This window comes from Pelmatolapia mariae, linkage group LG10_11, assembly GCF_036321145.2.
Source record: "Pelmatolapia mariae isolate MD_Pm_ZW linkage group LG10_11, Pm_UMD_F_2, whole genome shotgun sequence".
Lineage (NCBI taxonomy): Eukaryota > Metazoa > Chordata > Actinopteri > Cichliformes > Cichlidae > Pelmatolapia > Pelmatolapia mariae.
The window spans coordinates 21,922,369-21,994,457 of NC_086236.1; the positions used below are offsets into that span (position 1 = coordinate 21,922,369).

A 72,089-nucleotide genomic window follows, 5' to 3' on the forward strand; every position below is an offset into this window, starting at 1 on the left:
ACCACTAAAAAGGACATTGTAAAATTTCAGAGAAACAAAATAAAGTCATTCATTCGATCAGAAAGGCATACATATGAAAGAGAGAACAGGAAGGGAGCATATTTACACCACGACCGAGAGTCCTGTGTCTCTACAAAACAAAGTGTGTTTGGAGGCCTCCTCATTTAAGACGTTTAAAAATGTTTTTACAAATGGCCGTTAACAAAGTACAAGCCTGTTATGTCCCAGTTTAACTTTCTATCAAAAGATGGTAATTTTAAAAAGAAAAAAAAAAAAGAAAAGACGGGGGGGAAAAAAAAAAAGGCACCATCCATCTTACATGGCGGTATCTGGTTTACACAAGTCAACCAACGTACTGTGGTAAGCGTTTTGTATGCTGTAGCGCGGTATTAAGCTGCAGAAATCTCAAGCTGACGAGAACAGTATTAGCACGTTAAGTTTGACAGAACTAAGTGTTTGAGAAGACTGACAACAAACAGGGTCTTTTGTACAAAAAATAAAAAAAAATTAATGGTGAAGTGAGGTGTCCCTGCTGTTGGATTAGCTGATAATGTTACAGTAGCTGTTTTGCTGGTTTAACAGCGCTCCCTGCAGGAGAAAGAGTGTAGGACACAGCACCAGATAGTGTTGCTTTAGCCCATTACAAAGCTGCTATTTAAAGCTCATCCACAGGGCAGGCACCACATCACTCCAAAGATGTGCAACTTTAGGAGCGCCGCTTTGTCACAATAGAATAACTACACGGAAATTTCGGGGTTTTGTTCGTTTCTTGTTAAGGTTATTTGAAAAAAAAGAAGAAAAAAAAAAAAAAAAAAAGGCCATGTACAGAAAGAAAAACCAAACTGATTTAAAAAAAAAAAAAAAAAAAAAAAAAAAAAACATTCTTGATTCCAAATGCATAGATATTAATTTAAAAGAATGCTACATATGCAGCACGTCATCTGTATATTGAGAAATTGGTTGTAGTCACACCTTGTAATGCTGGCAAGTAGGCAGTAAAGTGTCTGTTGCTGTGGTGAATAAGTAGCTCCCTGCTTTGTGCTTCAGCATCGTCCAATTTAGAGATTTCTCAGGCTCGATTCCCTGCAAAAATCTGAGAAAACCCCTTTTCAGTAGATTTGCTTGACATATGATGCGAGTCCAAGTGATAGAAAAAGGGATTATGGCGATAGAAATAAAAGATTGCACACAAAAGCTTGGGGGAAAAAAAAGTGTTTAGAGCTCACGTGAGCAAGGAAAACTAGGAAATAAAAAGTCCTACACAAGTACCCTCAATATAAATTAAACTTTATAAAAATTTAAAACCCACACATCGATTTAGACAACTGTTACGTTTTCATCACTCCTCCCCTCTTAATTGGAGAACTATGCTGAGCCATGCAAGAAAAAGGGAGATATCCCACTACCGTTAGCGCCCTGATAAAACTAACCGCCTCAGGTGAGCATGATTTAAGCATGACATATTTGGATGCTTTTCAAAAGTAACATGCATAAAACTCCAGGTGTGCTTCTTTCACAATATTTTTATTTTTAATTGCTTAAAATGAAATACTCCCACCTTTTTCTTTTTTTTTTTTAATTTCTTTTTTTATTTTATAAGTCTTGGTCAAAAAAGAAAAAAAAAAAGAATACTTTGGCTTTGAGACCTTTATTTTTATTTATTTATCATTTCAAACTATAAAAATGTCACCACTACTTGCTGTGAAATCACTTCTAATAAGTACACTGTAAGACGTGATAAACTGGTTTTAAAAAGGGATTCTTCAGACTGTCGATAAAAACTGTATACTGGATGTGCATTGGCTTTTTTTCTTCCTTCAGAAGGGCCTGTTGGATCTTCCTTTGGTTGTTTTTATGCACAGTTAGGTCCTTCAAAACAACATCATGTGCTGCCGCTTGTGACAATCTAAAAAACACAGGGTGGGGGGGGGTTGTTATGCAGCATGTAAAGCCTACTGTCTGTGTAGAAGGTCAAAACAGAGGACCGGCCAACTTAAAGAGGCGTGGGATGCCTTTTCTTTACATAATCGTCCTTGCGCCTGATTGGATAAGATGAACAGCAACTAAAAACATGAGGTTGAGGGTTTTAGATCCTCGTTATTACATATATCAAGCCGGCAATATGAATTGTTATTAAGGAGGCGCAGTCAGGACTGCATCCCACACGTCCTCTGTCAAGGGGACTTCATTGTAGTTTTTTTGTCCCACTTTACTTTGACCGTACCCTGTATCATGTTAAGCGAATGCTAGACATTGTAGTGACATTACGGAAGCACAGCAATGGACATTTGGCAAGATGTTATGATGGATAGCTATACACAGTATTTACAGCAGGTTAGAAAGACTAAAACTGGCTTAACAGACTTCCTCTGACAAGAAACCTTTCACTTAGAGGGCAGGAGGACAGGAGGACACGGAGGAACATCACAAATACGATAAGTGATACAAAAGTTTTGTTTTGTCTTGTCATTTCTGACCAACACCCCTAAAAATACCCATTTGCTGCTTGGAATTCTGTGACTGAAATGTTTAAAAGTTAGGGTGTGTCCTTTATCAAAAATGTATGTATTCAAAATGATTTTTTTTCCCTTCAACACTGAAATCTGTATGACAGTGATCTGTGAGAACCTTTGAGAAACAGTGCCCATCCCACATAGAAAAAGCAAACCTGGAAAAAGTGAGCTGATTGTGACAAGAAAAATTATTTCTCTGATCTGTTTGTGCCATTCTCAAGCAGCAAATGGTGTCGTAGCCCTGTTGGCTAAGGCCTTTAAAAAAGAGACAAAGAGTGGGTTATGCTAAACAGGTGGCACTGTGAGTGAAGGTGGAAAGCAGCAGAGGTATAAAACTTCTGTGTATCTGATCCCAAAGAAAAAAAAAAAAAAAAAAAACTGGAGGGGAGGGTGGCAGCAGGAGCCAGGAGTCTACATTGATTCACCAAGAGAATCATCATCATCCAGAGATAGGGGCAGGTAGAGATCCTGCGGAGATCCAGAGGAGGACAATTACTTTTGGAAACTCAAACTAAAGAGCAAATAAATAAAACAAAAAAGACAACAGGCAACAAGATGAAAGGTCAGGAGAGGAAGAGAGGTTAGGGTACCTTCTGCTTGTTGTTGAGGCCTGGACTGGTAGGGGTGGAGGTGGGGGAATGCTTGGAAATCGGGGTGGACAGCTGGCTGCTGGAGCCCGTCCCGTTGGCTGGGAGAGCCAACACAGAAGTAAAGAGAGTGGGGAGGAGGACAAAGAGGGATGAGGGAGGAGGAGAGGGGAAAGAAGTAGAAGAGGTAAACAGTAGAGTGGATTAGAAAGTTTGCAAGAGAGGCAAAAAGAAGAGCAAGTCCTGAACTGTGGCCTCATTTGGCCGTGATGTACAGGGACCCTGCTGGTCCAGGTTTTAGGAGGCTGACAAGTTCTGTTTGTTAGGTGACGTTTTATTCACTCGCTCTGCGTCTCCGCGACGTTGCTAGGATTCTGTGTGTGTGGAACACTGTTTATATCTAAGAGCAGTGTGATGTGATGTAGCCGTGAGTGTTAAGTGGCTTGAAAGACTTTTTGTCTATAAGAGATGAAAAGAGCGTGAGCCAGATGGCCGGTCTAAGTTTAAGCCAGCGACTGTTGGAAACACAAGGTGGATAAAGCTTCATTGTAAAGCCGCTGGCTTCGTTTAAACACTCGGGCAGATCGACAGAAACCCCACAGCCAAACAGAGAAATCACAAGTCCCATTATCCTAGGCTCTTTAAATAAAAACAACTGCACTCTCTGCTCAGTCTGTGTGGGAGAGCTGCTCGTGTTTAGATGTACTGATTTTTGAGGCGCTCAGCTGTGAAAAGGGCCAAAGATATCAAATGAACACAAAGTTGCCCGCAATGCCACGGTTTGGGTCTCGGATTTCTACATCTGGAAAATTTATTCGGCTTCCGCAGAAAACCCCTTGCATTGTGTGGTTGTTTTGATTGCACATTACTGCATGTCATTGTGTACTTTAACGCCGGCACAATGGCAAACGCACACTAATACAAACTGCTATTCAGTATGTCATGGTATGTGTGTTAAAAGAAGCAGGAAAAAAAAAGCAGAGATGTTGGTGATAGAATAAACTAATCCTCCATTTCAAATGAATAAAAAGAGCAGTACTGGGATTTCTAAATAATGTAATACCTCGATACTGCCCAAGTCTGCTGTAAATGAGCCGTATTAGGACATGAATTCTGTAAAGTGCGAGTCTTGCTATGATCACGCTGTTTTAAAGTGTACAGATTCCCTAGCAAATCCCTGAGACTGTTCAATTTTTCATAACATTGAATCCTTAATAGAAATGGAGGTTTTAAAGTATAACTCAAAACATTACTGTTGTTGGGTGGAAACACCTGGTTTTATATGGTTGTTTTAGTTTAAAGGCTTTTTAATTTGAGTATGGATGATCTGATATCGTCGTGCTGGTGTTGTTCCCAGATCATCATGAAAATGTTGTTCCAGGTTCAACATTGCAAGTGACCAATCACATTGTTGTGACGTTATTCTTTTGTGTGCCAAGTCATTCGTGCATTTATGAAATTCCAGTGTTGCAAGGACAATATCAATTCTGCTTATCGTTTATTAAAGGGTTAGGGTCAGGGTCCGTTGATCGGCGGACAGAGGCGGTTTCTCGCAGCTTAAGTACAGTTTTTTTGTTTTACGGCGGTTTTTCCCAAAGTTGTAAAAGTATGACGTCACAACATTCTGATTGGTCACTTGCAATGTTGATCCTGGAACAACATTTAGTATGATGATCTGGGAACAACACCAACACGACGATATCAGATCGTGCTTTGAGTATATTAAGGTGTTAAGTCTTGTTATGCCATAGCAAATGGCATAAAGCACAATCATTCCAAAACATAGAAAATCTAATTTCTTTAAACTCATCAGCACTATTGATTAACTGACATAAATATGCACTTCCTTTCATGCCTCACGGGAATTACAAATGTGCTTAATGGGTAAATAGTTTACTGCCTCCACACGATGCTGGCCCACCACCTGCTGTGTTAGAGTCCAGACATTTACCATTGGTGATCAATAAATATCCATGACAGCCAAAGGACTGAGGAAACCTGTAGAGAGCAGGAGACCTCCTCACCTATTATGTAATGCAGCAACAGTACATGAAAAAAAACAACAAAAAAAACAAACAAAAAAAAGAAAAAAAAAAAAAGGCTATTCCCAGCATGCCAGCACACTTCCAGTTCCGAGCAACATCTCTCTTTACAAGAAAGGCAAGCGCTCCATATTCCTCAAGTTGTTCTTTTGTTTGCCGTTTTAAATCATGCCTACAATTTTAATAAAAACTATTCAGCCGCTGAATGGCAAAGCTATGTAAACTCGGATGGTACGATTTTCCTCACATGAAATATTTAAGCATGAACCAGCTGTAGAGTCTCCATGCTCTCTCGCCTCCTGGATGTTATTATTAAATGTTAAAGTGCTTGATCGTCAAACAAACAGCTCAAAGCTGTTTAAATTGGCTTTGTTTACTTTTCATGTTTTATTCATGCTTTTAAAGAAACTACAGCAGAAAGATTATACTAAAGCTCAGAAGACCCACAATAAAGAAAAGCCCCCAGTTTATGCTGAGATTGAGTTTTTACTATTTACTGCCTTTTAATCAAAATTACACAGAATAAAATTCAGGTGATATTTGAAGAAAACAAAAAAGGTGTGATTAATGATGTCATGGCATATTTTTCCTTTCAGATTAAAGTCAAAGGTCAACATCAGTTACGTGAATCTGCTACAGTATCATCTTGTATTTTCATTCACTTAAACAGAAAAGACCTTGTTTTTAATTTTACACCAGCTTTGATTTCTAAGGTGTGGTCGGCTGCTTTTTAAAAAGGGAAGGGCTACAGTGTAGGTGACATGGTATCGGGCTCACTCGATTCAGCAGGAGACTTGCTGCGCTTGATTGGACCAGGACTCTTGGCTGAACCTCGCTGAGCTTTGGGTCCCTTCATCACTCTGCATTCTGTAGAGAGAGAGAGGAGGAAAAAAAAAAAGAAAAAAAAAAAAAAGCACAAAGAAAGTAATGAATAACATTTTTTTCCCTCCCAACAGAATAATTGAGCTGCTCATACTCCCCAGTAGAAGGTTTTTCAAAATGTCTGAAATGAACCCACATGAACCCACCGTTCATGCCTCGAGTTCAACTCGTTCATTTCTGTTACGTCCTTTTTTTCCCCTCCAGCAGCTTTTTCCTTTGTTGCCAACCTCACATTTTAAAAATTGCGTGTAATCAATTATGATACATTTCTCCCCCCCAACAACAATTTGGTGTTACAATAAACACAACATGCATGTAGGAATGTGCAGTCCATTCTGGGTCACTGTATTAATCAGGGTAGACAGACTCCAGACACTGCTACTCCTCCCTCTGCATCTTCCCCTCTGTTTGTACCGTCAGGCTCTCTTCCCTCCCTGCCTCCCTCCCTCCCTCCTCTCTTCCACTTTTGATGCTAATTATACTATCTGTCCTCCCTTCGTCTCCTGAGATCTCGCCACGTCTGTCTTGTCTCCTTCTCTCTCAACCTTCACACACTGTTGGGTACAGACATACATTCACGTGCTATTGTTTCCAAGGTGTGCCACCACGCCTCTGACAGTACCTCAGACTAGCAGCTTGTCAAATCTTCTCAGTGGTCTCAAAACAGAATAGAGTCTGTTAGAGTCCCTTTTGGCTTTTGTTAATGTTGCAACTGCATAAACAGACCTGCAGGTACTCATGCACTCCTTTCAGTCGGCATATTTATCATAAGGAGTGTGAAGAAAAAAAATACTTGGCCGATATTAATCCATTTTGGTAGCAGTAATCATGTGATTGAATATATTTTTCCCATGTAGATCTTTCAAAAGGTCATCTCCAGCCCAGAAAATTTTAAAGAAATATTTCACAGCACATTTGTCGTGTGTCTTTCTTGCTCGTAAAGATTCTTAAATTTGAAAAATGTCTGGTTGAGCTCTATAATTTGTTATAGATACAGCCATCCATACCGTGATGAATCACAGAGAAGCCAGTCTCATCAACTCCACTGATGCCAACTCAGAAATGCCTGCTTGAGCCGCTCAGCCATTTTATTTAGCATTGGCCCCAAGATTATTATAGGCTGAATGAAATGATTTAGCTCGAGTTCAGTGGGGGGAGTACACAGTTAGAAAAAGAATGCAGATCATTATAAACTAACCGGCATCTCCATCCTGCCGAGAATCTTACAAGAAACTTGGGCAAAAAGAAGAGACGAAGGTAACATAATGATGGTTATGAACCCTGCATCAGCACTGCGTTAACATAAAAAGGCAGACTGAATGTTTCGAGGAGAGCACATTAGGTGGAAGTAGGTTGTTAAAAATAGGGATTTCAAGTCTGCGGGGAGAAACTCAGAGGGTTGGCTTTATATTTTCTCTCCTTGACTTCTCAGCAGTATCACTACCAACAGATCAGCTGGCCTAAACCTGTCACAGGACAGATTAATGGCTCTTCTTTTTCCTGCCTTTTCCCATCCCTGCTGCCGGGTGCAGATAAGACTTCTCTCAGTCTCCTTTTTAGCCTCCCTCACACATATACAATTCCATCCACAGAGCATTGTACATGAATAAAACCTGCTGAAAAGGATATATTTCTTCATCTCTGTAGACACAGACACACCCCCAAATAGAGTACACTTTTTGGATGCTCATGTGCAGTGTTAATTCCATTTGCACAACTTGCACAAGAACTCTAGAAATTGGTCATAAAATTGTGCAAATGAAGCCATGCAGAGGATTCTTGCACAAATATGTTAAGGTCATCTCTCTATACAGCTAATATTACTGCACAATAGTTCAGTTTCAATGTATTTTTTAATTTATATAGCACCAAATCACAACAGCAGTCACTTCAAGGTGCTTTATCATGTAAACTAAATATAATAAAGTAACCCTACAATACTAGAGAGAAAACCCCAACAATCTAATGATCCCCTTTGAGCAAGCACTTGGCAACAGTGGGAAGGAAAAACTCCTTTTAACAGGAAGAAATCTCCACCAGAACCAGGCTCAGGGAGGGGCAGCCATCGGCCATGACTGGTCAGGGCTGAGGGGAGGAAGACAGGATAAAAACACCGATCCAGCCCTAACTACAAGCCTTTATCAAAAGGAAGCCTAATCTTAAGAATAGAGAGCGTGTCTTGTCTCTTGAATCCAAAGTGGGAGCTGGTTCCACAGAAGAGGGGGCCTTAAATGGGAGGCAGAGCCTTCAGCCTCAACTTTTAAACACCTGAGAAACCACAAGTAAGCTTTCAGTCGGAGAGCAAAGTTCTCCAGTGGGGTGATATGGTTCTATGAGGGCTTTAAGATAAGATGGGGGCTGATAAGCAAAGCCCTTACATGTCAGGAGCAGGATTTTAAATTTAATTCTGGATAACTGATCACTACTGTGGCTTTAAAATAAAAATGGAGATCATAAACTGTTCAACCCCTCCTCCGACAAGCTGCTTTACAGTGTGTGGCTCCTTGCTTAGTTTATTCCATAATGTGATGCAAAACAGACCAATTCAATCATGCTTACTAACCATTCTCATCCAAAGAGAAGTCGTCCTGTGCGTAGCGGAATTTCTCTGGTCCGCATGCAATGAAGACGTCATCATCACCAAAGAAATCTTGAAGGCAGGTGACCTGTTAAGACACAATACAGTAAATTTGAGAAATTGGGATCACAAGCACCCAATTGGGGGGGGGGGGGGGGGGGGTATAAAAATAGAGTTTACTGGCTCTACCGTTTTACTAGAAACATAAGAGGCTGTGGACTCAAATCTCCCAAATTAATTCCACAATAGCAAACCTGATATTGGAAAGCATGCAGGAACTGTAAAATAAAGAAGGCATTAAAAACCTCACTTTGGGACCAAGTCCCAGATTCCAAGGTATAGTCAAAGTGTGCTGCTAATCCGTGGGCTTTGTCTTTAATAACATTCCTTATGTGTATATGGTTAGGCCTTTGAAGAAAGCCTAGATAGTCCTTGTCATAGATTGTAGAAAATAAGACTACCAAGATTCCAAGGCAGAAAAATAAAGCCAAAACCTTACATTGACCAGATGTCGATAGCTGTGGTTCCAAGTCATCAGGTACTATAGAAAGAGTACCCTCATCTATCTTTTATACTGTCCATGGTCGTGGCTGATTCGTGCCAGCCTGTCTAAAGAGTTTAAGTTGCTTTGATGTGGCCACAGACCAACTAATTTGTCCTGTCAGCCATCAGCCTTTTAAATAACTCAATGTGCTTTTAATGATGTTTATCTTATATTGTGCTTTGATAAATTGTTGTGCAATTACCATTGATGGTTGACCACATACAGGAGCTTCCTGGAAAGGTGATGTACAAAAAAAAAAAAAAAAAAAAAAAAAAAAAGCTGCCAAGTGGGTGATACTGTCCTCTAGGAAAACACTGATTCGGGCGCACAGACAATATAAAATACTTTACTGAACACACTCAGGCACAACAGTGCTTTGAGCTAAACTCTAGGAGCAGCTAGCATGCTAACCTGCTAAATTAGTTAATTAGCAATAAAGGTACAGCAGAATGAGAAAGCATGGAGGCTCAGGCATTTAGTCCCTTTCATTGCACAAATGTGTTCAACTGAATATTGATCCACTGCCCATACATAAAATATAAAGACATTCTCAATTGTACTCCTGTTCCTTCCATTTATCCTGGAGTTTATAGGAGTACATGCCGTAACGGCAATCCATCCAACATATTTAAAAATAAATAAAAATCACAAATCTATACCCGATTCTAGTGACAAGGAAAATTTCAGGGACCACCAAGTCCTTCATATTCTCCTTCTCCAAGGAGCAGAAATATCTGCACAAATCCGGAAGTTGCGGAGGTGTTTTAATCTGAATAAAAGACTGACGGATCTAGGTTAGGAGCGTGTCACTAGCAAAAGTAACATTTAAAAGGCCAATTGAAAATCAGAATCTTACTATAGAAGCTAAGATTATGAGTTTGCCAAGAGGCTTGCCAGCTCAAATGTCTATCACTATATGCTAGATATGCTAAATGAAAATATATACACACACACACACACACACACACACACACACACACACACACACAATCACAATAAATACACTCAGGTTTACGTGAATGAAATCACTAAATAAAAACCTTGCAATTTTCAGGTTGCAGCAGACCTGTATGTTTTGCTCGTCTTGTTTACATACCTTTAGATTCATGTAACAAAACATTAACACAAAAGGCACAAAAACCCCAGACAGATGATAATGTTACACCTTTACTGTAATGTTTAAATGATTCGACTTCCTTCCCCGGGGTCTTTTCACTCTAAAGCAGCTGTTGACACAATATGGCTTACTGAGTGGACAGATGTCTTTGTGCCACACCTTCTCCTCCGTTCTCCATTATATGGGCTCTGTTACCAGCTCAGACACGCCTATTAAAGCCATTCAAGCTAAACACTGCTCTTCTTTCTTGTGCTGATGAGATCTGTTACAAAGCATATCAGTCGAATTTCCACTCTGCCTTTCAACACCTGTTGAAATCTCTTCCTTCTCGTTAGAATTATAGGATAAAAGCACTACTATAAGTGAACTACAGATAACTTGCCCTTTATTTACAGATGGAATTTGCTTTTTTATTTAAAAGCACGTCAATTTTCACCAACACAAGACTGTTTAGAGATCCACATGCTGAAAAACAGCCCCATGTTGGGGCCCATGCCAGGGTCAAGATGCATCATGGGTTGCCACTGTGATACACATTCAAACTATGAGCTGCGGATAATTTGGGATCTCACCACCCCAGCAGCTGCAATGCTGGTTCTACGTCCTGCTAGACAAGCTAAAAGTGTGTGGTGGTGACTTGTTGGCGTGGCATCCAACAGCTGTACCCTCCTCTGTGACCACAATATTCTCCCCCAATGCGGGCCTTCAGAGCCCTGCCGAGCTACAGAGCTGGTGCTTCGACTCCAGGGATCAAAACCTAATTGGTTTTTCAGCTCGGGCTAATTTACAGGCTACACACTTGGGTTCTCTTTAGCGTTCGTTATCAGGAAATTGGATACATGTTACTTTCATTAGGTGAAACTGTTGTATGGCAAGAAGGGCACCTGACAGTTAATCATAATATGGAAGCATTAGTAGGTGTTCTTTCTACCCTTAAGGCGAGTGGGTGGAGGAAAGGAGATGAAAATGGGCCGAAATGGCGTGGGTGGGTAGACGCTACTGCATGTTTTTAATAGCTTTAAGAACAGAGATGATTAAAGGGATAATGTTTTAATCCTATAGACTGCTACTTTATTCTTTAACAGATCGCTACTTAAATTTAAGATTCTGGCTGCCTGGCACGCAAGACCACTTTAACTTCCAACAACATGTCTAATCTCTGATGGGAGAATTCAGTATGAATGCTTCAAAAGAAAAGATACTGAATGGGATTAAACACTGAAATGTCTGAACAATTTTACCGCTGCAAAGAAATTTAAACTCATACTGGCTTCCAAAGCTAAACTCCTCTCCTGTTCTCTTATCAGAGGCTGAAAGGAAATTAGCCTTATGTTCTAGCTTCTATAGTTAAAAACACCCTAAAAACCCACCAAACTTCCTATCTGGTCAAGAGCTTTGGACTTTTAAATGTTTTCAAAGTCCTAAATCCACATTTTGTACGATTACAGTGTCAAACTCTGGCCAAACCTCCATCTACCATTAAGCCATCTTGCGTCAAACAGTCAGCAGGCCTGTTGTGTATTAATGGTGACTAACACTTCATAAAATTGGCCCGATAAGTTTGTACAGTTGGCAGAAATTTGTGACGAAAAAACACAAAACAACCCCCCCCCCCAAAAAAAAAACAAAGAAAACAAAAAAAAAAAAAAAAACCAACCCCTGCTCTGCATGTGATTAGATCAAATGTAAAATGTCAGAGTCCATTTAGAAACATGGCATGAATGAGGAAGGCACATGCCGGCTTGGGAGCGCTTAGGTTAGGAAGCATCCTCCCTCGATCTGAAAAGGTCAACCTCACCCATCTGGCAAAGGGGTCCGTGAGGAGGACAAAGAGCCGACCTGATGCCATTTTACTTAAATGGATCAAAAGCGCTGTCATACTGCATTTATACATATTACTCTTGCACTGCACATGTCAGGGTGAGTGTACCCATCTCTGCATTTACTGGGGTGATGTGGGCGTTTTTTTCCTGAAAAACTGGCTCTTTACAGACTCCAGGTGCCCTCCACCCTCTGTCCCACCAAGCCCATCCCTAATCTCTGCCTCACCAGCTGTCAGGTCCACATGACCCCCAGGAAAAAAAAAAAAAAAAAACACCAACAACCACCAACACCACCGGCAGCCATGCAGGGAACCTCCAATAACAACAACTGAATTATTCAGAGTTTCTTTAACCCAACTCGGCAAGGGCAAACGCCCTTTAACTGGATGATGGTCACAGATATAAAGTTTGGCTGTTCTTCAGTTCCCCAATGCCAATTAAGAAGTGGGTGGAACCACGGTACTTGATTTCTGCAAAACAGAAACCTCCTAGGGTGAACAGTAGCTTTACCTCTCAGAGGTTTCTGAGAAATGTGGCTCCATATGTGCAGCACAATAGGAGCTCTATGAAACTATTTGGAAAAAGCATTGTAGGATAACAGTTTTATCCATTGTCCTAAAACACGACTGATATAAGATAGCAAAATAAGTGCTGTACTTGCTCATTATCAGAGCCACCCTTTACCACAACTGGGGGTGATGGGTACCTCAGCTTTCCAGCATATGGCATGCTACACATTCTTGTTTCAGGTGCAACTAAAATGCCTTTGTGCAAAGCAGCAGGGAGCACTTTCAAACAAAGCTATGCATCCTTTGTCTTCCCCCCCCTTTTCTTTTAAGGACAGCTGGTTAATATTGACTTCAGCTCGGTCATTCAGCTGCAGTCTGAGCAGAAATGATTCACAAAGACTTGCATCCATCCATTTGTAAAAATAGTCACAATAATTCCTGTCAGTGCAAAAGTAAAGCTACTCAGTGCTGCATTCCAACAATTTCACTAACCACTACTTACCTTATGAACAGTAAAGGCTGAACATGAGCTTTAATGAGTCAACAGAAGGTTAAACACTGGAATAGAGTAGTGTGTAACTGATTACACACATCTGATGTGCTCTGCAAAGTATTCTCATATCAGAAAAAAAAATTGTCTAGTGTAAAACAGGCTGAGGTGCAAAAAAAAAAAAAAAAAAAAAAAAAAAAAAAGCCAGAAAGACCTTGCTTTTTTCAGCCTATGGGTAAAAACGCCCACACCAGTCTCTTCACTGAGCACACAGACCTGATCAATATCAGTACCTCTGCACTGAGTGGAATATTCCTCCAAAATACAGTCTCCAGTTTGTTCATTTCAGACAAGTATAAAAAAGCAGCATGTCAGATTATCTTTTAGGACAGCAGCTCAGGTATTGATAGAATTTCAGGACAAATTTAGTAAATAAATAAAAAAAAAAAAAAAAAAAAAAAAGGGGGGGGTGCATTTGGACATCAGTAATTGCTTTACAGGAAACTGCTACCAGTTGCTGTTCTGACCCATCTATGACCTTCATGCACCAGCGTACTGCCTGTGTGTTACCGTAGGTGCTCTGGATACATTTGGAGCACAGATGAGCCAGTTAGGCACAGATATCTGCACAGTCATGGGGACCAGCTGGTGCCTGATGCCGTTTTAACCCCACCCCCCTCAACTCCACGGAAGCAGGCTTTCCATTTAGCTGACTGATGTGGCCTTAACATTATTAAACAGTGCTTCCTCCTCTTCTCCCCCAGGTCATGCTCACTTGTTGATGTGGTGCTCATTGCATGAAAGTGGGGCTGTTAGAGGGATTAAGCATACATGTACAAGCTTCTATGCCTGCTTGCAGTGCCTCATACCGAGGGACCACGCCCCTCCGTCACCCTGCCTGTCTGCTTGCCTCAGTTTAGCTGCATTTGCGTGCACGTGTGCACGCAAATGCAGTGTGCTGCTGACAGATGAGGACTAGAGGGCAGGGCAGGTAAGACCCAGCGTAAAGAGCACACTCAGCGCATTACAACCATTGTCACAAACTGAATCCATCACGGTGGAGCTTATTGCCATGACAACTGCTTCTGCAGTATGGCAAAAGCAGACACTGCTAGAGCACTGATAACCAGGGAAAAGCAGGCTTTTCTTGCCCGTTAGCAGATGTATTTTAGTCGTTAAGAAGCTTTGAACCCGAGCATGCATCCGTCTATTAATTCAGTGAATAATTTGTTACCATAGTTATTAACCGCTAAAGTGAACTGGAATCTTTTGTTCTGACAATAACAGCGCGACCTTGTGCCTGAAGCATCCATCCCCCCCCCCTCTGTGATTGTTTAACAAATTCATTTTAAATGTTAAAAACAAAAACATGAAATTACTGTCAATGCAAAAAGAAAAGCTGATTTTCTGCCTGTGACTGATTACAGTCATAAATGCAATGCAGCCTCAGAAAAGAGGATTTTTCTAAATTGAATACTTTCTCAGTCACATCTTAATTTCTCTTAATCTCAAACAAACATTAAAGACTAAAGATCCCAACCCAATTCTTAATATTAAACACTCAAATCTGTTACGAAGCCCTCTGCTCTGCTCAAGACTCGTGATAATGCACCAGGACAAAAAGACACAGCAGCAGAATACATCATCAAGACGTCTCACAAATGATATTTGATTATGGCGTCTGTTAGACGATAACCTTTTCTTAAGTGCAATTCAAATGAGCAAGCAGTGAATCTTAAATGCAAATCAGAGCCAGTCTCCTCTGCAGACACCTCTATCAAAGAGGAATGAATACAAAATGGCTGCCAGCAATTAGATAGACGCTCTCCAACCTGATGTAGAAGCAGTGAGGGCAAATGAAGTAATGCACTCTTCCCCCCCCCCTCCATAGACTCGGGGAATAATTAGCCCCCCATCAGTGCAAATAAAATGATCCTAATTTGCTGTAAGAATGGTAATCCTGAAGCCACTGGCCCCACCCTTCCTGATTGGGCTGCAAAGCAGCAGCATTTGAGGGAAAAAATGGGAGTGATTTTGTTCACAGCACTTGCAAAGAGGGGCGAGCGGGCTGTCTGCAGAGTCCATTAAGGAAAAGAGGAACGCCAAAGCATGAAAAGCAGCCATTTTAAAAATGCCAGGAAGACAACCTGCAACGCCTTCTCAAATTTTGGGCACCAGCAGAGCTGATAAAAAACACACATACATACACACACACGCTAGAGTGTGCTCACACAAGTCACACCCAATGATGGAATGTAAGCAGGTAAAATAAACATGACATGTGGTCTCTTTTAATATTTTAAATACTAAAGGGTTGCTTTGATAGTAAACTCTCACACCCACTACAGGATGTGGTATCTGACAGACCGGTCCACACCAGCTGGGCTCTCTTTGTGCCTGGGATGTGGTCTCCTAGCAACCAGTCCCAGCAGCTATCGCAGCGGAATGGGAAGAGGAGGATCGGCGCAGAGTCAGGGAGGGGTGGGCACTGCATCAATATTGCTTCTACCATATCACCTCCACCACAGAGCAGCTGCAATGTGCCTCTGCACACAAAGACGCCATAATAACATGCACTGCGTTTCTCACATTTCTGTGCATTAATGTGAAACGGGGAGTCGCAGGCAGGAGCAACAGATCAGCAGACGTGAATTGTGAAAAAAAAAAAAAAAAAAAAAAGAAAAGCTAGAGCTACCATGATGGCAGCACAATCAATATGCACTGATTGGAATGCCTGCAATATGATGGCTGTTGATGGTGTGACCACAATTCATTTATCATTATGCATGTGAGTGAGGGAAGAGGGAGGAGGGGAGGGATAAGGTGATTTCCATCTCCAGCAGGAGTTTCTGGAGAAAACCAGTACAAGACCCGGGGCGGCCAGACTGCACCCAAGGGACAGAGCATTAAAATCAAATAGCCTCCCATCTATCATTTCAGAACACCTCCCCTCCTCCAAGACGCATCTCATTCCAGCATTGTTAATACAAAAAGAAAAAGGCAGTTCAACATGTAAGAGATACCCCAGTCAGTAATGCATTTGTAATCAATAAGACAGGAAAAGAGGGTTTGCGCCTCAGAATAGGCAAACATTTAACCATATCAAAGAGAGGATTGACGAACAGATGTACACACACACACGCTTGTTCCTCATCCCTGCATCTGCCAATTTGCAGCGCTTCACACTAGTCTGGAACTCACAGGTATACATGAGTAACGTTATCATGAGAAAAGCAAGATCAGTTATGCTATTACGGTTTAATAAAGTCAAAAAGGTCACCTCTGCAGACATAAAGCTAATAGCACAATCCTCTCCATAGCCAACCTTTTTTGTAATGCCACACACTGTTCTTTACAGTGACATCTCTTGATATTAAGGAATTAGTTCATCTTACAAACCTTTACAGCTGTGTGATGCTGTATGGTTGTGGCTGCGCTTTAAAACTATCCCAATAAAGTGTGAGCATGAATAATATATTATGTCCTTTTAGCTTAGCTGGTGTGTCGAGTAAACAATAGCATCCCCAGGGAACGACTTTTAGGCAATATTAAAATGTGCGTGTGGGCGTCTCATGCAGACATTTTGTTGGTTTTAGGTAAATTCATACGGTTAAAAACGGCAGCTCGGTTACAGCTTGGTAAACTAGTATATATGTGAAATAGATAGACTTAAATATAATATTGGTACAGTGACCATGTCCCAATCTAATGGATTCTCCCACAATTGGCAGGTAGTTGGTTCAAGATCAACAAATAGCTGATAATTTTACCCAGTCTGACAAGCTGGGCTAGTCATATAAAAAGACCAACATTGCAGACTTAGAGATGATAGACTAGTAATCCTGTTACTGTACAGGTTTGTCTACACCTGCATTTTTACCCTACACATGTGCTGTAAGGGTAGAAATTGAGCCAAAAGGGTAAAATACAAAGATTCAGAAAATAAGGCAACCTCTTGGCCAGTAAGGATGTCAAGCATTTATCTTAAACTTAGACCAGATGAATGTCAGAACTTTCATTCTGGAATCATTCTTCCAAGCATGAGGGGATGTATTGACTGGATGTTCGAACAATGGTCATTCGCTGTCACAATGTTTGCCTCCGAATGGGAACAAAATGGCAACAATACAGGGCCGGGCCCTTTTTGCACACTATAGTGGGAAGACGACTGAACTTCCCAGGACTTAAGCTTTTCAAAGACAGATAGGACTCAGAAATACCAGTGGCCTAAAAAAACCAGCTGAGCAACAAAAGGTTGGCAGGCAGGACTCTAATGTCTCTGACCACAACACAGGTGACTAGGTAGCATCAGAGAAAAAAAAAGTCTGAAGACAAACTGCTGACAGCGAAGGTCATACAAAGGTTGTTCCCACAGACGCTTGGAGTTCTCATGGAGCGACTATGTCATTGTTGGCTGAGGTTATGACAGAACAATAGGATTTTGTGGGCATCTTGTGTCACTTTTGAAAGTCACTGGAGTTAAAAGGAAACCACTGATGAGGCAACATGATCGTTGTGTCTGGTTTTTTACATTTCTAAGCAAATTATTCTGCTTCCTGCTTTCTCTTGATCCCGTTCATCACTGCCTGTGTGGGGGCAGATGTATGAATGACACACTGTCCTCAATCCGACCACAAATTTTCCTATTGTGCGACTTTGTTTACATACAGTACTGTACTGCCTTTATTTCACTTATTTCTCAAACAGAGGGCTCTATCCTAAATTAAACAAACGCAGACAGAAAACTTCATCCTCAGCATGGTTCATTTGAATTTTAGCAGGTTAGACATTTTCATATGCACATCACATGCCGTAAAGTCAGATTTTCAGAAGCACGTGTGAGCCAATAACTTTATATCACGGTGTAAAGTGACAATACCTGCTTGCCATCCAGAGTGTAGATCCTCTTAACCACGCCACTCTCCAGTTTAATGGCCTCCGTGATGTCAGTGAGCACCTGCTCGAAGGAGTGTGCGGTCTTCTTGTTGAGCAGGAAGCGGACAGCTTTGCGTGGCTTCACGCCGCTACGCATCACCGTTACGAGCTTGGGTCGAATAAAGTCCTTGGTCTCCCTGGACTCACCGGCAGCCTTGGCAGCTAAGGACTGCATGTTCTTCTGGCTTGCTGAGGCCTTTACATTCACAGACCAGTTGGGGTTGACGTTCTTTGTGTAGTCGACTTTCTTGTAGAAGTTCTCTGATGCGCAAACATAGCTTTCCCCTGCAGAGGCAAAGAGAAATTGGGTTAGTGTGTCGTAACACGCTTATTTATTCAACTTTGGCACCTGAGAGTCCCGCAGCGTCTCTCTACTCAAAGATTTGAACCTTCAGGAACTTTCAAGACTAGTGGGAGGGAAGAAAAGATTTTTAAAATGACTGAAAAATCACTTTACTTTACAGACATTAGCATGGATGCTGAGGTCTTGTTTGAAGTTCACAGACAGGCTTTGAACCACCAGACTGCGTTGCCATGAATATTTGCAAAATTTGGATCACTGGATTGATACAAACTTACCCCATTTTACTGAGATGGCAGCACCATTACGACAAATACCATCAGAATTAACCCCTCTCCACTCAGTATGGAAACAAACTTGTTTCATGCTTTACCACTTTGGATCAGTCCTTGCTTTGAAACCTGAGGTAATAAGATAAATGTAGACATATGCAACCGATTTTTCTATGATTAGTCTGTTTAATAACCATGTGTCAATGATTGCTCTTCATATCCCGAATGATTGCCACATTTTCCTAAAATATCTGCTGTATTCATCATCAGTTCGTAGTTTTTACTGCAGGCTAGACTTTAAAGACAAAAGGCTGCTGGGGGACGGAGGGAGGAGAAAAAAAAAAAAATCTGGCAAAAAGGAGGCAATCCAGAAGGCAACAATTAGGCCAAATGTGGAGAAATTGCAGAAGAGACAAGAGGAACAAAACGGGATTACACTGTGCAGAGGAGATTGAACAATTAATTATATCTCACAAAAGGAAGCACAATGAAATAGCCCCACCACCCACAGTGCTAACTATGCACCCCTGCTCAACACACATATACACAAAACATAATACACACACACTCCTATCTTTCCTAAGCAGCTCAAGCGGCAGAGATGATCACCTCATTTTAGACAAATTAAGCTGCAGTTTATCTTCCAGCTTTACCCAAAACTCACCCTGTCTACCTCATCCCTCAGCAGCCTTAAAGGAATCTCGCAAAGTCAAGTCTGTGTGTGAGTGGAGAGAGAGGGGGGAGAAGGAAAAAAAATGAAAATAAAAAAAAAATCTGGGTTGTTTTACTTTCTACCTACCTGAGAAACCCTCATTCAAAAAGAAAAGGGGGGAAAAAGACAGGACTGGGGTTTAAGCAGCATTTAACTAATATCATTGCTCTCACTTCATCCGTGTGACTTTCCCCCTTTTCAAATTGCAAAACCTTATTTAGTATTATCCCTCTGACACATCCCATGTCACAAATTCAGCTTCAGGCTGCTGCAAATGAGCGACAGTTTGACTGGAATAGCAATTTGCGACAAGCAGGTCAACACATGGATCATCCAGTTTGATGTCGAGCGAAGATTTCCTTCAGTCACCATGTTTGGCAACTTTCACTACATGAATTTTTGGAGGCAAATGAATCACTTCTTGTCCTAGCCGGTGTTCTGGTGCCAAATAGAACAAGAGCAATCACAGTGGCAGCTGCTCATAAGGGTGTCTACACTACTCCAGCTATCAGACAGAAATGCAAGCTGAACAGCTCCCCAGATTCTTACAGTAGCTATAATAATCTTGACTGCTGAATCAGAAAAATCCAAAAATCATAAAAAGGTGTAAATTCAATTTATTTGGATTTCTTCTCACCGTTGCAATGGGTACTGATGGAAAGGTTTAATAAATATGCATAAAGAAATGTGGCTGGTGGTTTCTTCAATGATAAGATCCTAATGATTTCAATTAACAAACTGCTCTCTCATGCTGAGTGTAAAGATCCAACTTTAAAGTACAGAAGGAAGCCCTCTGAGAGTCTAAACTCAACACTGAATCCCATTAAGATCAAGACAGAAGACCCACTTTCAGCTTTATTAGCTGCAACAGGAATTCCCCAACAGCAAGATGCTAAAATACAATTTACATTTAAGGAAAGCGCATGCACGTAGATGTTTAAAACAGATTGGGTCTTTCACTGCATTGCCCCATTTGTCTAGATTTTTTTGCCTTTGTCAAAAGAAAAAAAAATGTTTTAAACAACTTCACTTTTTAAACAACAAAACTGCCCAACTACCAAAAAAGTAGACCGATGTCAGTCAACTGCATCAACACAACTCTTTAGACTAGAATTTAATACATCATATGGGAGATTAGAGAAGTCTAGACTGAACAGTTTAGACTTGTAATCTCAAAAAACTGCAATTTTTATGTTTCTAACACTTCTCAGCAAAGAAACTGGCTTGAAACTGTAGGGTATCTTGATGGCCCACCTTTTCTACCTTTACCAAAACCTTACAATGCAACAATATTTCATGGTGTTAAATCATATACTACACATTTGCTTGGTCCTGCTGGAACATTCTTACCTTCCTCTAGGTCATCCAAGGTTGTGATCTTGCGTGCACCATCAATAGTGAAGATGAAACGCACACCCTGTGGCAAATTGATGTGGTCGGACAGCGAGCGCGTCAAGTCGGCCAGGAGAGCATCAAAGGTGCGGAATCGGTCGTTGGCTACCGCGTACACGATGCCTTTGAAGAAGCGGTCTCCGTTGCGGTAGAAGCGCACCTTTTTGGCTTTCTTCTCATTGGTGAGGGCCTGCAGAGTGCGTGTGCGGTAGAAGCTGCAGTGGGCGCTGTGAGTAGGGCTGGGGAGTCCATTCATACGCCCGCCCCGTGGGGTACGAGAGGCCTTGTCTCGCTCGTCAAAATGTCCAAAGTCTAGCTCCATGATGACTGAAAGTTATGGTGGTTGTGACAGATGTGTTGGGGTGGTGACCAGCTCCAGAGAGTCTAGGGAAAGAAGGAAACAAGTGCTTGTAATGTATCACCAGATACTGCGGTAGTATTAACAGTTAATGGTCGTATGTTCATGACATTTCACTCAGAGCAACATTTAATTCCATGATTGTGACTTATTCATAAATCTGCATCTAAATAATCCAAAATCCAGAGCTAGGTGAGGATTAGGCACAGGAATGAGATTAAGATGATTAGCCAATTGTATCGCTAATATTAAAACTGGAAACCAATAGTCACTGAACTTAAATTTGTACAGTGCTGCCCTGGCACTGCCCATTAATTGTTTTCTTCTTAGACAAGGAGTATGTGTGCACTCATGGCATCTGAGGAACTTAACACCCAGTGGATTTGCTATTTTTAATTCCCCTGATATTTATGCAGAATAAAAAGATGTATCCAATATAAAGACTGTATAAAAACATGGACATGTTTTATAAGAAATTAAGAAAAGAAAAATATGCCGATGCAGATCGGAATGCCACCAGGTGATAATTGTTGTTGCAAAAAGACTTGAGAAAACAGCTTTCTGACTTGACCTCCATCAACACTTTCCTATGAAATTAAGGGTTAGACACTCATTTTGGGTCATACCAAATTAAAAAAGAAAAGAAAAGAAAAATTAAGTCAGTTTTTAAGAATCTTGGTCATACCATGTTTCAGACTTATGAAACCACACACTTATTCGTTAACAACTTTTCAATTACAAATCATTAGCCAAGGGCCATACAGTTTCACAATCTAATCTGCTCGTCTTTCTCACATCCATTTTTTGCAACCAAGATGGTGAAGACGGAAACAATAATACTGAGGCTTCAAAATGGGATTTGAGAAACCAATGCATGACATCTTGGTAGCAACGTTCATGCCCCTGTATTTATCCCACTGTTAGCAGGGAGCACAGCTAACAGGCTAATGTTTGCCTCCATTTTCTTCTCTCCTAGACTGTCCTCACATCAACTATTTCAATAAAGCTGCTCTCATTTAAATCATTTTCTTTTTTTGTAGTTAAACAACATAATGAGCATTACATCATTATGACACATGGAGCCCATTAAGGCTTCATGTTAACCAGCTGTCATTTATAAGCCATTTCCAAAGCTGGCACTGTGTGCAGCTAAAACCCTGATTTAATCATGATATCTAAAAGAGAAAAAAAAAACAATGCAAATAATTCAGAGACAGCTGCAGGTTATATTTACACAGAAAATAGTCACTCAGACACAGTTAGCAGCAACGGGACGCTTTCTCACATTCACTTAAATTAATTGCATAGCAGCCATATTGGTACTGCCTTGTTTTAGCTAAGGTATCCATGGCAACAGCCGGCACACCATTCTTCCTGAAAGAGGCGTGGGCAACCGGTGCATTTAAAGCTACACGTACTAAAACCGCTGGTCATCAATCCATACTGCATGTCGAGCTAAAACTTTGTCACGAATGCATTAACATTTTAAAAATGCATGCAACACGGGACTTTTAATAAAGACTATTTGAATTTATACACATAAAACTGTATGACCCTAAAATGCTCCAGATGCAATGAGTGTGCAGCAGTACTTCTCACTGACTGTTAGAACCACACTGCTTTATGTGGCATGTAGCACATATGATAGCTCCCTCTCTTCTTCTGAAGTCCGCCTACAGACACCTTTGTGCAGCTGTCTTACTTGGCCAGATGAATCAGTAAGTGATGAATCAGTAAGCTAACCACTAACACAAAAGGTTTTGGAAATAATGATGTCAACTTGTATATTGTCCCATTAGATATCTGAGATATCAGTGATATCAACAGAATCACAAGGAAATTATACAGCTCAACAACTCAAAAAAATGAAAAATAAAAACCACTTATTCTATGAGGTTGACTGCCCAAGGTTTTATAGCAAAAGAAGTAGTCTGCTAGTTAACCTTCCACCTGATGACCACAAATAAACTCGCCAAAGCCACAAAAACTCATTGAAGGGCATCTTTCAAACTGATACTTTTTCAACAACTGACACACACACCAAACGCCCACACCCATTCACATGAAAGGGGAAGTGCAAAGTTTAAAGCCCCGCTCCATGAGCAATGTCTCCCCAATTTAAACTTTAAAGGAGAGTGTTCTTTTTAAAAACATATTTGACGAGACTGAGCCGAATAGCACAATGTGAAGTATCACTTTTCTGTCACTTCTACGGGCCCCGATATCCTCACAGGACTTGTCATTATTGACTGAAAGATCACTGGTCTTTGAACACAACTCCACTCCAAGTGGCATTTTAACAACTCAAGATTTGACTTTGACATTTTTCAAGTCACTGAAGACAGAATTCATTTGGCATTTTCTGCCACTGGAAGTCAATCTTGCGCCGTAATATGAGGCGGGGGTCTTTCAAATCATCAGGGAGTGTTTCAGTGGATGTGTGTAGTGAGGATATGAAATTTTAAGTGTCATTGTTTTGCAAAATTCTCAAACTAAAATTAAGCTTTTCACTTCCTTCTTCATATGCGAATCATCTGATGTACAAAAAACACGGTTCGCTGCTTTCAGTAGACCCGACATGGTTATATGAAAAAAAAAAAAAAAAAAAAAGGAAGCAGCTTGGAAAACAATAAAAATCTGAGCCCCCACCTTTAAACAACAAGCTGTTGTGCTGTGATATTGATTGCTAATGTTAAGAAGGTCTAAACCAATTAGTGAAAACATGCACACAAACTGGTGAATGACACAATGTCACAGCCCATAATCCTCCACTATCCTGCCTCTTTCAGTACCACATATGATGTATGCGATTACAGCATAACCATGCTGACAAACCCGGGGGGGGGGGCAAATCACCACCCATCCATGTGGCAGGTCGACACCCCCATTTCCCCACCAAGCATGCTAACCTTTGGCTGATCTGCTGACTGGTGTTTTATGATAAGCACACTGACAGGGGAGGGACTTCTGTGGACTGGGTGCTCCTTAGCTGACAAAGGCCAGGTTTCAAGCCCATCTGCTGCACTAATAAGCAGAGCGAGCAGTGACCCTTCCCCAGAAAAGCAACCACTAGGACAGTCCATTGTCTCAAACAGGGTGCCTGCCTTCAGAGTGACATCACCATCGCTGCTGCTCCTGCTGCAGCCGGCTCATTCTCCTGCTCAAGTCCAGAAACTACATCCTCCCACAGCTTTTTAGTGTTAATCTCCACGGACACGACTGTTTAAAGATCACCTCTCTTTGTGGCTGACACACTTGACGTTATCAATCAATAAATCTGGTTAAAAATATGCGCGCTTTCCCCACTTCCAAATTAAGCGCAGACCTGGACATCAGGCAGCACTGCGGTATCATTGTGTGGTGTCATTGATATATTTGTCTGGTTCTGTGTTCCTGACTGAGCCACCCACACCCACACACACTCCTGACAAACCAGCACCACATTATGACTCTCCAGTCCGCGTCAGGAAAATTGATCTGCGTGCGGTATGTCTCACACCAACACACGGAAAGGTAGGTATAAAAAAAAAAAAGAGAGAAAAAAAAAAAAAAAGAAGAAAGAAAAATAAGAGCCACGAAAGGAAAAGTTTCATGACACTACTCTTTTCATTTATGATGGATGGAGTGTGGCCACATGGCAGAGACAGCAGCTTAAAATGCAAGTTTTTCTTGAAATGAAAGGGGAGGGTTGGGCGCACGCACGCCACAATCCACCTGCTCAAGCCTAAATCTAAATTTAAAAAAAAAGCCTGATATAATCCCTTCCAAAATGCAAAAAATAAAATACTACAATGCTATTCAAAGTTGCCCCCTGAGAGTCAAAACCACTGCAATGTAATATATACTTTCTTTAAAAATCACTGAAGTCTGCTGATTATCCCACCCAGTAGCGGACTCACCTGCGTCGCTGATTGCGGAGTGTGTGGGGGAGTGGATGTGAGTGTGTGAGTCGATGCTGCAGGATAGCGGCACGCCGTCTCTCCCCTCGCCTTTGTCTGTTTCCGTCTGAGTGCCGGAGTCACTCCTTGCTTGAATCGAGCAGCCACTGGGTCCTAAAGAGCAGTGGACCCGCCCACTGAGGAAAAAAACTGTAGGTGCCAGTCAGTGTGGGCTGGGGTGGAGCTCCCATCAGGGTCACCAAAGGTAGCCCTAACGAGCAAATGAGTAAGAATTAAAGGTGGGGATTATTTACAAGTCATGGTTGAAAGATGAAAGCGGCTTTTATCATGTGATGTGTGAGTGTGAGGCAGATCTTTCTGTTAAGATGGGAGAAGAACATTTATCCTTTTTAATTTTATTTTTTCCTGTAAGAATTTCAGCTATTTGTTTTATTTTGAAGATTGTGGCTTTCTGTGAGTGAACTGTGAGAGCTCGCTGAAGCTAAGCCATCACGAGTGCGTCCCTTTCAGACAAACCACAGTCTGATGCCTTTGGTCTGGTGGAGCTCTTTGTTAGGAGCAGATAAAAGCTTGACTAACTCGCAGTGATTGTATTTGGCTTTTTGTGTGTGTGTGTCTTCTCCTAAAGGAGGATTTCATTGTCAGTGAACTGTATATTAGTATCCCAGAAGTTGATTAAACATCAAGACTGCCCATGTTCAAAAGGGCGGCTTGCATTCAGCCAACTTGCTTTCTTGCAGAACATGTGCATTGTGAACATTTCCCACAGCTTCAATGGAAGGTGATTGTTTTCTGACTTGAATTCTACTTTTCAGTTGCGTGTTTGCTCTAGTGGTAACAGGAAAAATAAAATACCTGATAATGGGTACGTTGACCCTAATGGAACAAAAGTTTGATTTTGCTTATGAGGCAGTTTGTGCGATGCAATGTTACACAGAAATCATGCTGTCGTTTTAAAGATGTCAAACAAAGAGGAACTCGTGCTGCAGAAAGCAGTTACCATGCTGCTCGACAACAAAAAAATTAAAAAAATAAAAATTAAAGGAACACTTTGAAACCGCATCTGATCTCAGTGGGAAAAATCATGCTGCATATCTGTAGTGATGTGTTAGGAATGAAAGGATGCCACATGGTTTGATGGAAATGAAAATTATCAACCTACAGAGGGCTGATTTCAAAGACATTGGATAGAGCAGAAGGCTAGTCCATATTGCAGAAATGTCATTGCAACAACTCAAAAATGGTACTCAGGAGTTTGTACGGCCTTCCTGACATTGTCATGTACGCATGCCTGGCAACATCATGCTCCTAAGTTGACAATGGATGGTATCCTATTCGATCTCCTCGTGGATCTGGATCAGGGCATCACTGAGCTCTAAGGTGCAACCTGTTGGCAAACTAACCATAACGTCCCAGAGGTGTTCTATTGGATTTAGGTCAGGTGAGCATGGAAACCAGTCAGTGGTGTCATTTCCTTCCTCCTCTAGAAACTGCCTGGATACTCTCACCACTTGAGGCCCGGCATTTTTATGGACCAGGAGAAACCCAGAACTGACTGCACCATTGTAAAGTCTGAAAATAGGTCCAAGAATTTCATCCTGATGCTTAATTGCAGTCAGGATGCTGATGCCTAGCCTGTAGAGTTATGTGCATCCCTCTATGGATATGCATCCCCAGACCATCATTGACCACCACCAAACCGGTCATGCTGAACGATATTACAGGTGACATAGCGTTCTCCACAGCTTCTCTAGACCCTTTCACGTCTGTCACATGTGCTCAGGTTCACCCTGGTATTCTATAGCGAATTCCCATCAGGCTCCAACTTGCTGGGCAGTGAGCACAGGGAACACTAGAGTCAGCCTCTCAGGCCACCCTCGTGTAGTCTGTTTCTGATTGTTTGGTCAGGACATTCACACTAGCGGCCTGCTTGAGGTCATTTTGTAGATCTGGCAATGCTCATCCTGTTCCTCCTTGCACAAAGGAGCAGATCCCAGTCCTGTTGATGATGGGTTAAGGACCTTCTATGGCCCTGTCCAGCTACAATAACTGTCTGTCTCCATGTTCTTCAGACTGTGCTGTGTCTCCCAGCACACATTCTGGCACGTATTGACGTGCCATCCTGGAGGAGTTGGATTACCTGTGCAATCTCTGTAGGGTCCAGGTATCGCCTCATGCTATCAGCAGTGACACACCCACCTTAACCAAATGCAAAACTAGTAAAAAATCAATCAGAAAAGATGAGGAGAGAAAAATGTCAGAGCCCACCACCTGCAAAACTGTTCCTGTTTTGGAGGTTGTCTCATTGTTGCCCCTTGAGTCCAACCAAAGCAGCTGAAACTGATTAACAACCCTTTTTGCTACTTCACTGATCAGATTAATACCGTACAAGTTTAACTGAGTTGATGCTATGCACTGATTAAAAAGAGTTCCTTTAAGTTTTGTTTTTTTTTGGGGGGGGGGGGGGTGGGGGGGGGGGGGGGTGAACAGTGGACAAAGCCACTCTGTTTCACAATGATATTAGTTGGCAAGTAAACAGTTTTAACCCTTGTGGCTATGAAACTTGCTATGATTTTTTTAAAAAATCTTTGTGCCAGTTATGTTAGTGCCATATCAATATCACTGAAAACTCTGTTGGCCTAGTAGAGGCTTCATAGCTAACACCATAAACAGGGGAAAGGTGAGCTGCAGCGCTTTAGAGTTGTCACATAATACTCCCAACGGGAATAAATGTAATATCAAGCCAAATTTCACATAACAAATGTGCACCATTGTTCTGAAATTTATGGACCAGAAATGACTTCTGGGGCTCAAAAGTAGGCCACAAAACAAGCGTATAGAGTTCCACGAACGGCATTTTTCCAATAATGCCTGAACAGCACTAAATTTTTAACACCTCCAGGTTCGCTAAAAATCAGTCTGAGCACTCCTACACCATATTTTCTTCTTTATGAGCCTAAATGTCTCAAAGTTCTGTTTTTCAAACCCTGTTCTGCTCATGAGTTATCAAATCTTGGGTTATTTTATTCCATTTTATAGTTTAAAAGGCAACTGAGTGCGTTCTTTCAATCTAACTTGCACTGGATTTTGGATGTAGATAGAAAACGAGTCATAATCAGCTTTACATAGAGTACAGTCAAATTTTGTAGATTCAGATTTCAGCCTTTTTATGTAGATTCTGACTCGATTAGACATTTATGTGCATGCTTGCATGTGGGAATTTAACTGCTCAAGGCATCAGGATGTTAATTAGGCCTGGAAATAAGGATGGCTTTTTTTATACTGTGGCAGCCATGTTCAAACTGATGCAAAAAGAACCCAAACATTGTTAAGTACCCCACTGTGTTAAATGAAAAGACAAATGAATAACAGGTCTCTGTTTTTTTTAAAGAGCCAACAAAAGAAGTTGACTCTTCTCACAGCAGGCTTCGGTGTCTTTGTCGTCTATTCCTCTCCCCTCAGGCAGAAAAAGCTTCACTTTAAAACTCAGCTGTTGTCACATTCTGGAGCCTCTCCTTTGCATGTCACACATAACTCTAATTCACTCTGATCACTGGCTGCGCCACACCTCCCTCAGTGAGCTCCCCAAGGGCTGTGGGCCACTGCCTGCAGTCTGACAAAGGGGATAGAGGAGAAAGCGGCAGTGCAGGAGGTGGTTTATTCAGTTGTGGGCATATGGGGAGAAAGCAGATTTGGGGTTTTTGGCTCTCAGCTGGGTGCTGTGTCACACAGAGTCACATGCCAGAAGTGAACATGTACTCAGCGACTTTCCAAATCTGGTCACATAATTCCATTTTTTGGCTATTAAATCAATGTCTGTCTGGCTGTCTGACTTGAATATTATTTTTTAAAAATGGGCCCCAAAGTTATACTATGTTGGAAAAATTCCAGTTGGTTTCTTCGTTTAGAGTCTGACTCACAAGGGTGCTCCATCGTCTTAATCTAACACTTGATTCCAGTATTGAAGCTCAATAATTCACAAGTTAAATCAGTGGGTGGGAGAAACCACTCCTGCCTTGAATTATTTTTATTTCAGTGTGTCATCTTCAGCCATCACCTCATGTGGCGTCCGTCAAGGTTCAATACCTGGGCCCATTCTGTTCTCCCTTTACTCCTAATAGGTCATATGCAACTTACTAGCTGATTGGGAAAATCTAATTGAAAATCCCATCCAGTTATTTGTTTTTTGACAATCAAATCATTTTGGTTCCCTTTTCACTGCGCTGTGTTAAGTGCTATAAAATAACGCAAAGTTTTAAGCTGCTGTGACATGACTAAATCCAGTGTTAAGAGGAAGGGTTTTACATTGAATACATCTGACAGCTTCTCTCTTGTTGTCTGCTCATATTTTATCAGTGTTTTTCCTGGAGAGAAATGGAGATTGAAACCTCCCAACACAATAAAAAAAAAAAAGATGAAATGGCATCCATAAAAAAGGATATATGGATGGCAACTAGAAAGTTCTGAAGGTCATTCTAGTTGGTCACCAGTGTAGTAAACAAATAACAAGGAAGAATTCAAGGCTATATTTGCCTATCTCTTTACTATTTAACCACAGGTACAATTTCCAATACCTAATTTGTTTTTATACATCTGCATGGACACATTGAATTTTAGTGTGCTTATTTAGATATTTCTGGGTCAGCAAACTTAGAGCAAAGCACACTGGCCAGAAGCACTACTGTCCTTGCTGTCCTTATCACAAGGCTGAACGAGGTGGACTGCAGGATAAGCATAAGTGGTTCACAGCTGGTGTCTGGGGGAAACACGAGAGAAGGGCGGAGAAGGGCCGATGGCAAGGGTGGGGGTGCGTGGTGGTGATAGTGGGGGGGTTTGCAACCATGACGACTGATGGAGGAGGAAGTAAACAGATGTCCACAAGCTGGCAGACCAGGCCCAAAGTGGTCAAGTCACTGAGAGACAGGTGGGTATCCAGAAAACACAGGGGGGCTACAGCTTGAGGGTGAATGCAGAATGCAGAACAGAAACAGTGTAGTGTCCAGGAATAAATCTGCCATCAAGCAACGACATAAACTAGACTCAGATCTTACTGTTACTGGATTTCTCTTTCATTTAGAAGAAATGCAGTATTCACTGACACCACATGACTCCATCTGGTGTAACACACTGCAGCAAATTACTGAGATGATCTCGAGTCAAAATTTTCACCCATCTGATGACAACCGATGACACTAATCAAGCAAAAACATCCTTCTTATCTTATTGATCCCATTTGTCCTCTCTTCACCTTTATTGTAGATTGATGTCTTGCATTGATGCAACAATGATGACAGTGCACTTCTCAGTTCAGCACATTTAACTAATCTATAACCTTCCTATTCATAAATCGTTCACAGTGTTTTGCTGAGTCACAGTAACAGACTTAACTATAGACTTGAAACTGGAAAGCCATCAGTTTAAATCCCCTGGTAAGCTTCTAAATCTGAGTGCATAAAGTAAAGGAGACATGCTGTCGACTCCCTCAGCATTAACTGTCAACATGACCTTGAGCAAGGCACTTCACACCCAGCTGCTCTGAAATGCACTGGATCTGACTGTGATGACAAAAAAGAAAAAAGAAAAAAAAAGGAGGAAATGCAAGTTGAGGAGTTTGGGGTTCAGGGTAATTTTCAGGAAATCCTGCTGCTCTTATAGTTGTGATGGGCAGAAATCATTAGTGTGCTGCCATGTGTCATTAGTCTTGAGATTTAACAAGGAGTGACAGTGATGAGTGAAACAGGAAAACAATCCAAAGGGGATGAATAATCCATGGGGGAATAGCCACAGGATAAACACCTGGACCTATGAATGAAGAACTTAGGCAGTTGAATGATGAATGAAAAATGCTGTAGGTAAAGAATCCTGGTCATCATTTTGGTTGAAAGTGACAAATCTGAACAACTGTAGATTGAATTGCTACAAAAGTGTACATTCATGTTTCTAGGAGGATGAATCACTATGACACAGATGTTCTCCTGACTTTTTCTATCCTTTTTTGTTTTTTAGATTTTAATTTTTAATTATTTTTTTTTTTTGCTTCATCTCATTTGTTGCTGCATTATTTTAATCAAACATAATGAAAATCCTCTACACAATAAAGGAATAAACTAATGACTGTATCCGAGTTAAAATCCCTGACCCGTGACGATTTAAAGTGAAGTAATTTATACACATCTGCTTTCACAGTCTGACTCCAGCAGGACTCCTGATGATTTAATGGTGGTGTTACGCTAAAGAGATGAGCAGGACGGACTTCTTTAGTAATGGCAGCATCATTAAACGAGACCCCGTCAGTTACCATAGAAGCTTATTCATACCCAGCAAAACTCTGAGAGGCTTATTCTGAGTCTAATCAGCTGCAGCCACTCCACGAAGACAGTGATGAGCAATAGAGGATGACATCATGGGCCAAACAGTTAAAGAAGCATTTTTTTTCAAAGTCACTTTTAACATTGTTATGAATATAACTTATATAGCATGCTGAATGAGACATGGGTGTTCTTTTCTCCGTGCTCTGTCTGCCCCTTTTCTAGTTTTCATTTTATCTAAACAATTATTTATTAGATTTGATAGAAAATGCGTTGAACAGCCATGTGATGTGCATCCATGTTGTGGGAGTGTATATAATATTACTTAAAGGTTTAAAATGTGATTTAGACCAAACAGACATTTTTTTTTATAGGTGGGTGGCTGGGTGGACAAGTTACAATTAGGGAGAGGATCCAAAAAAGCAATGCATGACCTGGATTCCCTTTATGCTCATTTAAATCACCATGTGGGGAGTCACCATTGTGCTGTCTCAAGTAGCTTTGTCTGCTCGGCAGATTTTCTAATGAGGGGCTTTTGGAGGAGGATGACAGAGCACTCTGCCTGTTCAGTCGGGGAGGAGGGGCGTTTAAAGGAAACGAGCAACGCTCTGTCCATGGATATGCCTAATACTAGATCCCCCCTACTCAGATGCCCTGCTGGCAGCTTGGCAGTGCCATTAGGACTGAGAAGGGTGGCATTAGTCTGAAACTCTCATTATGTCAGATACACTGAAAACCTGTAATCCAGGCAACAAATGATAGGGGTAGAATTAAACCCAAATGGGCAGGAAGGCAGCAGAGGTGTAATTCAAAGTACTCCGTTTTGTTTGTACTTTACACAGGGCAACTTTAGTTAGAGAAAAAAAAATCATGTACTTAAAATATTTATACATCCATTATGTCTTTTGTACAACATAAATAATCAGGCTTGGATGTTGAAAGCGTGTAATGCATTTCTTCAAGTGGCAAAACTGTTAAGAATCAAAATAATAATAATAACAATCATGATAATATATATACACAAATGTAATCAGTGCTGCAAGAAAACAATTTTTCTTACATTTTTTGCATTTTTCTTGCAATTTTTCTCATGGAGCAGATCACATTCAAGGTGGAAAAAAGAAAGAGGAAATGGAAGTATATTCTGCCAAAGTAGGTCAAAACAACTGGTTTAGCACTGCTGATATCATGTGAGGCAGATGTATGACAGTTTTTTGGTCAATAATTTGCTCAACCAAAACTGTGTGAAGATGGTCAGACAAAATTCAATCACATCTACTACTTTTTTGTGGAATCAAGTAGTAAATCGGTCACTTTAACTTGCTATCTGCACCATGTAAGGATAGTAAGCATCTCTTGTTCTTGTTCTTGTTGGTGTGACAGTGGAAGCAGTTGTTAGAGTAATTGCCCCCTGCTCCAGCACTGTAACAGTGGCAATATGTGGAAACACTCTCACTTCCATTGTCTTACCTCCATCTTTAGACAAACTTTTGGAACTATTCAACTCATTAATTCCGAAAAACTTCCTGCAAGCACGGCCTCACCTTGGAGTTCATACCCTGCAGTTATGCAGTTCACCAGAAGATGGAAATATATCACAAGGCATATGGACTGAAGAAGAACCTCAACAAGATCATGCTGCATAGAGGAGCAATCCTTTCTCTTTCAGAGAAAATAAATGCCTCAGTAAAACAATATTGCCTTAAATACATCAAACATAATATCAAAAATAAATACTGGCATTAATTTCTAAAACCAAACACATACTGATATCTTTTACTGTTTAAATGTGTACTTATTTTTTGCATTGCGTTGCATTAGTTTTTTTTTGTTTATTTGTGACTGTGGCAGTTTTGTTCCTCTCTAATACTGTATAGTTAAATCCGATCTCATTTTACCCTTGTCATTTAATTTAAGGATTTATTAGGTGTGATTTTTTTTAATCTGCTGCTGTTTATGGACGATATACAACGTATGCGTTTAGACATGGATCATCGAGGGATTGTTTTACAAAAGAGGTTAAAAAAAATATCAGAGAGCTCAGCCTACACACTGACTGTTAGAAGAGGCCAAATCAGGATTAACAGAAAATATCAAGAAGCTGACAGTCAGTTCCTCTGTTGCACTGTCACAACAATTCCCAACAAGCACAGGATTTCTGTGGTCAGCCTGTGCATAAAAATCCCTCTGTTGGTCTTTCTAAAATCAACAACACAAAGTGTATGAAAGTGGTGAGAGCAGAAATAGTTTTTTCTAGAGAATGTCGCATGTGTGCCCTCTGCTGGATTATTAAAACATTACAATATTTGCTTTGGTTTATGGGCGATGCCAAAAGGGGCAGCTCGCAATGTGATCTGAGGTACTTTCCATTCACGAAAGCTAATGCAAATATACACAAACATTTATAAAATAAAATAAAAACAATATTCTATTTTAAATCCTAAATATTGTCTAAACTCAGGCGGAGGAAATCTCTGCATGTTTATCAGAATCTCTCTGCCCCTTTGAAGGTGTCATTATGTTACTGTTTAGTCTGTTTAGTCACTCTATACACAAACCTACTTTATGCTACTGTGTTCACTGAGTTTAGCTGAGCTTTAATAATGTCGTTTCTTCCGTCTTGCTGTATAATATGTATAATGTGTTTTTCAGCATCTAAATCCTTCTGTTATGTACACAGAACAAAATACTTTTTTCGACCACTGCTTTTTAGACTTTCTTTATTTTTACAAACTTGTTGGGCGCTTGACAACAAACCAATCCACAAAGATCTAAAACAAGCCTGAATACCATGACTTGCATTTCAAAATAAAAGCACAGACACTAGCTGACACTCGTGTATCTCAGTAGGAATACTATGGGATTTATGTACTGAGTTCACGAACTGACAAATAACAAATAACAGTTAGATGTGGTTTTGTCTTTGTGTGTCTGTTTATTTAGAGATTTTATTTTATTTTACTTTATTTTTTCATAGCTAAAAGACAAATAAATAAATGGCATTCCACTTTAAACTGCAACCTTTTTTTTTCTTTGCGATCATTTACACCAGGGATGCCAAACTTGTTTTAGATTGAGTCCATATGCAGCTAACTTTGATCTTACATGGGCCAGACCAGTAAAACTATGATAAATGTCTAAAATCATAGAAAAACATTTTGGTGATTCATTGCTCGGGCTGTTTTCATTAATTAATTCACAGAGAATGTTCTTTACTGTGGACTATAAAAGCAAAACAAATAGAAATTCAATTAAAAAAATGTTAGAGTAGATAGTAGAAAACAATTTTTTCGTCATTAAATTGTTCATTACTTACTTTGTTGTAGTATGAATGGCAATGAGTTGGTGGAGTCTTTATTATATGTTTTTATATGTAAAACATACGAAAATTTAGTCAAAACTCCGGTGGACCGGGCTGGAGTATTTTCTGAGCCGATTCTGGGCCCTTGGCCTAATGTTTGACACCCCTCATTTATACAAAGAAAGTTAACAAAGCAGTAAATGTAACCTGAAAATAATAATGTAATGTTATCACTATACCAAAAATACTGCCAATATAATATAATATAATATAATATAATATAATATAATATAATATAATATAATATAATATAATATAAACCCATAAGATGGATTATTTTGAAAAACTGATTCAACCGGATGTCTCCTGTTAAACTGTTCCAGCTGGACACGCGTGAAGCAGTGAGGGCTATGGTGGGAGAGGAAGCACGCAGACCTCCAGCGAGTTTAGTAACTGTGACCGACGTGCTGCCGTGTACCCTGTGAGGAGAAGATGTCCGTGAACGAGGTGTACGTGTTCCGACCCTTCAAGCTCATCGCTCTGCTGTGCGTCTTCCTGGCGCTGTGTCTGGACGTGGTGGCTCTACTCAGTCCAGCCTGGGTCACCGCGGAGCATTTCTCCCTGTCTCTGTGGCAGTCATGCTCCCAGTCGGTGGCTCGGCATCCCACGGACGAGCCCCAGTGGAGCTGCTTCTCCACCCTCACATCTGGTAGGAGCAGTGTGTTTTGTTTGTTTAACGGTGCGCTGTTGCTCTTGGAGCCCGGATGCTGTTTTGTTTGTTGAAGAGGTTGAAAACCCACGAACAAGTTTTTTGTTGTTTACAGCTCAGATTGATCCTATAAACACGTTTTGGATCTGAAGGGTGGTTTTAGTGATGTGGTGTTTGTAATTATGTCATAGCGCACAGGTTTTCGATATATCCTGTTTTGAAATAAACAAAGAGGATACTGGAGTGCGCAAACAGTCTGACTAGAAGCTCTGACCACCATCCCCTGGGCAGACTTTGTTTTAGTTGGCTGCTGGTCAGTAGATGAGGCATTCAGACTTCTCGTGCAGCTGATAAATTTCCTCTCTACATTCCAGATCGGTGACGTGGTTTCACCGTGACAGCCTCACAGTGATGCTCAGTGATAAAGCCACACCTGACTAATCTTTAACTGCTGATTTTTGTGACAGCTGGATGATAGCTATTTAACAAAGGGCTTGTGCTCATTGTTTTCTAATGCTTTAACTCTGTTCTATCTCTAATGCTTTAACTCTGTGCTTAGGTAAAGTGTTTATATGCATAGAAAGCTATGCATAATCCCTCTGGCACACAAAGAGTTAACCCACCCCAGAAAGCAGAAGGCTTTTAGTGGTTTTGAAGACACACATTCAGCATCTTCCCCTTCATCGACCTCACCAAGCCAGGACCCCCTAAGTCGCCTTTTGTCAGGCAGAAAAGCCACGTCCCCCGACCCCCATCCTTTCCCCCCCAGGGAAGCAAATCCGCATTAAATGTACTAGATTTGGGAACAGTTGACTTTTGTCCTGTACAGTAAGGCTATTAGCAGGAGCTTTCATCTTTATTAAACACACAGTCGCTCGCTGTTACTATTGAAATAAATAAATGAAGACTTCAAGGATAAAATCAGACCGTTCTATTTAACAGTTTCCTCATTTTGTGGCTTAAATGTTTAAAATATTTTAAATTTTTAGCTGTTGATAATTTTTCACAGGACTTTGCACATGCACCCTTGGTGTGATTGACCTCTCTTTGATATTGTGGAATGTGTTGGGGTGAATAGGAGGCGGGTTTGTTGCTCTGAGTGTCTGCAGAGCTCATTAAAACAAGAGCGGATGGGTGTGTTGAGGTTAAAAGTGCAGTTCACCCAGCGGCGAAGGAGACCAATTAGGCACGTACAAAGGTTCTCACACTTGTTCTTGAATTTCATCCACAGTGGCAGTTCCTGATAGAAAAATCTATCACCATAGATTTTTACCATCATTATGACAAATGAACCAGGAGCTCAAGGAGAGACACACCCAGCGAAAATTGTGCGGTGAGCTTGTTAACCAAATGCAAATTCTCTTTCCGAGCCAAGTCGTTTAAGGTGGGGCGGGAGATCAAAGAGAGGATGCGCAATCAAGGTCGAGCAGACAAAAGATTTTCTCCTGAATGTGTTGCTGGTTTCAGTCTCTGTACCAACACTTGCTTGAACAGAGTTAAGCTCCATTCAAAAAAGGCTATGTGCTGCTTTTAAAAGCCTGGTGCTGTGGACGTCTTTCCAGGAAAGAATGTGACACGCAGGAAGATTTTACTTTTCCAACAGGAGCAGCTTGTTTGGAATATGTTGAGTAAATGTGGCATTAAAAAAGCCACTGTGGCTGCAAGAATTTGGAAGAAGCTGGCATTCACAATCACAAACTCCTGTTTCATAACCCAAAGCCTCCAAGGACCAAGGAGACAAAACATATACATATACATAACCATAGACTGTATTTGGAAAATTTTGATTACAAACTCAGTTCCAAGAAAGTTGGAACCCTGCATAAAATATAAATAAAAAAGAGTGTAATGGTTTGCAGATTTCAGATTTTTATTTGCAGTAGACCATAATAAACATATTGAATGTTTAAACTGAGACATTTTACTATTATATGATGGATACATCAACAGCACATCTAAAGAAAGTTGGGGCACAGGCATTTTGCAGCTACTTAGGCTAACTAGGAGCAGGTTGGTAACATGACTGGACATGAAAAGAGACAAATTGAAAACTAGAATTTCACCTATCAAAACTGGGGCTGGACGTGCCTGGAATGGAATTAACCATGCATTTCACTGACTGGAGTTTGCAGACAGGTGGAGGTTACAGCCACCAGCGTTAGCATCTACCTGCCACACTCCTGCTTTGGAGCCTTAATGCAAGTTAAACGAGCATTAAAGAAAATAAATGGCAGAATTGTCACAAAGTTGTATATTAGTTTTAGAAAACAGATGTGTGTTTGTTCTTTTTTTTACCAGATTGCAAAAAAATTATGGTTTGTTTTTCTTGCAAAGTCTAACATTTGAACATGGGACTGTTGATTTGTCTCCATTTGTATGCAGTACTTGACATTTCTGCACAGGCCTGATTTTTGAATTCCAGAGGTTGCCACATGATACTGTCTTAGGACTAAAAATGTAGTTTGTTGACATGCAAAAATATGAACAGCTAGAAAAGTAGGGCAAAAATGTAGCCGACCAGCAGGACAACTAAGATTAAATAACATGCATTAACATGAGATTCAGCCTTGGATTTTTGCATCTGTTCTCGTTACAGGGACTTTGAGTGACTAATTATGTTCTTGACGGTTGCATTCCTGATGCGGGCCTGATGGCTCTCTGTGTCATTCAGTTCTCTCTGCAGGATTAGCTCTTGTTTTGTGTTTGTCAACACAGCGGTTCAATTCAGCCGTGCTCAACTGTGAATCGAGCTTTTGTTGATGAGTAGGATGCTCCTCTTTAACCTGCATGTGTCCTGTTCTTGCAGACTGGCAGATCGCCACCCTGGTGTTGCTAGGTGTCGGTGCAGCCATGACTCTGGTGGCCTTTTTGGTGGCCCTTATTTCCCTGTGCAGGGGCACGCAAAGACAACACTACCGCACTGTGGCAGTATTCCTCTTCACTGCAGGTATGTCACCTTTCCCATATATTTATTTATTTATTCATTCATTCACGTTTCATGTTTGGATAATAACCCAGTGTTTCAGCAGTTTCCATATAGGCATGTTTTTGTGCTCCACTGCTCACATTAAATAGAAGCATGCAAAAGACACAGGCGAGTGAGCCTTGCAGGCTGAGCTTGTTTTCTCTGTGGTATTGCCTCTGGAGACCTGCAGGCTGATGTGCCAAGAAAAGGCAGCCACAGAATTTGCAGACTTACCAACAAAGTGAAGTCACTGAGAGGAAAAAAACAAAAAAAGCCACCACAGACTCCTCGCCCATAACTGCCTTGTAGTTGGACTGCTGCTTCTTGCATGCTTTATAAGAATTGCCCTTAGGGTAAAAATAAACTGTGACACTGATGAGAATGAATATAAATTAAAAGCGTATAATTAAAATGAGCGGTCAGAGCATATTGCTCCAAACGGTATACGGCACCAAAGTGACTGACTCACAGATTGTGCTTACTTTACTTTCAAAATGGTGATGAAGCGCTAACCACTTTCTGCTACTTCACTCATGCCAAGTTCAAGTTTTCCAGTTTGCGAAATAAAATTATATAAGGAGCAGACATCACTGCAGTTTTACACTGTGCCTGCAGACCAAACCTGAAGTAATAACTGTCACATTTTAAGAAATCTACAACCCCAATTCCAAAAAGCTTGGATGCTGTGTAAAATGTAAATAAAAACAGGAAATTATGTTTTGCAAACAGCATAAATCTTTATTTTATTTTATTTAATAAAGGAAACGTATTTGAGAAAGTGTCCCTTTTTTAAAAAAGGAAAAAAGTGTAATGGCAGCAGAAGAATATATATGATACCTATTTGGGGGGGGGTGGGGGTGTGGGGTGGGGGGTGAGGGGTCAGGGGGTCAGGGGAGGGGGGGTTTTGCCTGGGGGCATTGCCCCCCACACCCCCTTTGCCGAGCTTAAAAACTGACATCTTGTGCACGTACGAGCACGCGCGCATGCACTCTCATGTACGCGCTTTCAGTCTTCCGAAAAGGGACACTTCCTGCGGTCCCACTGCGCATGCTCTGTCTCCTCCTAGCAGGGTGTTTTTTAATTAAAGGTTCATCAACCGCTGTAGGCATTTCGGGCTTTTCACGGTAAATTTACACAAACAGGAATGACTTTGTCTTTTATTCTATAGAAAGACTTTTGTTGTCAGAAAATCAAGCTGAAACGTCAGTGTGTTTTATAAGCAGATTTTCTACAGTTAGTAGCTAGTTAGTTGGCTGTTTCAGACTTTAAGACGCTGTTTATCTCAAGAAATGGTGAATAAGGATGTGGAGAGAGACCAAACTTTTATCCCTTTCATTAAATAACTGCATCCCCCCCAAAAAAACCTTTCACCTAAGAACAGCGCCGTTAGTTCGCATTCATTTTCAGTTAAAATTTAAAATAATTAAAACAAAAATAGGCGAGGGCTTTCCCAGACATTCTTTAAAACACAGATGTGCAACGCATTATTTAATTAGTGTTTATCAGCCGATGCGTTTTAGTTTTCAGTGTGAATATATACAAACAGGAGTTACTTTTGCAATAGTGTTTTACACACTCTAACCGAAATGGTAGATTTTGTGTGTTTTTTAACAACTGCACTTTGGGGAGGGGGATAGTTAAGGCGAATTTGAGGTCTGTGCTTTGGGGTGGGGGAAGAGGCATAAAGGTTTATAAAAGCCAGCAAACTCTATCCTTGAGCCTGACACCCGCACGTTAGTTTGTGTATTCGACCGTAAATTTTTAGAGAAAATACGCATTGAATTTTGATGCAATTTTTAAAACATAGATGTGCAATACATTATTTTAATGTCGTTTATCAAACGCTGTGTGCGTTTTGGTTTTCACTGTGAATGATTTACTTTTGTAAATGCAGGATCACATTTTTTTAATGGTGCTTTTGAGACACTGATCTGAAAGATAAATGCTTTCGGTAGAAGCAGCTTTGCTGGATTTGTTTTTTAACTTGGTGAAACATAGTGCGAAACTCGTAATTTAGTATTTTTACAGGTTTTAACTGCGTTGTCTTTCTGTCTTTCTGGAAAATGTTGGTAAACTTGTGACATGAGAGCATGCACCGTACTCTTCAGACCTGTCAGCTTTGCTCGTTTCATAGATCCTCTGTTGATAAAACTGATAAAACTCTAGATGTAAAATTTTAAGGCTACATATTATTTATCTCGCACTAAGTCTGCTTGGCATATGCTATGTATAAAGGCTCTTTCCAAAAAAGTGTAGAGGCGACTTTAGCGTGATTAATTTATTACAATGTCAGTTTTCCCTCCTTTGTCTAGCTGGTGCAAGTTTTTTGTTTATTTGTGAAACTGAGCGCGGTTGTGGACAATTCCGACTGTGCTGTTTGATTTGTGTTTCGTGCTGGATCACTTTCTTTAATTGTTACTTCTCTGCGAGCAGTGAAGAACCAAACTAGTACTTCAAAGTTTAGAATCAGTTTTGCCCCAGTGGCCAGTGCGAAGTTGTGCTGCAGATCCCAGTATGAAAGCTGAGGGTCCAGCCAGCCGGCAGAAAGGCCAGTTGATGCCTCGATGGGCATTGGAACCGGTTTTGCCCGCACAGAGCGTTTCTGACATGCTGGCGTTGCTTATGCATAAGAGAAAAGCAACAATACAGCGTGTTCTCTGCTCCAGGACATCCTTTCACACGGTATGTATGTATGTCTGTCTGTCAGCGCTAATTATTCAAACCCTGTTTAAAAGGCGACTCATTTGTTGTCCAAAAACATTTCCTCTAAATTTGCAAAGTTACTGATTTAAAAATATATATTTTCGATTTTAGCTGGATGTCACACTCTAGACTCTTGAGCATATTTATATAGCAAAATTCACAGCGGTATAACCATGTTAAATAAAAGATGCCCAAGTGTCCACCAATGCACTCTAATGCATGCCATTAATTACCTCTATAGCTGAAAAGAGTCTGTATCCATAATTTGTGGATCTGCTGATTTGTTTTTAATGTGGCACTTTTTTTTCCACGAAATGCAGATGATGAAATCGTCTTTATTTGAGAAAGTGTCCCTAAGCTATTGTTGTTCATACTTACTGAGTTCCCTAACCACTTCTTTGCTATGTCAGCAAACTTTCTGAACAGGAAAGGTATCGTAGATTTAAAGACACATCTTCATTGAAGCAAAGGCAAAAAATTGGAATGAATTTTATGTTCATATTAAAGAGTGAAAATCCAAAATCTGCTGCAATCTTTTGTATTAATGATCTCTCTCTCTCTCCCTGTGTGTGTGTGTGTGTGTGAGAGTGAGTGAGTGGGTGTGTATAATGCTGCGTGTGTGTGTGTGTGTGTGTGTGTGTACAGGAGAAAGGTGATGCCAGGAGCTTTTTTAATGCATTTCGAATCAACTTTTTTTTTTTTGTTTTACAAGAAGTGTATTTCATACATTGGAACAAATGTAATCTTTTCTATACTTTATAACTATGAAACTCTAAAGATTTTAAGTTCATGCACATTGTGAAACAAGAATCTAAATCTTTCTGTCACAATGATTTCTATAAACGCATGATGTTTATGGGGATAATGTGAAAAATCTTTTGTGGGCTCTAATAATGATCAGTGGTGATTGAAGAGGAAGCTTGAACCCTGGCTCTGGAGATTTTCATGACAAGTGACAGTGCAGACATTTGTTAATCAGAGAACATGTTTTATCATCATAACGACTGTGAATTTAAGCGTCGTTAAAGTGTCACTTCAGCAATGCTGCCAGGAGAAAGAAGTGTTGACTGATGTTTTTTTAATAGAAGACTTAAAACACTAAACTCTAATTTCTGGGGTTTATTTTAAGTTTACAGAATATAACGTCTGGTATGACAATGAGTTTTACTCCTCACTGTCTGTGTTATGTGTATCCATTTATCATGTATGCTACTTTGCTCTGTGGACTAAAATGTTTCATTGTATTCACGAAATAAACCAGAATTTCAATGTCCGAATCTTTTTACTGTTTTTCTGCTTTTGTTCCCTCCAAGTTTGACGAAACCCACAGCTCACTAACAATGTGGAGCAGTCTCAGTGTATTTAGCTGCTTTTTCCCTAAACACAATCAGTTGACTGGGAGAAATGCCTGTAGTCCTCACTTTGGTCATTGTGAATGTTGAAGGAGATTTGTTTCATAGACACCTTATGCTAGTGTTTCCTACACTTAATCCAACACTACTATGTTCTATTTAAACCCAGATTCCTTTTATAGTTTGCAGTGAAATTTGTTAAACCGTTGCTTAATGGGACAGCAGTACAAGTCACTCTTTCCTAACACATTGTAGATAAGTTTATCGCTGGACAACACAGCTAGCAGTCTCACACACTCTTTAGGTTTTTGAAGTTTTGTGTGTAATGGTTTAGTCTATCAAACCTTACCCTTTTCTCCCAGTATCACAACAGTATGACTCCCAAAGTACAGAGCAGTAAACAAGCAAGGACTCTGAAGTCAGAACAGAAAGATACAGTTGGAAGATGAATGATTGTGTTTTTATGATGCGTAGTAAACTACCCCGTCTTCTTTTTCTCTGTGTTGTTGTTCTTGTGTGTGTGTATGCTTTTAAAAGTCAAAGTATACATTAGCCACACTTACAAAAAACATTTTGAATTTCATTTAGAACTGAGATTCTACGTTGTAAGCAGAAATCTTATGCTCAGCCAGAAGCGTGTTTCCCCACTTTCACAATGCTGAGGTGTCAAATCCACAACCCCCAACAGATGGTTTGTCACACACTGGGTTCAAACACTCAAAAAGCAACACAACAGCAGGTTCATGAAGGACAAGCCCCCCTTTATTTGCACAGCCTCACACACTATAGATTTTTAATGTTGTGGTGTACAATGGTATAGCCACAGATGTGACTTCTACTTTTGATAAAGATCACTCCACATGCATATTTCTTAAGAAATGAAGCGTCTTTATTAAGCTCTTATTTATACATGTCTACACAATAATAGACACCGTGTGCTCTGTGACATTATAGTCTTCTACTTCTGCGTCCATTGGTTTGCATTTTCAACTCCCAACCCTTTAGGTTGTTATGAACGGCTTATATTTCTAACATTTTGTGATGTAAAAGTGAATCATGCAGCTTTTTTATTTTCTGTCTGATGGAAGGACTTAAGACACGAGTTATTTAAACAATTCTAAATGACAGTGTGATGGCCATAGTACTTTATGCGGGTGAAATATGTTAAGGATAATGTTTCTCAATGTAACATGGCAAAGAACTTTTGGTTAGGATACAACATTTTGTAAACAGTTACCTCAGAAGCTGTACTGTCAGATCTATGCATGTAAGGTTAAACTTTCCACAGTACTTCCACTTAAGTAAGTAACCAAACACATAAAGTCACCCTCACCAATAATCAACTGTTCCTTGAAAAAGGTAGCACAAACAGACAACTGACTCAGCAATGATAAGTAGAGCTACCCGAGGCCGAGACTCAAGCAGAAGAAAATTAAAAGTTGTTTTGGCTCGAAAGATTGAAGAAAAATATGTTTAATAATTCAACAAGACCCTGCACCTTCAACACATGTGCATTCAAATTTTGGAACAGGCTCAACATTGCTGTTGTTCAATAGTTTTTATCCACTTTCAAAAGTCATTTTATGGTTTTAATATTTCCAGCTGATAAGGAGACTTACAGCATTTCAAATGCCCGTCCAAATGCTTTAAACATCCGCATTGTCTGTAACAACAGCATCAAACTGCAGAGCATTGTTTTTACTCAAATTCAGCATTTTCTGATGAAAATTTAGCTGCTTTTTTTTTTCACTGTAACACCCCCTCAGTGCCATTTTTTAGGATGATATTCTTGGAGATTCATTTTTTATATATATACACTTATGCTTTGGGAGTGAGGGTATCTAATACGCACGTTGTCACTGTGTTTTGTACTACCAACTGTGAGGGCTCTGCTTTTACTTTGAGAAGTCTGGTTTTAGTCTCGTGAGTGTGTGTGTTTTTCAAAGGAGATCTTCATCAGTTTCATTTTGTTACCACAAACTTTGTGTAAAGTTCACAACAGAGGTAAAGAGATTTAAACACACCAGTTTAAGGAGGCATGCAGGGTTTTGGACCAGTTGCACAGGAGAGGTGAAGAAGAGGGTGTCAGCGGAGATGTGCAACAGAAGCAGAGGGAACATTTTACAAGATGATAAATGGCAGATTTAGATGATTACGAATTATGTTGACAAGATTAAAAGACACGTCCGTCAGAGTTCAGCAACATTTCAGTTTGATTAAATTAAAGTTGTTGTTTTTTTTTTTTGTTTTGTTTTTTTAACTACACAGGGTTTATTTTCTCCTTTGATAGTAATCATATTGAACATGTCAGTGATGGAAACAAGAATATAAAGAAAAATGCTAAACGCGTGTCTAATTAAACTGTTCCTGTGAACCATAAATCATCCTTTAGTATGTTCGGTGTTACAAACTTGAAAAAGCACAGAAAAGATCATCGGACATTAATCTAATCAGTTTTCAGCCTTCATTCATATTGAAATGTTGAAATCTTTCCTGCTAGACCAAAGTGTAGCGTTTGATACCGTTGGCCATTACATTTTATTACATCTATTATTAAATGGAGAGTCCTCTTCACACACTGAAGTCAATTATGAAGCTCCACAGGCTTCTGTGCAAAGACTAGTTCTGTTTACATTATACTTGCTTTAGAAGGCATAGCATATATTTTTACTGCTATGTAGATGATACCCGCTTTTATTGGTTAAACTGCTGGTATGTCTTAGATACATAATGAGCTTTAATTTTCTGCTTCTAAATTCAGATAAAACTGAGGTTATTGTAATATGGCATAAAAATCTTAGAAACACTGTGGCTAACAAGATCCTTTCTCTGGGTGGGATCGTCTGTTGTAGGGATTAGACACATTATAAGTAAAATTGAGGCACACAATCCCGTCGCACAACATCAACATTTATTTATATACAAAAATAAAAATGCTTTTTTTACATAAAAGAATTGTAACTTTACAATTCATCACCGATTACGTGGGTACATAGTCCTCATCCTTAGCCCATAGTGGTTCGGGTAATTCCTCAGCGCCATATCAGGATACGTGGTTGAAAACAGGATACATGTTTTTTGTTTGTTTGTTTTTTTTTAAAAGCGCTAAAATGTATGATACATGTTTAAAAATGTGCTAAAATGTATGATACATGTTTGAAAATGTGCTAAAATGTATGATACATGCTTGAAAAAGCGTACATGCTTTTAAAAGATGTGGCAAAATGCAGATTGCGTTTAAAAAAAAAATCAGTCTTTCAGAGAAAGCATTAGCGGCCTCCTTTGTAACATTCTGTGACCATCCACAGCTGTCCGATTTTCACCACATCCTCCCCCACTAGATTGTCGTAGGCCTCGGTAATGGCGTCAAAGACTTTCCTCACTGATTTGAGCTCATGCAAGAGAGTCTCTGCCACTGTGCCGACTTTGACATCGTCCGTTTTGATGTTCCGGGCAATCAGCAGGCGTTGAATGGAAGGAATGAAACGAGTGGTGAGTAGCCTTTTTCTGATGCTGTAATAATTTTCAGCGTAAAAGTCATCCTCCAAGACTTGCACACACTCGTGCTGTTTCTGGCTGGGTTGATCGAACTTACAGCCGTTGCATTCTTCGGTGCGGTACTTGTTGATTACTAGGTTGACTAGATGATACACCGCGGTTTTCACGGTATCTATGAATAAAGAAGATGCCCAACCGTCAAGCTCGTCGGCTTGCTGCAGTTTCTCCAAGGGGCGATAGTAACCGGGCGTGTCGGGTACTATTGTGCCCTCAACCGAGGAACTGGCCAAGGAACTGTCCTCCTCAGCGCGACGCAGGGGTGCAGAGTCCATCTTTCTTTCTGTTTTTGAGCTAGGTTTTTGAAAGAATGAGAAAGCGGTCTTCTTTTTAGAGTAAAATAAGGCGGGCGTGGTCTGGAAGTGGGATGTTCTTAGAGGGGCAGGTAGGAGTGGCAGCGATTTTTAAAACCGGAGAGCTGGCCGTCAACTTTGGAAAAGAACGGTAATGTCCTTTCTTATCTGTTGGGGTTTAAATTCTCCATGAAAATGACATCTTGCAGCCCTTTTGCTCAATCAACCATCAATGTGGCAGAACTTGGTACATACTTGGTACTTGGTACTATCAGGGACGCTGTGCAATCTTTACTCTCTGAAGATCCATCCACAAACCCTACATTTGAAGATTGGAGTGAAGACGCACCGTATTCACCAGTGTCAGAGTGGAACGCACCCCCTTCACCGCTACAAGTGTGGACTATGGACACCGACGACGAGGAAGATTTTTTGTATTTCGGCGACTCTCCCGACATTGATGAGATAGACTGGGCATGGCCGCCCTTCCAAGGCCCTGAGGAATTACCCGAACCACTATGGGCTAAGGATGAGGACTATGTACCCACGTAATCGGTGATGAATTGTAAAGTTACAATTCTTTTATGTAAAAAAAGCATTTTTATTTTTGTATATAAATAAATGTTGATGTTGTGCGACGGGATTGTGTGCCTCAATTTTACTTATAATGTGTCTAATCCCTACAACAGACGATCCCACCCAGAGAAAGGATCTTGTTAGCCACAGTGTTTCTAAGATTTTTATGCCATATTACAATAACCTCAGTTTTATCTGAATTTAGAAGCAGAAAATTAAAGCTCATTATGTATCTAAGACATACCAGCAGTTTAACCAATAAAAGCGGGTATCATCTACATAGCAGTAAAAATATATGCTATGCCTTCTAAAGCAAGTATAATGTAAACAGAACTAGTCTTTGCACAGAAGCCTGTGGAGCTTCATAATTGACTTCAGTGTGTGAAGAGGACTCTCCATTTAATAATAGATGTAATAAAATGTAATGGCCAACGGTATCAAACGCTACACTTTGGTCTAGCAGGAAAGATTTCAACATTTCAATATGAATGAAGGCTGAAAACTGATTAGATTAATGTCCGATGATCTTTTCTGTGCTTTTTCAAGTTTGTAACACCGAACATACTAAAGGATGATTTATGGTTCACAGGAACAGTTTAATTAGACACGCGTTTAGCATTTTTCTTTATATTCTTGTTTCCATCACTGACATGTTCAATATGATTACTATCAAAGGAGAAAATAAACCCTGTGTAGTTAAAAAAACAAAACAAAAAAAAAAAACAACAACTTTAATTTAATCAAACTGAAATGTTGCTGAACTCTGACGGACGTGTCTTTTAATCTTGTCAACATAATTCGTAATCATCTAAATCTGCCATTTATCATCTTGTAAAATGTTCCCTCTGCTTCTGTTGCACATCTCCGCTGACACCCTCTTCTTCACCTCTCCTGTGCAACTGGTCCAAAACCCTGCATGCCTCCTTAAACTGGTGTGTTTAAATCTCTTTACCTCTGTTGTGAACTTTACACAAAGTTTGTGGTAACAAAATGAAACTGATGAAGATCTCCTTTGAAAAACACACACACTCACGAGACTAAAACCAGACTTCTCAAAGTAAAAGCAGAGCCCTCACAGTTGGTAGTACAAAACACAGTGACAACGTGCGTATTAGATACCCTCACTCCCAAAGCATAAGTGTATATATATAAAAAATGAATCTCCAAGAATATCATCCTAAAAAATGGCACTGAGGGGGTGTTACAGTGAAAAAAAAAAGCAGCTAAATTTTCATCAGAAAATGCTGAATTTGAGTAAAAACAATGCTCTGCAGTTTGATGCTGTTGTTACAGACAATGCGGATGTTTAAAGCATTTGGACGGGCATTTGAAATGCTGTAAGTCTCCTTATCAGCTGGAAATATTAAAACCATAAAATGACTTTTGAAAGTGGATAAAAACTATTGAACAACAGCAATGTTGAGCCTGTTCCAAAATTTGAATGCACATGTGTTGAAGGTGCAGGGTCTTGTTGAATTATTAAACATATTTTTCTTCAATCTTTCGAGCCAAAACAACTTTTAATTTTCTTCTGCTTGAGTCTCGGCCTCGGGTAGCTCTACTTATCATTGCTGAGTCAGTTGTCTGTTTGTGCTACCTTTTTCAAGGAACAGTTGATTATTGGTGAGGGTGACTTTATGTGTTTGGTTACTTACTTAAGTGGAAGTACTGTGGAAAGTTTAACCTTACATGCATAGATCTGACAGTACAGCTTCTGAGGTAACTGTTTACAAAATGTTGTATCCTAACCAAAAGTTCTTTGCCATGTTACATTGAGAAACATTATCCTTAACATATTTCACCCGCATAAAGTACTATGGCCATCACACTGTCATTTAGAATTGTTTAAATAACTCGTGTCTTAAGTCCTTCCATCAGACAGAAAATAAAAAAGCTGCATGATTCACTTTTACATCACAAAATGTTAGAAATATAAGCCGTTCATAACAACCTAAAGGGTTGGGAGTTGAAAATGCAAACCAATGGACGCAGAAGTAGAAGACTATAATGTCACAGAGCACACGGTGTCTATTATTGTGTAGACATGTATAAATAAGAGCTTAATAAAGACGCTTCATTTCTTAAGAAATATGCATGTGGAGTGATCTTTATCAAAAGTAGAAGTCACATCTGTGGCTATACCATTGTACACCACAACATTAAAAATCTATAGTGTGTGAGGCTGTGCAAATAAAGGGGGGCTTGTCCTTCATGAACCTGCTGTTGTGTTGCTTTTTGAGTGTTTGAACCCAGTGTGTGACAAACCATCTGTTGGGGGTTGTGGATTTGACACCTCAGCATTGTGAAAGTGGGGAAACACGCTTCTGGCTGAGCATAAGATTTCTGCTTACAACGTAGAATCTCAGTTCTAAATGAAATTCAAAATGTTTTTTGTAAGTGTGGCTAATGTATACTTTGACTTTTAAAAGCATACACACACACAAGAACAACAACACAGAGAAAAAGAAGACGGGGTAGTTTACTACGCATCATAAAAACACAATCATTCATCTTCCAACTGTATCTTTCTGTTCTGACTTCAGAGTCCTTGCTTGTTTACTGCTCTGTACTTTGGGAGTCATACTGTTGTGATACTGGGAGAAAAGGGTAAGGTTTGATAGACTAAACCATTACACACAAAACTTCAAAAACCTAAAGAGTGTGTGAGACTGCTAGCTGTGTTGTCCAGCGATAAACTTATCTACAATGTGTTAGGAAAGAGTGACTTGTACTGCTGTCCCATTAAGCAACGGTTTAACAAATTTCACTGCAAACTATAAAAGGAATCTGGGTTTAAATAGAACATAGTAGTGTTGGATTAAGTGTAGGAAACACTAGCATAAGGTGTCTATGAAACAAATCTCCTTCAACATTCACAATGACCAAAGTGAGGACTACAGGCATTTCTCCCAGTCAACTGATTGTGTTTAGGGAAAAAGCAGCTAAATACACTGAGACTGCTCCACATTGTTAGTGAGCTGTGGGTTTCGTCAAACTTGGAGGGAACAAAAGCAGAAAAACAGTAAAAAGATTCGGACATTGAAATTCTGGTTTATTTCGTGAATACAATGAAACATTTTAGTCCACAGAGCAAAGTAGCATACATGATAAATGGATACACATAACACAGACAGTGAGGAGTAAAACTCATTGTCATACCAGACGTTATATTCTGTAAACTTAAAATAAACCCCAGAAATTAGAGTTTAGTGTTTTAAGTCTTCTATTAAAAAAACATCAGTCAACACTTCTTTCTCCTGGCAGCATTGCTGAAGTGACACTTTAACGACGCTTAAATTCACAGTCGTTATGATGATAAAACATGTTCTCTGATTAACAAATGTCTGCACTGTCACTTGTCATGAAAATCTCCAGAGCCAGGGTTCAAGCTTCCTCTTCAATCACCACTGATCATTATTAGAGCCCACAAAAGATTTTTCACATTATCCCCATAAACATCATGCGTTTATAGAAATCATTGTGACAGAAAGATTTAGATTCTTGTTTCACAATGTGCATGAACTTAAAATCTTTAGAGTTTCATAGTTATAAAGTATAGAAAAGATTACATTTGTTCCAATGTATGAAATACACTTCTTGTAAAACAAAAAAAAAAAAGTTGATTCGAAATGCATTAAAAAAGCTCCTGGCATCACCTTTCTCCTGTACACACACACACACACACACACACACGCAGCATTATACACACCCACTCACTCACTCTCACACACACACACACACACAGGGAGAGAGAGAGAGATCATTAATACAAAAGATTGCAGCAGATTTTGGATTTTCACTCTTTAATATGAACATAAAATTCATTCCAATTTTTTGCCTTTGCTTCAATGAAGATGTGTCTTTAAATCTACGATACCTTTCCTGTTCAGAAAGTTTGCTGACATAGCAAAGAAGTGGTTAGGGAACTCAGTAAGTATGAACAACAATAGCTTAGGGACACTTTCTCAAATAAAGACGATTTCATCATCTGCATTTCGTGGAAAAAAAAGTGCCACATTAAAAACAAATCAGCAGATCCACAAATTATGGATACAGACTCTTTTCAGCTATAGAGGTAATTAATGGCATGCATTAGAGTGCATTGGTGGACACTTGGGCATCTTTTATTTAACATGGTTATACCGCTGTGAATTTTGCTATATAAATATGCTCAAGAGTCTAGAGTGTGACATCCAGCTAAAATCGAAAATATATATTTTTAAATCAGTAACTTTGCAAATTTAGAGGAAATGTTTTTGGACAACAAATGAGTCGCCTTTTAAACAGGGTTTGAATAATTAGCGCTGACAGACAGACATACATACATACCGTGTGAAAGGATGTCCTGGAGCAGAGAACACGCTGTATTGTTGCTTTTCTCTTATGCATAAGCAACGCCAGCATGTCAGAAACGCTCTGTGCGGGCAAAACCGGTTCCAATGCCCATCGAGGCATCAACTGGCCTTTCTGCCGGCTGGCTGGACCCTCAGCTTTCATACTGGGATCTGCAGCACAACTTCGCACTGGCCACTGGGGCAAAACTGATTCTAAACTTTGAAGTACTAGTTTGGTTCTTCACTGCTCGCAGAGAAGTAACAATTAAAGAAAGTGATCCAGCACGAAACACAAATCAAACAGCACAGTCGGAATTGTCCACAACCGCGCTCAGTTTCACAAATAAACAAAAAACTTGCACCAGCTAGACAAAGGAGGGAAAACTGACATTGTAATAAATTAATCACGCTAAAGTCGCCTCTACACTTTTTTGGAAAGAGCCTTTATACATAGCATATGCCAAGCAGACTTAGTGCGAGATAAATAATATGTAGCCTTAAAATTTTACATCTAGAGTTTTATCAGTTTTATCAACAGAGGATCTATGAAACGAGCAAAGCTGACAGGTCTGAAGAGTACGGTGCATGCTCTCATGTCACAAGTTTACCAACATTTTCCAGAAAGACAGAAAGACAACGCAGTTAAAACCTGTAAAAATACTAAATTACGAGTTTCGCACTATGTTTCACCAAGTTAAAAAACAAATCCAGCAAAGCTGCTTCTACCGAAAGCATTTATCTTTCAGATCAGTGTCTCAAAAGCACCATTAAAAAAATGTGATCCTGCATTTACAAAAGTAAATCATTCACAGTGAAAACCAAAACGCACACAGCGTTTGATAAACGACATTAAAATAATGTATTGCACATCTATGTTTTAAAAATTGCATCAAAATTCAATGCGTATTTTCTCTAAAAATTTACGGTCGAATACACAAACTAACGTGCGGGTGTCAGGCTCAAGGATAGAGTTTGCTGGCTTTTATAAACCTTTATGCCTCTTCCCCCACCCCAAAGCACAGACCTCAAATTCGCCTTAACTATCCCCCTCCCCAAAGTGCAGTTGTTAAAAAACACACAAAATCTACCATTTCGGTTAGAGTGTGTAAAACACTATTGCAAAAGTAACTCCTGTTTGTATATATTCACACTGAAAACTAAAACGCATCGGCTGATAAACACTAATTAAATAATGCGTTGCACATCTGTGTTTTAAAGAATGTCTGGGAAAGCCCTCGCCTATTTTTGTTTTAATTATTTTAAATTTTAACTGAAAATGAATGCGAACTAACGGCGCTGTTCTTAGGTGAAAGGTTTTTTTGGGGGGGATGCAGTTATTTAATGAAAGGGATAAAAGTTTGGTCTCTCTCCACATCCTTATTCACCATTTCTTGAGATAAACAGCGTCTTAAAGTCTGAAACAGCCAACTAACTAGCTACTAACTGTAGAAAATCTGCTTATAAAACACACTGACGTTTCAGCTTGATTTTCTGACAACAAAAGTCTTTCTATAGAATAAAAGACAAAGTCATTCCTGTTTGTGTAAATTTACCGTGAAAAGCCCGAAATGCCTACAGCGGTTGATGAACCTTTAATTAAAAAACACCCTGCTAGGAGGAGACAGAGCATGCGCAGTGGGACCGCAGGAAGTGTCCCTTTTCGGAAGACTGAAAGCGCGTACATGAGAGTGCATGCGCGCGTGCTCGTACGTGCACAAGATGTCAGTTTTTAAGCTCGGCAAAGGGGGTGTGGGGGGCAATGCCCCCAGGCAAAACCCCCCCTCCCCTGACCCCCTGACCCCTCACCCCCCACCCCACACCCCCACCCCCCCCCAAATAGGTATCATATATATTCTTCTGGCAGCAATATGTCTGTAAAAAGTTGGAACAATGCCATGTTTATCGCTGCTGAGAGGAATGATGTCCCAGTCGTGTCTGATATTGGATTCTGGGAGCTTTCAGTGCCGACAGTGTCCTTTCTAAATATGTACGCAGCCATACCATCAGAGATGCTTTTGGACTGAGGGCTGTCAACAAGATGGACAAGATCTCTTCTCCATAGTTTTCCAAAAAGAATTTCAATATCCGATTCGTGACCTCAGATCAGTTTTCCACTTTGCCTCAGTATGTTTTAGATGAGCTTAGGCCCAGAGAAGACGGCAGAGTTTCTGGATCGTGGTCACATGGCTTCTTCTTTACTTTTGTGGATAGCCTGGTGAACTGTGTTAACAGATGGTGATTTCCGTGACAGAATGATTCCTGTTTTAATGCAGTGCTGCCTGTAGACCCGACGATCACGGGCATCCAGTATTTTTTGGGAATTGTCCCTTGTGCGTGGAGATTTCCCAGATTCTTGAAATCTTTTGAAATTATCTACTGTGGACATAGAGGTATTGAAACTCTTAACAATTTTAGATTAAGGAATATTTTTCTAAATTTGTTCCATCATTTATAGATTGGTGAACCCCATCCTTATTTTTTTTTAGTCCCACTTACTTTTCCAGACTTTTGTTGCTCCTGTCCCAACGTTTTTGAGACTTGTTGCTACCATCAATTTTTAAATGAGTTAATTTCTTTCATGAAACAGTCAAATATTTCAGTCCCAACAGCATACCAACTATTTTGGAATTGGTGTTGGGTTTAGCACAAAGACTTAATACCAAGGGTAATAGCTGCCTATTTCTAAAATCAGTTTTTTCAAAGTTATACTAAGAAGGTATGCTGCTGTGTGGGTGTCGAATGAGCTGGTAGGTGGATTTTGTTACCAGTTTCCTCTTGTTACAGTCTGTGTGATTAGCTAACCGAGCCTGGAGCAGATTCATGTTCAGTGTAGAAACAAGACTTGTATCATCTTTCAAAGTCACAGACTCTGAATGAAAGTGTTTCTTTATTTGTTAAAGGATTTCTGTTGCAAGTTTTCTGGTTTCTGTTGCAAGTACAAACAGTATGCATTGCCTTTTAAATACAGCATTAGATAACAGTGTGCTGCTGAAGGGAAACTGTAAGGGATCTTTGTCTTGCTCTGTATCTGAAACCTCACTCACAAAGGACCACTGTGGTCGACTTAATGGCTGTGGTTTTGACTGTTAGCCACTGACGGAAAAGCATGGGAATGCTGTGTTATCCTTTCCTGTGTGTAATTACTTTAAGAGCCTTGCAAGAATACGGCCGCCACACAGGCACGCAGTCCTCGACGGAGCAACAGCAGAAGGGCTGGACTGTTAAATGTCCCTTGGCTTGACTGTGACTGTGAGGTATTTACTTTCTGTCCAGAAATATGACCTCAGCAGGGAACAAGCTCAGCCTGGGCTCCATCAGCAGCACCGCAGTCTCAGGCTACAGCCATTCCTCCTTCACACCCATTGCTTCTTCCCATAGGAAGGAAAGGCGGAGTCATACTTGCACAAAGACCGTTCCTCAGGCGTCACCTAGCATGCGTGAAAACGAACTGAAGCCGTTTGTGAGACAAGGCCACAGTACCCTTTTGAACACTGACGCCTGGACTACTGCATCCTGCGTGATGCAAAGGAAAAATGATTCACAGCCCTGGAAGCTGTTTCCTCGTGTGATACCTCGTGTGTCATTGAGATGAAAAGAATAAAGATGATTGTTCCACGCTTCACCAAAAAGACAAGAGAGTGTGAGAGAGAGAGCTGGGAGACTGGTTTTAGTTTAAAAGCCAGAATCTGCTGTTAACGTCAATCACTCTGGGGGAATTAAAGACAGGCCACTTCAAAAAGCTTCCAGCTTCCAGTGAGCAAGAAACCCACAGGGAGGGGTGTCACACAAAGATTGTTCTCTTCAAAAAGCTTCTATTTATGGAGATGTCAAACTAGATGGAAAACACAGAAGCCCACGAACGCTGTAACACACTTTTTTTTTTTCTCTCTTAAAGCGCTTTTTGATCCTCGCAAGATAAGTGAATGCTATAAAAAGCTAATTCTTGTTATGCATGGATTGAGGCTAGATATATTTTCCTTAGATTGCGCATGAGCCAAATCATTTTAACGTGGATGGAATAAACAACAGCTTTTCCAAACAACCTAGTTTTACTGTGGATGCTTAAATTATTTTACTTTGCACATAAGAAAAAAAATAATTTCACTTAAAATAAACGAACATTACCAAGGTCAAAATTATTAGCACTCCTGATGCTAACAGTCAGTTGTGTGTCCTTTTTGCTGGATAAGAGCCTGCAGTTGTTAGCTGTAGTTTTCAGCATGTCTCTCACACGTCTGCTGAGCAATCCCAGCCCATTCTTCTTCTCCTCCAGATTTGGTGGTGTCCTGTCATGGACCTTGGTCTTCAGTTTACTCCACAGATTTTCAGTAGGATTCAAGTCAGGGCTTTGACTTGTGATGTTGATCTTCTGGAGGTCGTTCTTCACCAGGAGTGTGAAGTGTGTTTTGGGTCGTTGCGTTAGAAAACAAAGCGATCACCCAGACCCCGTTTAGCTGCTGACTGCTTGAGGTTTTCTGTCAAAATCTTCACATATCCTCCTTTCTTATTCCTTCCACCTTGATGAGATTCCCAATTCCAGATGCACTGAAGCACTCTCTTAGCATAATACTTGCACCACAGAGTTTCACTGTGGGTACGGTGTGGGTTGTACACCTCTTCCTTCCATCTCTGTGGCCAGAGAGCACTAGTTTTGTCTCATCCAACTCATCTAATCTTTCTCCAGGTTTCCTTGGCATACTTAAGTCTAGCCTGAATTTGCAAAAGAGGAATTTTCTTGGTTTGCTGCCTAACAGTCTTCTTTAAGACTACAATTCCTGATTTGGCTCAGTCATTCACATGTCTTTGCAGTTGTTCTGGGGTCTTTAGACACGTCTCTCGCTAGTTTTCTTTCCCTAGGCTGCTAGGCTTGTTCGGTACTTTGTGGCTCGCTTTGAATTTCTTGATGATGCTTCTCACTCCAGTTCTTGACACTCTGCGATAACTTTGTATATACATCTCCTGCTTTGGGAGCATCAGCAATTCTTTTTCCCAAGTCTAAACTGATTTCTTTTGTTTTTGGCATGATGTTTTCTCCACTGACAGCTCAAACCCTTGCTGAAGTTTTTATACTGTACTGAAAGAAAACAAGCTCTGACTTTGACTCAGTAAAAAGCTTTTTTTCCCCTCAGGATGCTTTTGTGTGTGAAATAATACTGTTATGGATTGCAGACAGAACAAATTTATGCTTTATGATAATTCCGTCCTCATCTATAAACAGGACGAGGCTTATTGGGGAATAATCAGAATGCGTTTGCATATGATTGTTTTCATCTATGGCTCCTCAGGAGACATTCATTTATAGTTATTCGTGCTAAATCTTAGGCAGCTCATTGTGACGAGATCATCTCACGGAATAGAAAGGCAGACTTTAAAGAAGAAGAAAATCGCTTTATATAACCATTCTCTGCTTACCTATACCGGCTGCCTCCTCACTTCTTACACTTAAGCCTCTTTTCACAAGTAACTTTTTGCCTTTACAGCCATCTGTTTGCTGTCAGATTTGTGTTTCGCCTCGAGGAGGCCCTTTAATGTCATGTTTTTGACTTGAATCATGAATTTTGGGAAAACTAAATGGCTTTCACCTTCTGAAAGCACAAGTTAATTATGTTATAAAATGATGTCGAAAACATTAAATGGATGATTAATCTGAAAGACTTGTAGCATTGATTATTTTAATGGTGTTGGAGTTACTGAGTTTGTTGATTAATCGCTTGGACAAAGGACAAATGGACGATTTTAAACAAACACTGTCTCATGATTGTCTCTGGTTTCAGTGGTTCTGCAGGCCTGTGCTCTGGTCCTCTACCCGATCAAGTTCATCGATGGAACGGTCCTGCAGACTTATCACGAGTTCAACTGGGGCTACGGGCTCGGCTGGGGGGCCACCATCTTCATGCTGGGTGGAGGAATCCTCTTCTGCCTGCGGACGGACATATACGAGGATGCAATGTACTAAACTTTGTCACCCCTCTCTGCTCTGCTGGAAATCCTTAAGAGGAGATACAGACCCTACGTGTCCATTTCCCTTGCTGTGTTATTCTCGCCGTTATTTTTAGATAGGTTGTGAAGGCCTAATTTAGGCCAGGGCTGTAGGAGTAGACTGCCCTCCCCCCTGCACCACGCTGTCCCAGCCCTGCCGGTATCGGGGGCGAGGTGGCAAAGCTAAAGCGCAGAGAGCTTTCTGGACACGCTTGAGCCACCGACGCTGGACGTTTCCACTGAATCTCTATTGTTAGAGAGGAAAGCAGATTCTCAGCACAGGCTTGAATGTGCAGTGGCTGAATATTTAATAGGACTGACTGATCACATTTCCTTTTATTTTTGTAGCTTTTCATGAGGATAAAAACTAGTTGTCAGTTTATTTATGGCATGATTTCCCACTTTATAGGAATAGTGAAAACCTCACTTCCTCTCATGTGTTAGCCAAAACATATCTAGTAACTGTAAATTACTCAGCTTTGACATATGCTATTGAGTGTTCATACTTTTGATATTTTTTTTTCTTTTAATGACACCAGTTTGTCTCAAATGGAAAAATGTAAATGTGTATAAAGTATTTCTACATGAAGAATTCTGAATAAATAATTGTAGTTTTGGGAGCATTTGGAGTGTAAATTGTTGCTTTCAGTATCAAAGGTGACATGCGGACACTCTCGGCTTACACGCTGACCTTTGACTCACTTTTTTTTTTTTTTGTAAGACGGAACCGCCCCTTTATAGACTGGACAGCAGGGAGACAAAAATGCAAACCACTTTCATTATTGAGAGGACACATTCCTCAAAGGAAAACATCCCAGGCTATTTAAAGAGGCAGCACCAGCTCAGAGTTATGGTTTTTTTTTTATTTTATGTTTTTACTTTTTAGTTTTTAAGTCCATGTAGTTTCAGTTAGTTCCCAGAGCAGATTTTCTTGTTTCACTTTAGTTTTCATTGTTTCAATGTTTTTGTTTTTATTAGTTTCTGTGTTTGTTTCAGTCTTTCCAGTGATTATTGTATGGAGGCGATATCTCAGAGCGAACACTCACATTTCTTCTAATATTTAGTTTCTTAATAGCCTTCTTAATGTCTTGTCTGGCAGCTTCTGCAATCAGAATTAAGAACCGAATGCACTGCTGTTTCAAACACATTTGCTTTTACATGACGAGCTCTATAAATTCTCTATGGGCTCCTCTTGTTCATGTTTACTGTTTATTTATTCATTCTCATTATTATCATTTTTATTATTACTCACAGTGGCTAAAATAATCATGTCAAAGTTGACAGGCAGGAAAAAACACAAAAGTGAGAAAAAAGAAACTGGGAGAAACAGGAGGAAATCTAATAAAGAAGACAGAGTACTGGATGCTTTCCTTTGTTACTTGTACTCAAAACAAATGCTAAATTGAACTAATTTAAAAATATATCAATTTTCCATTTTATTGTATCCATTGTAAACTGTTACATTTAATGGAATCTGGTCAAATGAAATGTACTTGATTGGTATAGATTAATGGAAATATACTTGGAATAAACTTAATGATTAATTACTTGAATAAATAAACCTTTTTAAAAATATATTTCAGTTGCATTTTTCTCAAAATTGCTGCTTCACGATGTCTGCAAAATCACAAAATTCTAGTTTTTATTGTAATTAGTTGAAATGTTTTTTCACATCTAGTTTTAGTTTTTAGTTTTATTTTAACTATAATAACCTTGCACCAGGTTGCATGTATGGAAAGACATTATGTGCTGGTGCAGACATGGGCAGCGCTTCCTACTGTATTTGTATTCATGACATGCATTTTCCCATTACATTTGCAAGAGACTTTTGCACTGCTCTGTTATTTTACTAATAATAGACAATAATAAGCTTTCAGCTGTGTTTTTGTGCTTAAAAGCTTAATATTTTGATCTTTTACATTTTTAATTCGACGTGTCTGACAGTGCACGAGTCATAGATGTTTATTAGTGCTAATGAAAAGCAATTTTAAGCGGTCCTGTTATTTCTCAGGGTGTTTGGGAACAGAAGGCATTGCCACACTTGGAACATCCTGCTGAAGTCTTCGTTTACCCTGCAGATTACAAAATGCAACAGCTGCTAAGGACTCTGGAAAAGTTGATAAATATTTTTTCCACAGCTGCAGAAACGTGAAAACTCCCCAGCTGTGGACAGCATTTACACAAGAATCAACAACTCTAAAGGGGAAAGGGTTCAAATCATTGCGTTGTGTGAAGCTGATATTTTGCCCCTCTAAGCTGTGACGGGTGGAAGATTTTTCCTCGTCTCATTACCTCCCAGGAATCTTTGAAATGTTCTATACAGGTTAAAAGGTGAGGTGGTCATGTGTCAGGCTAAAAGAGGACACGCCAAGTTTTACCAAAATATGTCAGGTGTGATCCAGTTTTGGTTTAATGTCCCCGATTCATGTAAAACCTTTTTTTTTTCTTTTTTGCTTGAGTTAAAAAGTAAATTTTAACTAAAGGAAAGTGCTTTGGCTGTAGAGCCAGCAGAGCAAAGAGACTCTTGACACTGAGCAAGTGAAATATTTACTCAGGATACTAAAAAAAAAAAAAAATCTATGGTACAAGAATGTTTTTAAGCATTACTGTTAGATATGCACCCACAATATTCCAGCTGTTTCACATAATATGCACGTTTATCTCTTTGGCAGGAGGAGGTTCTGAAATGTTTGCCCACTCGTTTTAGAGGTCTCAAGTTGAAATGCCAATAGATCTTTATGCTTTGCACTCCACCCACACAGTTGCTGTTCTCGCATAAAACGTTTCTGCAAAGTAAACTGACATTTTCACCAGAAAAGAAACCAAAAATATCAAGAACAGTGTCTGGAGTAAGTGCCAGATACCAAAGTCTCCTTTATATTTGCTGCATTTTCTTGAGGATCATGTTTAACCAGCGCCTCAATAGTAATCATCTTGCCCCACCTAGTGGTCATGCCGAACATGTCAGGTGCTGCAGAGTGAGGAAGGTCACATTCAGGCACATTCTGTTGTAATAGTGAGCTTTTTTTTTCCCCCTCATTTTCTCTATGTGCTACAAAGCTTTTAAAAGGAGCGGTAGATTTTACAGTGTTTTTCCTTTTAATTTATTTTTTTTAAGGTCACAATTTGATGCATTTAAAAAAAAAAAGTCCAATAAATGAATAAAACAAGAAATACCCACATGCAAACGTCCTTTATGAAAGCCATTGGGACATAAATCACTGTTATTTGTGTGAATTTGTTTGCATCTGCTTGACGATAATCTGGCTGCGGAGAGTAGCCTGGCCCCTCGGTGCAGTAACCAGCCAGGCCCTGCACACTTTTACCATGCAGGGACAGATTCCAGTTACTGAGCCTGGGGGACAGATTAACAATTCACCCTGTGGTACCTGTGGAAGAAATTTGTTTTACTGATACAACTGATTATGCACAGATGTTCTACAAAGCTGAGAACATTTTAAATCCAAACCTGAAGTTGTCCAGCTTATGTGTTCCTTAACAGTGGAAGTCCCTGCAAACAAGGGTCAGCGCACTAGTAAGTCAGATAAATGGACTGGACTGTAACAGCCGGGCTATACATTACCCTCCTCCAAGTTCTCTGTTAAGACTGGCTCCACCAAAATTACACATTAACCCAAGAGCATTTCCCATCTCTCCTTGTTATCACTGCTGCCCTGCAACTTCTTTGGGTCCCATTGAACCCAGATGCAAAGGACACAGCAGAGTGTTAACGGGGAGCAAAATTTTATTTTTATTGCTTGATGCAAAAGATAAATGCAAAGTCTACAAAGTAACAGCATATGAAACATGCACAGGGCTGATTGAATAAGAAGATACAGTTGAAAACACTTAGGAACAAGTGAAAACAATCACAGCAGCGTGAACAAGACAGAAAATGAAAACAAATTCAAATGTGAAAAGCAACAAAAAAAAGTAGGATCAGCAAGTAACATAAAGAGAAACACCTGCTATCACATAAGAAGACACAGAAAAACACAAAAACCAACACTAAACATGATTACACAATCTGGTGCAGCCAAGCCAACAGAACACCAGGACTATAGTAAATAAATAAACAGTCACTGTGGATGGGGGCACCTGGTGTAAATTTTAACATTTTTAAAATTGCTCAATTATCTGAAAACCATCTGTTATGTCATTTGTAGTTGTGCACTGAAAGTGTGGACATGTATACAAAATTTCACAAAATTAAAGACACTTTAATATATTGTCCTTTATTAATTCTCTCATTAAGACTGTGACTGTGTAAGAAGTCCGAACTTTACCACCTAGCTAATTAAGTAAACAATAGAGACACAGCTATCCATGGGAAGCAGCCAGCTGCCTACCTGACCTTGTGGGTGTCACTGAATGTTGGATCAAACACTGAAAGCTGTGGTCAGCCCGGAGCCAGATGGTTATTTTCTCAACAAGAAAGCAAATATCCTGCAGCTGAAGCTCTCAGTTTAATTGCGTTTCTGCTATAGACTCATTAGTTTTGGGGTTCTATAATATACACATATAAGCTTCAAGAAAATGGTGTAATCATTTAAACAGAGCATGTTAAGATGTTTGACATGTTTTTCAACACAACTCCAGTCTTTCTCAGGCAAATCTGCACAAGTGTATAGCAAGAAACATGCCATGCTCACGTAATCTTAACAGAGTTTAATTCACTATTTGTTGTGCAATCAGTCTATCCACGTTTCACAGGAGAGTCAGCTGAGAAACATCCAAAAAGACTTAGTTTATTTATGAAATGCATATGCTACAGATTATCTGGGCAGTAGAGGGCAACAAGAGCTGATGATCCATCAGACCGTACAGCATATACAGTACTCTTGAACGCATGAGGGAGCTGGGTGAACTTCATAAGATATTATTTCATAATGGATTTTGGTGTTGAGCCACATGCTACAGACACAGTACAAAGACCATTTTCATGTGATAAATAACGAGGGAGACAGAGAGATGAATAAAGATCAAGACATTGATATATCAAATCAAACCGCTTCCCAAAACCAGTTAATGAGCTGTAAGAGAAATAATAAATAAAATCACTGAGATTAGCATATGACAGATTATCAAAGTGAACCACTATAGCGAACACAAGCAAATCAGACACCCATGTGGGAGCTGCGGGAGTATTATACTGACTAGCCACGCTTCCACTCTCCACACCACATTTAGAAAAGTCAGGAAAAAAGCCTAAGAAGAGTTGCAAAGGCAGGTTACGATTAACAATGCATTTTTGCTTCTTTTAAGCTCAAAAAGCACAGACTTTAATCCTTTAGCCTGTCTTTACAGGTAAAGCACAACAGGCTGAACCCCTGCTGATTTTGTACGTTTCCCCACTAACAAAGAAATGATCAGTCTATAATTTCAATAGTAGGTTTATTTGAACAGTGAGAGACAGGACAGAAACAAAAACAATCCAGAAAAATGCATTTTTAAAAAGTTATAAATTAATTTACATTTTCATGAAGGAAATAAGTATTTGATCCCTTTGCAAAATGTGTTTTAGTACTTGGTGGCAAAACCTTTGTTGGCAATCACAGAGGTCAGACGTGTCTTGTAGTTGGACACGGACACACACCTCAGGGGGGATTTTGTTCCACTCTTCTTTGCAGATCCTCTCACAAGTCATTAATATTTTTTACGTGGCTGTTCCACAAATTTTCTACGGGATTAGGATCTGGAGACTGGCTAGGCCACTCCAAGACCGTAATGTGCTTCTTCTTGAGCCAATCCTTTGTTGCCTTAGCTGTGTGTTTTGGATCACTGTCATGCCCACGACCCATTTTCAATGCCCATCCATCCTCCCTTTGATGTGGTGCAGTTGTCCTGTCTTCTTGGCAGAGAAACACCCCCAAATCATAATGTCTCCACCTCCATGGTGACGGTGTTCTTGGAGTCACAGGCAGCATTCCTCCTACTCCAAACACGGCAAGTTGAGTTGATGCCAAATAGCTCGATTTTGGTCTTGTCTGACAACACTTTCAGCCTGTCTACCTCTGAATCATTGACATGTTCAGTGGCAAACTTCAAACGGGCCTGTACATGTGCGTTCGTGAGCAGAGTGACCTTGCAGGCACTGCAGGATTTCACGGGGTAGTGTGTTACTAACTGTTTTCTTGGTGACTATGGTCCCAGTCGCCTTGAGATCATTGACAAGTTCCTCCTGAGTAGTTCTGGGCTGGTTCCTCAGCATTGTAATTATCACTGAAACACCACAAGGTGAGATCTTGCGTGGAGCTCCAGACCGAGGGAGATTGGCAGTTATTTTATGGTTCTTTCATTTGTGAATTATTGCACCAACTGTTGTCACCTTGTCACCCAGCTGCTTGGCAATGGTCTTGTAGCCCATTCCAGCCTCGTGTAGGTCCACAGTCTTGTCCCTGACATCCTTGGAAAGCTCTTTGGTCTTGGCCATGGTGTAGAGCAGGGGTCCCCAACTCCAGGCCTTGAGGGCCGGTGTCCTGCAGTTTTTAGATGTGTCCTTGATCCAACACAGCTGATTCAAATGGCTAAATTACCTCCTTAACACGTCTTGCAGTTCTCCAGAGACCTGGTAATGAACTAATCATTTGATTCAGGTGTGTTGACCCAGGGTGAGATCTAAACCTGCAGGACAGCTCATTACCTGTATAAAGTACACCTGGGAGAGAAAAATCTCACTGATTGATAGGAGATCAAATACTTATTTCCTTACTGAAAATGCAAATTAATTCATAACTTTTTAAAATACATTTTTCTTGATTTTTTTTCTCCTTAAAACGCAGATTTCTCTGCACACGTAAAGATTGGCCAAGTTGCCCAGATTATAACAAACCCCAATAACAATATAACTGCTACTCATATCTATCTAGTACCTCCCTTAAGCAGTTTGAACATCTAATTATTGACCATATGGGTCCTCTTTCTCATTATAAATTGTGTTGTGCCCTTATTTGTTAACACTGATCCACCAGTCAACTAGATATCCAGCTGTGTTCTATCACTGCAACATCTGGAGTCAAGGCCATGAGCCAGTTCATCTGTTCTGAGTGACCGAGACACGGTCAAAATACCAGATAAATGGAAGTCTTCTAAAAGCTCCCATGGTAGATTGCCTAAACCTTATCATGTGTGTAATTCCACGTAAGGAAACATTGGAGGAAGGTGAGAAAAAACTTATAGAAATGCTAAATAAAACACTGGGGGATTTAGATGGGAAAAATGTAAACAACTGAGGTTGTTCATAAGGACCCATGCTTCTTTTTAGACATGCAAACTCACACAAATGTGTAAGAATATGGTCTTACTTGAATACTTGAAGCAGGTAACATATATGTTTAAATTAGTATTGCTGTGGGTACTTCCTCTAATTGGGCCTTCCCTTGTATTTTTAGAATTTAAACATGTGTTGACTTAGTAAAATCAGTACAGGGCATCTAAGGTAAAAAAATATTAACAAAACCAGATTCTTTTCCCCTACCAAGGAAGGAAGATTGTGTTGATTAAATAGGGATGGTAAAAATTGTGGTTTTGCTCTTGGCAGGTTGCCCTTTCTAGAAGAAGAGCAGCATCTTTGTTTTTGTAACCCTGTCAAAACATATATTCTTACAACGTCATGCTGTTTAGACAGTGTAATGCAGCCCAAGAACAAAGTGGTGTGTGGGCTGGAGTGTTATGCATTTTATTAGGATGGCATGGTGGTGAACATGGGCACATGGTCAGACCCCCTGAAGAGAGTGCAGGCAGCATTTGACAGATTAGCAAAGTCACATTTAGTCTGTGTAAATGTGAGTTTGCAAAAGCACCAATAGCCTTGTCCCATTAATATAAAGGTTTAGGCAACACTAGGAATGCCTGTATTGCTGAAATGTATCACCGGTAATATTTTGGTCAAATCTGGCCTTCCCCAGAATTTACCATAGGTTTTCTCCCACTTCTGCTTCTGCTGATGCCGAATATATCTGGTCTCTGTTTGCTGGGAGGAATCTGACAGCATAAAAAGTCTTTTGTGCTTTGCTCCTGTGCTTGTTCCTCACCTATTTAGACCTTTTTCCATTTTCAGGTTGATGTTCAGTGCATTTATTTGGGCTTTTCAATATTTTGATATTTACACTGGGTTATGTACCCTTGTACTGTATTTGCAACAACCTGTTAACCTTTTGGCAGTCAATCCAAAATTCATATCGCTGATTTCATATTTGTCGCATACACCTTGTGCTAATGTTGTGCTTTGCTACCACTGCCTCCCCATTATATTCAGTATATTCCAACGCTCCTGTTTTTGATAAGCTCTTAGAAATGCTTACTCTGGGTCCAAGGTTGCTGTGTCAATGAGACTAGAAGGGAAGGAAATATTAGGAGGTCTACTGTGAAGCACAAAGTACCTGCTGGTTACATTTGTGAATAATAAAGGGCAAGAACTTTAACCATAAAAAGATCCAGATTAAATTTAGACTGAAAGATCAGGGGAAAGAGAGAGGAAATGCCTGATTCAAACCTTGGCCTCTGCAGTGGACCTTTAGAATATGAGTTGCTCAACTCAGTGAGTCACACCAGTGTCCAGAAGTGATGGAAAACTATTTTTGAATTGCTCATTTAGAGTAAGAAGCTAATTCTTTTCTCTCGGCTGAGGATTTTTAAAGATCGGGATACTGTAAATGCACCTGAGTCGCTCGTTTACAGTAACGTCTGTCACTTGGATCGATGGTTCATCTGAAGGCTGTCGTGGTCCTGGGTCAGCTGACCCAGTCTTTTGAGTTTTATGGGCTTTCCAGTTTTTTGTTTATTTAATGTGAGATATTTAGGTTGTGTAATGTTTGTATTATTTTGTGTACTCATCCATGTTCCAAATTACTTTAGAGTTTAGTTCCCCCGAGTGTTTCAATCTCTCCTGTCAAGTCTGTGTTTAGTCAGTCTTGTATTTGTGACCTTTTGTCTGTGTCAAGTTGGTGTGTCTTATTCATGGTTTCAGTGTTCTGTCACCCATTGTTTTATTGTGAGAGTACTTCATCTCATTGCATTATGTTAAGTGTTATTCCTGATTTATCCCTGTTGTGTTCCCAGCTGTATCCACTTCCCTAATTACACCTGTTCATTGCCAGGACGCTGAGTCACCTTCCCTCCGGCTCTCCCAGATCCAGTGTTTCTATCCCCAGTGTTCACAGTTTAGGTATGCTTTTTTATGCATTATGTTTGTAGGGTTAGGGTTAACCCTAACACCAACCCTAACCCAGTAATGTTCTAGCGTCAGACACACACATCAATTTATACTTAATAACATACCAATTTGTGTCAGAGACACTCAGCGTAGCAATCCCGAACACAGGCTGGTGGTGGAGGCCATGAGAGAGGGGCCAGGTGGCTCTCATTTGGTGGTTAAGTACTGATTGATCAATCCATTATCCAATCCTCCATGTCACATAAACACACACACACACACACACACACACACACACACACACACATATGACCCACATGATCTTGGGTCATAACATAATACATGCTTTCATTTCATCACACCATCATTATTTTAATTTTTTTATTCTTTTGTCTGAGCAAATCATCCCCAGATCACTTGCAAATGCTTCTCACCCAGTCTTCTGAAAGGTCCCACATGACAGGCTTCTTCCTGCTAAAAGTGAGTTCTTCCTTCTCACTGTCGCTAAGTCCTTGCTCATAGGGGGTCATGGACTGTCGGGGAATTCTTTGTATTATTGTAGGGTTTGTTTACCGTATAAAGCGCCTTGAGGTGACTGTTGTTGTGATTTACCGCAATATGAATTGAACTGACACTGCCTCTCCATAAAGTTCAGTGTTCAATTCAAGATTTCATTGATCATTTTAGGGCTATTCAAGGTCAGCTGTTTCCCTATATTAGTTAACTCCTATATCGATTCGTAATCACTACGTCTCTGAAATCATGTGCTCAGTACTTGTTGGTTGTATCTTGGTCCAGGTTAAAGAAAAAGGAGATTAAGCTTCTGAGATTCTGCCTCCCAAGATTTTGGTTTTGGTTTAGTTTTCATTGTGAAACACTTTCTGACTTTTGTTCTTGAAAGTGCAATATAAATAATCTTTACTTACTTACTGAGAAATTAACACCCACATACAACATCTTATCAGTATAAAACAAATATAACTGTGATAAACATGAAATGATATGATGATAAAATCATATCAGCACTTTCATATTACAAAATATGAATATTACAAAAGTGGTACAATATTGAGTTTGCTGAGGTTCGCTTACCAACTACACTGCAGAAGTGGTTTATAAAACTTGCAGCAATAATTTTCACAGTCATCATGATCACTATCATAATTTCTGTTGACTAAACAAAAGTTTCCAGTAGACCAGTCCCTTTCCCAGCTGGGATAGGCTCCAGGCTCTTTTTTTGTTTGGCTGGGTAAAAAAAATAAAATTAAATCAGATTGGAGCACGAACAAACAGGAAGATGAAAACAAACAAAAGATCAAAACACAATGTGGGAGCTGATGGAGTATAGGCAGTCTGAGCAGGCCGGGCAGTCCTCATGCATACACATATGCTTTATGTGCATACGCATTTTATGTGCATGCACAGCTAAAACAAACAAGTTAGTTTATTTTTTTTTATACAGCTGTAAAGTGGAGCATCTGGAAGTAAAATGTCAGAAATAAAATATTCTCCCGCCTTTATGTTTTGTCTAGGTTGCCGTGTTAATACCAATCATCTTGAGGTATTTTAGTGGTTTTGCTCTATTTGATGTGTTAAAGTTAAGTGTAACACCAATCAGATTCAGCTGAGTGGTAATGAAGTACCACGACCTGCCAAGTCATTTAAAACATCAGGAATGTCCTAATAGCTACAGACAGATGACAGTACTGACAAGCACAGTGAATGAGTTATGACTTGAGATTAATATTTCCAGTTAAAAAACAATCAAATCCAAATAAATACCTTTTGCGCAGAAATGATTAGAGCATTTCTAGAAATAGAGGTAAAGTTAGAAGCGTGTGGTTATTTATTTTTCTGCAGTGCTTTCCCCACTTTTACATCCACACAAACCCACTCAAACCAAATCTAAAGACTCTTTGCACAGCAAGCTTACTGGGGGGAAAATGCTCTTCTGATACAGATTTGCCTTAGTGTTTAAAATAAAAATAGCAAAGTGCGTGTTGTATAAACCATACCGATGATTCTTTTCCGTCAGGTCCCTCAGGAGATTTTACCCACCTTACATCCTATTGCCCATATCCTATTTTGTTTTCCAGATACAACTGTGATGGATACATGATGAAAAAATTAACACATTCATAATTTATACTACAAGAGTGGTATGTTGTTGACTTTGGTGAGGTTGGCTTACTACCACCACCACCACCACCATTACCACCACCACCTATCCCCCATGATAAGCAGTTAAAAAATGAATGAATGAATATACAAGAATGCATGATGACACAGATGATGGAAAGACAAGGTTATCTGTATTTTTAGTGAATCACAGACATTTTAGGGTGTTAATGTTCATACAGTATTTTATTATTCTACCTGAATGCTTGTTTTTTTTCTTTGGCGTTGCTGGGAGGGCATGATAAGTTGAATGAGGTTCAGAATGTTGAGCTGATGTTATCAGTTTCAGCTGAAGCCTCACCCTTGTCCTGAATAACTCATAACTCCTTGGCTGCGTTACTATACTCACTCGGTATTCATTAATAAACTATGTAGCTTCTCTGCAAAACCACGTCTCACACTTATTTGCAATAAGGCACATAGCGAGACAATAAAGCGTTCTCCAGTGCGCCACAGTAATCTTTGCTAATGAAAAAAAATGGAGTATGTGTTTGCTTCCTACAAACTTGCATTCTGTTAAAACAGAAAATCCCTTTTCTCTTTTTTTAGTTTATATTTTTTTTAATGTGAAGATGTAAGGAAGAGATCTTGAACATTATTCTTTATTTTAATTAGAATTAACCACATAATGAAATACATCAAATACATCAAACCCAAATAAGAGCATAAAATACATTCATTACAAGCATTATTATTCTATAAAATATGCTTTAACATATAAAAGCTGGTAAGAATAACACTCAGCACCAACTTGATAGCCTAATTTTATAGTATTAGATGTTCTATTGCTTTCTAAAACCCATCAACCCCAACAGGATCAGAAATCAAAAAGATATATGTGATCCATTAATTTATAAAATCATACATTCATTATTTATTTGGAATAAATGGATGGCAGCCAAAATGATGGCAGCCAAAAAGCACTTTCAATGTCATAAAAATTGGATCAACTCTATGATTTAATATAATAAATGGTGTTTGGCAAGAGTTGCACAGAAATAGATGTAGTAACATTGTTTTGCAGGTTAGTTTGGATAAAGTTCAAGCCTCCAAAAACGGGGGGAAAAATTAAAACTGGCATTTGAAACAACTAACTGGTTCAATTTCTCCATTTAATTCATCCTTAGGTGTCAGCAAAGTTCCTTGACTCCAAGTATTTAGCAATAACTTTGTTGAAATCCATTTAACATTTATGAAACACATATTTTGCACTTTACACAAAAACAAAAACAGTCTTTATTGTGTGAGCTGACTGGCAAGAATTGAGGCATGAGGTAAACAACAAACAGATTTCACTAAAAACGTTATTTCTCCACAACATCAATACAAATCCATGTGAAATGAACCAGTAAAGAAATCAACCGAGTAGTAAAACATAAAAAAATGTAATCCCAAAGTAAGTTCTCCTCCCTTAACAAATATGCAAGTGTCATAGCTAAAAAGTAAACAACGATAGGATACTTTCTGGTACAGTGTAACAGTCCAGTTAACAGGACAGTTCAAATCTTTCATGACACTTAAAACATTTATATAGAAAGGTAAATACAAAAAATATAGTATAATGGAATAATATGTAGTTCTGTATGTGAAAAATATAATACAAACACAGACAAACTATGACCTTCAGTCTAAATGTAATATCTTCTGAAATATGTGATTACAATCTCACTGTCTGCATGCTATGCCATCTTTGAGAGCTTCATTGTGCCTTTTGAAACTACAGAACCTAAACAATGACTGAGGAGGAGTGCAACAGTAAAATATTTATATGAGGTCCTCTTTGCGTCGGAGGAAGGTACAGCTTTTCTTGCCTTTTTAGGCTTCTATGGGACCAAGAAGGGGACGCCTGGCAAACAGGGATGTAAGCAGAGACTCCACTTTTTTCTCTTGCACTGGTTTCTTCCTAAGATCCAAAGGACAGCTTAGTGCTCTGTTCGCTTTTTATCTGCATGTTGGCACATTTTGCAATGGGTGTGAATATACTTACAGTTTGAACATTGCCCACACACACAGAGACAGCACTAGCATGGCAATAATGGCAACAGCGATGTAAATGTAGACAGGTATGGCATCCCATATGGCATCTGGTTCAGGTGTCACGTCTTTCTGCTCTATAATAAGCACACAAAAGTAAAATCAGGTTAGAGAACAGCTGCTCAGCTTCGATGAAACACATCAACAAAACGCTATAAAGTGAGGTCAACTAAAATCTGTATAATTATGAATCAGCACAAACAAACTGTCCAATATATAAGATTTGTATTTGCACATTTTGCAGACAGAACACGTTCTCCATGCATTGTCCAAATTTTAACTTTCTTGTTGCTTGCTGTAATGGACTGGTGGACTATGAGAGTTGGGATAGGCTTAAGCCCCACCTCCTGCCTACCCGTGATTGAATTAGGGGGAAATAAATGGACTTTTCTGTTGAAAAGCATAATTATTAGAAGTTGTTGTAGTAGTACAATAAGAGTAGTAGTAATAGCACTATACTAGAAAGTCTGATGTCTTTGTGAGTCTCTGTCTAAACCAACTCCAGGCCTCGAGGGCCAGTGTCCTGCAGGCTTTAGATGTGTCCTTGTTCCAACACGGTTGATTTAAATGGCTAAATGACCTCCTCAACGTGTCTTGCCTGGTAATGAACTCATCATTTGACTCAGGTGTGTTGACCCAGGGTGATATCTAAAATCTGCAGGACCCTCAAGGCCTGGAGTTGCCCACCCCTGGTCTAAACCAACCAACTGGATCTCAATGAAAGACTCTCACACGAGCACACCAATAAAAAAAATTTATTCTGTGAAACTTCATAGGCCAAAAATACAATTGTATCCTGCATACTAATGTTACAATCATAGTCTGAACAGATGAACAGAAGTAGCAGTTGAAATGATTTAAAACAGGACAAGGGAAGGTCCATTTTATGGCATGGTTTAGCGACCATTTACTTTATAGAGACCACAACAAAGTCTGGGACACAACTGATCCTCCACACTGTATACCACTGCTCTGGCCTTAAAGTGCCTTTCAGATGTAGAAAAGTGTTATTCAAAGGAGCTTGCAAAGAAAAGCATCTGGACTTCTTTAAGTTGCTTGAAGACGTTTCACCTCTCATCCGAGAAGCTTCTTCAGTTCTAAGGTCAAATGGTGGGGAGTCTCAGATTATAAACTGGATTATAGATGGTCGCTCCACTATGTCCACTGTGAGCGACCATCTTTGAACAGAGCCGGTGGTTTACGACACCAACTGTCTGCCATCTATAATCCAGTTTTGAGTTCCCTCCCCAGATGCCTTAATGCCCACTCACATCCTGGGCCATCTGACCTCAGGAATTCGCATGATAAGGTGGGACCAGGTTTCACAATGAGCTCACCCGAAACCCTGGCTGATTGGGACCCACACCCATTTTCATACCTTGGTTCAGGCGATTAGAGGATCATCAGGGGGTCCTTTTGTCCCTCTTTGGGGGGATACTCCCACTAGGTTTAAATCTGAGACTCCCCACCATTTGACCTTAGAACTGAAGAAGCTTCTCGGATGAGAGGTGAAACGTCTTCAAGCAACTTAAAGAAGTCCAGACGCTTTTCTTTGCAAGCTCCTTTGACTACAATGACCTGGATGACTGAGAACCTTCACAGATAGAAAAGTGTTACATCTTACAAGCTGCATTTTATTTACAACCCATTGCTATGCTGAAATGTCAATCATTACATTCAAAGTACCAAGAAAG

General features: G+C 39.9%; 3 protein-coding genes across 5 annotated transcripts in view; 1 reads left to right on the forward strand and 2 right to left on the reverse strand.

The window, feature by feature from the left end:
- Positions 1-871: 871 nt before the first annotated feature.
- On the reverse strand, positions 872-25,064 carry LOC134636218 (neuronal migration protein doublecortin-like). 2 transcript variants are annotated; one of them, XM_063486100.1, is made up of 7 exons: positions 24,955-25,064; positions 20,656-21,081; positions 17,965-18,305; positions 8,588-8,690; positions 5,920-6,009; positions 3,104-3,201; positions 872-2,981 (listed from the first exon to the last, which is right to left on the reverse strand). In XM_063486100.1, exons 2-7 carry the CDS (start codon positions 21,017-21,019, stop codon positions 2,925-2,927), a joined length of 1,053 nt encoding a protein of 350 aa, XP_063342170.1. In that variant the 5' UTR covers positions 21,020-21,081; positions 24,955-25,064; the 3' UTR covers positions 872-2,924. The 2 variants fall into 2 exon arrangements, with proteins under 2 accessions (XP_063342170.1, XP_063342171.1); XM_063486101.1 differs by lacking the exon at positions 3,104-3,201.
- Positions 25,065-34,951: 9,887 nt separating this feature from the next.
- LOC134636459 (transmembrane protein 47-like) lies at positions 34,952-58,548 on the forward strand. The gene is made up of 3 exons (XM_063486442.1): positions 34,952-35,272; positions 38,079-38,219; positions 56,825-58,548. The coding sequence occupies exons 1-3, from the start codon at positions 35,056-35,058 to the stop codon at positions 57,004-57,006; spliced, it is 540 nt and encodes a 179-aa protein (XP_063342512.1). The 5' UTR covers positions 34,952-35,055; the 3' UTR covers positions 57,007-58,548.
- Positions 58,549-68,989: 10,441 nt separating this feature from the next.
- Positions 68,990-72,089, reverse strand: part of il13ra2 (interleukin 13 receptor, alpha 2) — a 9,722-nt gene continuing 6,622 nt past the window's right edge. The window contains exons 9-10 of one of the 2 annotated variants that reach the window (XM_063486687.1): positions 70,349-70,472; positions 68,990-70,264 (exon numbers count right to left, since the gene is read on the reverse strand). In XM_063486687.1, coding sequence (XP_063342757.1) covers positions 70,177-70,264; positions 70,349-70,472 — 212 coding nt within the window. In that variant the 3' untranslated portion in view covers positions 68,990-70,176. Of the gene's footprint in view, positions 70,265-70,348; positions 70,473-71,942 lie in introns of those variants that run through there. The other variant, XM_063486688.1, reaches the window with a different exon arrangement.

What these genes read in the sequence shown, in the direction of transcription:
- LOC134636218 (XM_063486100.1), bottom strand. Translation starts at nt 21,019, where the DNA reads ATGGAGCTAGACTTTGGACATTTTGACGAGCGAGACAAGGCCTCTCGT. An exon ending in CTTCTCTTTGGATGAGAATG is followed by an intron (nt 6,010 to 8,587) that starts GTTAGTAAGCAT and finishes CTCTCTCTACAG; the next exon opens with AATGCAGAGTGATGAAGGGA. An exon ending in CAAGTCTCCTGCTGAATCGA is followed by an intron (nt 3,202 to 5,919) that starts GTGAGCCCGATA and finishes TGGCTCTCCCAG; the next exon opens with CCAACGGGACGGGCTCCAGC.
- LOC134636459 (XM_063486442.1), top strand. Translation starts at nt 35,056, where the DNA reads ATGTCCGTGAACGAGGTGTACGTGTTCCGACCCTTCAAGCTCATCGCT. An exon ending in CTTCTCCACCCTCACATCTG is followed by an intron (nt 35,273 to 38,078) that starts GTAGGAGCAGTG and finishes CTGTTCTTGCAG; the next exon opens with ACTGGCAGATCGCCACCCTG. An exon ending in AGTATTCCTCTTCACTGCAG is followed by an intron (nt 38,220 to 56,824) that starts GTATGTCACCTT and finishes CTCTGGTTTCAG; the next exon opens with TGGTTCTGCAGGCCTGTGCT.